This window comes from Phodopus roborovskii, unplaced genomic scaffold (assembly GCF_943737965.1).
Source record: "Phodopus roborovskii unplaced genomic scaffold, PHOROB, whole genome shotgun sequence".
Classification (NCBI taxonomy): Eukaryota; Metazoa; Chordata; class Mammalia; order Rodentia; family Cricetidae; genus Phodopus; species Phodopus roborovskii.
The window spans coordinates 1,857,061-1,912,346 of NW_026126439.1; the positions used below are offsets into that span (position 1 = coordinate 1,857,061).

The 55,286-nt window shown below is 43.3% G+C and overlaps 1 protein-coding gene across 1 annotated transcript; it reads right to left on the bottom strand.

The window, feature by feature from the left end:
• Positions 1-279: 279 nt before the first annotated feature.
• On the bottom strand, positions 280-15,142 carry Smu1 (SMU1 DNA replication regulator and spliceosomal factor). Its single transcript, XM_051187539.1, has 12 exons — positions 15,009-15,142; positions 13,192-13,402; positions 10,858-11,010; positions 9,463-9,573; positions 8,547-8,675; positions 6,656-6,775; positions 5,433-5,549; positions 4,034-4,161; positions 3,199-3,325; positions 2,358-2,525; positions 1,117-1,269; positions 280-506 (listed from the first exon to the last, which is right to left on the bottom strand). Exons 1-12 carry the CDS (start codon positions 15,032-15,034, stop codon positions 408-410), a joined length of 1,542 nt encoding a protein of 513 aa, XP_051043496.1. The 5' UTR covers positions 15,035-15,142; the 3' UTR covers positions 280-407.
• Positions 15,143-55,286: the final 40,144 nt, after the last annotated feature.

The following is a 55,286-nucleotide window of genomic DNA, read 5'->3' on the forward strand; positions in this document are numbered from 1 at the left end:
ACCAAATGCCAAAAACAAAAAAAAAAAAAAAAAAAAAAAAAAAAAAAGTTCTTTAAATGGATGCCAGGTGTGGTTGCGCACACCTCTAATCCCAGCGCTTGAGAAGCAGGCAGATCTCTGAGTTCAAGGCAACCCTGCTCTACAGAGTGAGTTCTAGGACAGCCAGGATTACAGAGAAACCCTGTCTCACAAAAAAAAAAAAAAAAAAAAAAAAAAAAAAAAAGAAAGAAAGAAAGAAAAGAAAAAAGCAGCTTTGAATGATAACTACTGTTAAACAAAATTTGGAAAAGTTATTCTTGTGACTCAGACAGTATCTTTGCTCACAAAGGCAGACATGAAAAAGCAAAAGTAACACATGAACACTCTTCTGCTTCCTCATAAGTACATGCTACACTGTAAATGATGACTTAGGGTTTCCAGAGCTTCAGGAGTCCATCTTCACTGTAGGTAGCTATCAGGTTCTGATGCGGGTGGTGTGCAATTCCAATCACATCCTTCTCATGTACCTAGAAGGTGGAAAACAGGGTGCATGGGTCTTACTTGTAAAAACACTCCCAAGAGGCCGTTAGAGTTGGCTGAGAAGACATAATTACAAAGTATTTTGTTAAACCACTAAAATTTGGAGACCATTTATTATTATAGCAACTGGCATGAATTTCTCATAAGCCAGGTGATGGCACACGACTTTAAAATCCCTGCACTCATGAGGCAGAGGCAGGTGGACCCCTGAGTTCTGGGACAGCCAGGACTAGGACTACACAGAGAAACCCATCTTGGAAAAAAAAAAGAAAAAAAAATTACTCTTCATAGTATCTTCAATTTAGTTGAAATTTTAATAGCCTAAAACTGAAAGTGTCAAAAGTAATCAAACTGGAAGGATAATACACAAATATGCAAGCAGTTAACCTTCAAAAAGAATGGGAAAACCCTGTCCCTCCAACCCCTCTGCCCCAGAAATTGTGGCCTAGCTAGCTAGCTGTCCCTTCTCTGAAGCCAAGCTGTACTACATACAGCTGATTCTAATAGATATTGTAAAGGCCTCCACTGCAGGTTTCCAGAAGCGTTCAGAGAAAGAATGTGCATTACCCCCATCCCTATGTGGTCCTGACTACTCACAGTCAGCGTTCTCTCCAGCTTGCCAGTGACTGTACTGAAGCAGTAGAGCACGAAGTCCTCCCCGACACAGTAGATCCACTCACCCCGGGGGGAGAGTGCACAGCACACGAAGTCACCACCTTCTCTTTTACCAGAGCTGAAGCTTCTCACAATCTACACATATCCAAAAAAAAAAAAAACAAAAAAAAACACCAGGTTGGCAGTAGGTCAACTGTGGGCAGCTAAACTACCAAGGCCACTAACCTAACATTTAATAGGGGCGTCTGGAGACAGGGTCTCATGTAGCCAGGATGGTTTTCAAGCTTGCTATGCAGCCAAGGTTGACTCTGAATTCCTGATGCTTCTGCCTCTACCCTCCCATGTGCTGGGATTAAAGGCATATGTCACACACCCAGAAAACAAACGAATTTTAAAAACTGACATTTTACACTGTTATTTTGTACTTTGGTGACTACTGTAGTTCCATTCATCCTAATAAGCTAACAAAAGTAGCAGAGAGAAATTTTGAATTTTGCATCCAAGTCACTAACCCTGTCCTTCAGTTACTTTATTGACCATGTTCTAATGAGGCAAATTTTACTACCTCACATATAATCCTTTTCTCTAAATCAAGATAGCTTTAGTTTTCAGTGCTACCTGAACTTAATTCGCCAGTCCACTCTTAACAGATGCAATGTGTATGTTCCATCCAGGAGGGAACACTAAATTTTACTTTATGATATACAACATCAAATTCATCTTGGGAGTGCTTGCCTGCAGTCCAGCCCTTGGGAGACTGAGGAAGGAGAATTCAGAATTAAAGGCCAGCCTAGGCTACATAGTGAGACATTGCTGTTTTCTTCTTAATAATATCCCACATTAGCTTGTGTGGTAGATGTTATAAGAGAATAATCCACACCACACTGGATCTCCCTAAATGGGAATGAATGTTGCTATCTGAAAATCTTCAGGTCAGTTCTAAAGGAGGCTAAAAGACAGACCAGAGCTGGGCATTGTGGTATACACCTACAACCCCAACACTCGGGAGTCTGAGACAGGAGGATCATTGAGTTTGAGGGTAACTCAGGCTACATAAGAAGATCCTGTCTCAAAAGAACAAAAGACAGATTAGATGAAGGATGAAGACGCATCAAACACTTCTTTCTGTATGTGTGTCGATAAATACACACAGTGTACAGTTTAGACCCAGTAAACCTTTGTTTGGTCACAGTATAGGCCAGAAGCACCTTCTGAGTACTCACCTGCCCCTGCATGTTCATGATGACCACTGTGTTTGATCGGTTGCACACAACAAAGTGCTCTGGGTTTTTAGGAAGCAGAATCACGCTATTGACAGTAATATCTGTTCCTGCAGTACTGCCCAAGGACTTAAAGGTATTTGAACATTCCGTGGTCTTCATATTCCAGATCTACCATACAAAAATGTGAAGCATAACATTTAGATTATGAGAATCTCTAAAGTGTTAAAGATTAAAAATTAACAATTAGGTTTTAAGAAAATGAAATGACCAACACTGCCACATGTACTCACTCTTCATCATTTCACTGGCATAATAAAATAAAAACCATTTATGATGCAGGATCATGCTATCTTCATAAACAACTAGAAGCCAGCACAGTGGCACATATCTCTAATCACAGCCTCAAGGAGTGGAGAGTTCAAGGTCAGCCTGGGTTACTGTATAGCAAGATCCTGTCTCAAGCCAAACAAAAAATACCAGGCATGATGGTACATACCTATCATTTCAACCATCAGGAGGCTGAGATAAAAGGACCCCTAGTTTGAGAAAGTATAATATTCTAAGACAGTCTAGGAAAGAAGGGAGGAAAATTACCCAGGGACCAAAGATGTGGCTCAGGGTCACTACATTTAGAAGAACTCTTTCTATACATGACAAAGCTTGGGTTGTATGAGTCTGAGGTTATATGAGTGTGTCATATAGACAAACAAACAGGGAACACACACAGCATACTTTTGTCTCTGGTTCCCAAGCTGTACCATCACCATCCTCACCAATGCTGCCTTCTTAAAAAGCAACTATGAAACAGACATCCCAGAATGAGTCAATGGTGATACTTTACCTTCACAGTGCCATCAGAAGATGCACTGATAATGTAATGTCCATCTTGTGTAAATGTTGCCTCATTAACAAAGGAGGAATGACCTCGAAATTCTTTCAGTGTTTTTCCAGATTTTAAACCATGAATTCTATCAAATAAAATGAAAAGAATACTCAATGTTACTTTGGAAGCAAATCATTGAATGCATTTTACATGAATTGCCAAAGTATTACAAAATTAAATGAAGAAATATACATAAAGAAACAGGATAAATACAAACTACTCAGCAAGAGACTGCAAGAAATATCAGTAACCACAGGCTTCTACCCAGACTAGTAACTAGGGGATTAACTAATGGGTCTCAGCTACATCCCAGGACTCTGTAAAAAGGTCGTCCTCTTAAAGTAATTATGACACAAGTGGCTCCAGACCACATTTTTTGTTCTTTAAGGCAAGAGTTTTACTAGGGAGTGCAAGCTGGCCTAGAATTCACAGTGTATCTGTCTCTGCCTTCCAAGGGCTGTGAGTCCAAGTTTCCACCTCCACACCCAGCTTCACAGACCACACATTGAGAAACACAAAACCCTGTTATTTCACCCTTCCAAATCTCTTCTGGATAAAGAGTGGATGCATAGAACAGTGCTGTGCCAGCTGAACCTGAGGAAATGAGGCCTCACATATTCTTGTTCTCCCTATCACCCCATCCTGAAATAGCATAAAGACTCACTAGAAACTTCTCCCTCTGGGGCCTATTTTTTATTTTTGGTTGTGAGCCTAGCCTTTAATGGCTGAGCCATCTCTCCAGCCTGGTCTTATTTATCAAATCGTCATGAGGACAGTTCGGGATTCCCATTACCTTATTGTTTGGTCAAAAGACGCACTAAGGATCTGACTGCTATCCTTAGAAAAGCTTAGACAGGTGACACCTTTACTATGTGCCCTTTCAAATCTTCTTAAACACTGTCCACTCTGAATCTTCCACACCTGTATTAAGGAAATAAAAATGTGAATAAGGTGTTAGCAGGTACAGTCCACAACACAGTACTAATATAGCAAGACAACACCAAGGTGCATGCTAACAGTTTAGTCTGGCATGTCTACTGCAGTAGTACAATGATATGGAGCCCTTTGAAACTTAAAACTCTTCTCTTAGAAGCTATTAAAATAAAGATTCAAGACTCAGTGCTGAACTGCTTAGTAGTTAAGAGCACTTGCTTTTATAGAAGACTCAGGTGCAATTCCCAAAACCCACATGGCAACTCTGAACTCCCTGTTAGTCCAGTCCCAGTGGAAGGAATCTGATGACCTCTTCTGATGTGTATATGCAGGAAAAACACTCATACATGTAAGATAAAGAAATCTTAAAATAAACCAAGATAAATAAATCTTTCAAACAAAACACAACACAGTGGTAAGAGTGTTTGTCTAGGCCCTGAGTTCAATCCCCAAGACCAAAACAAAAAACCAGTATCCAAGTCTAAGCAGTGACTATTTTCCACATTTTATCTAGTCCCAGGGGCATTATCAGCAACTAAAAAGAAACCACAGATAATGGGGCTGTATACCAGCACCTTTAAATATACATTTAAGTGTATATATAAGAATAGATAGATAGGGAGGGAGGGAGGAATAGATAACCTATAATACATTACAGTAAGCTACAACCAAAACAGACATGAACAGATTTGAATATAAGTGCTGTATCTAATTTACCAACTATGTGACCCTAAACATGTTAATAGACTATAAACATGTTAATAATCCCAGACAGAATCATTAGTAAAATTGAAAAAGAAAAAGGAATTAGCAGCAAACTAATGTTAAATATATAGGAGTATTTTGATAGTGAGTGTCAGTGTACCATACCATTAAAAAATTTGAAAATCCCCTGAACATAGGTCTCAGCTAGAAGGCCTGGGCAGTCTAAGGGACTTCATACAGTGGAACCAGGATGTATTCCTGGTGCACAAAAGGACTTTGCGGGCACATCCCCCATGGAGGAATACTCCCTTAACCTAGAGACAGGAGAGAAGTCCTAGTCCCTACTCCAAATGACTTGACAGATTTATATGACCCCTCCTGGAGGGCATCACCCTACATGTGGAGTTGGGAGGGGGATGGGAAGGGAGGGTGGTTGGAGTGCATGTGAGGGTGGAAAAGAGGAAGGGAGAGAGGTAACTGGGATCAATATGTTAAAAAAAAAAAATTAAAATTAAAAATGTCTAAATGTACACATTCTCGGCACTGATCCATACCTTAATCTTTCCATCTTGGGCACCAGTTGCTAACATTTCTGTATCTCTGCTGAAACACATGCAGAGGACAGCATCATCCATCATCATGAAGTTATCCTGGGCCTGGTACTTTAGATCCTAAAGTAAGTGATGATTAACAGTTACTAAATTAACACAAAACCAAACCACTGTCCCAGTGGCCCTACCCAGAGCCCTAGAAACTGACTAAAAGCAGGAGTTCTAGGGCCCTGAACTCCAGTTCTCCTATTTGCACAGCAAGTATTTTAACCACTGATCCATTTCTCCAGCCCCTGCAAAGCATATTTTGATTTCCTTAAAAGAGAAAGCTTCTTAAATAAAAAAAAAAAAAAAAAAAAAAAAAAAAAAGCTGGGAAGTTATTGTCTTACAAGCACGATCCCCAAAACACACAAAATATGTAAAAAAAAAAAAAAAAAAAAAAAAAAAAAAAATGCATGGTGTACTTTTGTAATCCTAGAGCGAGGAAAACAGAGGTAAGTCTGGATCTCACTGACCATCCAAGCTAGCCTATTTGAGGAGTTTCACTCCAGTAAAAGATCCTAAGTCACAGAACAAGGTGGACAACACCTGACTGACAACACCCAAGGTTCCCTCTGGTCACCATACAAACGTACATTAGTACCTGCAAATTCACATGTGCATACACATGTGGGGAGTGTGGTCATAAACTTCACAGAACTTTAGAAATACAATTAGTATTACAATTAGGTGAGACTGGCAACCATCTAAAAGGGATTCATTACATCAGTCACATGATTCATTGCATGCAATGTAATTCAGCAAAATCGAGGGGCATAATAAAGTATATGACATGTATGCTGCCATCTGTGTAACATTATTAAAAGAACACATAAGTAACTGCTAGAACACTCAAAAAATGGGTAACCCAGGCTCAACCAAGGAAGAGACTGGCTCAAGGATGAGACTAAGAATACTACACTTGAAGACCTCATGACACCTTCTAAATATTAGACAGACATGTTACTCAAAAAGTGTTTAATTTTTATAAAAATTCATGAAAAGTATAGATAATAAAGGTTTTCCCACATTTAATGAAAATTCAGTAATTTAAATGAGCTTTTAAACTATAAAAATACATCTTTCATAAAGGTCCTTCTTCAATCATCTAACTCAGAAATAAGACATAATTAACTGAAAATTAGCAATTCTTCCTTAGTAAGTTAATGCATTTGAAATACTTTACCTTCCTGATTTTTCCCGTAGTGAAGTTCCACACTTCAATAAATCCATCAACAGATCCAGTGACCAGATACTGACCATCTGGAGAGAACCGAGCACACTCCACATGGGATTTCTGACCAAACTGTATCAAGTGAAACAAAGGACACATACATTGTTACCTAATGGCCTACAAACAATTCCCATTTTAGCCTCCCCCTCCTTTTTGATTTTTTTGAGACAGGATTTGTTACTCTGTATTGTTTTGGATCCTGTCCTGGAACTAGCTCTGTAGATCAGGCTGGCCTCAAACCCACAGAGATCCACCTGCCTCCGCCTCCTGAGTGCTGGGATTAAAGGCGTGTTCCACCAACGCCCAGCCCATTTTAGCCTTTTGAGAAACCCTGCCCTGGCAGAGATGGCCAATACTGTGGAGTATTGGAAGGCATTTCTACACCTGGACCCTGGTGTATACTTTCTCTAACCAATTTTATATCAAAATGTTGTTGCCTTTTCAATGAAATTATTTGCAAAAAACAAAAAGGGGGGGTAGGGGGGAACCAAAAAATTTTTGTCCTTTCAAAGATGATTTCATCATGTGGCCTAAGTTCACCAAAAACTCAATGTAGCACACACAGTTGAGACCATCCTACTTCAATAACCCTAAGTGCTGGAACTACAAGCATACATCACCACACACTGCTGGAAAATTTTTTTTATTTGGTTTTGGTGTTTCAAGACAGGGTTTCTCTGTGTAGCTGTGGCTATCCTGGTACTCATTCTGTAGCCCAAGCTGGCCTCAAACTCAGAGATCCTGACTGTGTCTGCTCCCAATTGCTGGGATTAAAGGTGTGCACAACCATTACCCTGCTGTCTAGGTCTATTTTCAACGCAAAAAAAAAAAAAAAAATGTTCATTCAGAAAAATTGTAGCCCAATGGTATGACTCAAAAATATTATCACGTGGAAGTTAAAACAAACAGTGCAGTAAAGACATACAAAATACTGAACCAAAGTCCAAGTTAAGGAATATGCAATGTTTGTATGTGTGCATATTTGCAATATAGTATACAAATGTATAAGCATGTTCATGCAGGTGCATGCTCATATGGAGGTTAGAGGTCAAGGTATCAGATTCTACCTCTCTCTACCTTATTCTTCAAGACAGAGCCTCTCACTAGACATGAAGCTCCCCATATTCTGCTACAATGGCTTGCTAGTAAGCCCCTAATATCTGTCCCCTGCTGCCCCAGCACTGGGCTTACACATACATGCTGACATGCTCAATTTTATGTGGGCTCTGGGAACCCAAGTTCAGGTCCTCATCTTTGCACAGCAAACATTTTATCCACTGAGCCATCTCTTTATTTAAGCCTGTGAATATGCAGCATTTTAAAATCCATTAATTCAGAGCACAAAGTTACAGAGAAGCTAATATACTAAACATACCCCTAATTCTGGGAACTGAACTATTTGATTGTGCCTTTTCCTAAAACAGTCTCCAAATATAATCAAAGTCCAGAGATGTAACTCAGTGGTCTGCTGAGGTTCTAGGTCTAATCATTACAAGTCAACTTTACAATCCATGACTGGCCCTTTGCCTGACCAACAGCAGACTAAGCACAAATGTTTAACAGGACATGCATATATAAAGTTCATATAGTCTCAGATTTAACCAAAGAGCGAACATTTTTCCAAATATAAGATTATGTGCTGGTTGTCAAATATGTATCTACTTGTGTATACAACTGACCTGTGCCACTGCCAGGCTACAGCAGTACTCCAGTGGACACCAAGAGAACCCTGAGTACTGCCAGAGCTCTCCTCCCTGGTACCCAGCTTCTGCCCATGGGGCCTGGCTCTGCACATGATGAGCATTCAACTAATCACAACTGTTAAAAAGCTGTCAGCCCCTACCTTAATATGCCTGCTCAGCTGAGTAGGAAACTTTTCTTCCTCCACATCTTTGACAGCTGCTTTGCCTCGAAACAAATCTATGGTCATACCAGGAGGAAGCAATCCTTGGTGCTGCTGCCACTTCAATGCCTGTGAAAAAAGAGAGCATGGCAATCCATTGAGTAGAAGTGAAGAGCCAATAACTGCTGCTCAGGCAAAACCATGCCTGAGAGAATGAGTTCCAGAGGAAACTACACTTCCCAGTCACACAAGCTATGGTTCAGTGTCCAAGAACATGGACTTTTCATGGGAGACTTAAACAGGCAAAAACTATCTCACATCTATTTTTCTTTGTTAAAAACAAAAATTTGGAAAGCAGGAATTTCCCAGAGTTCTAAAACTCAAAACCAGCCATTAATAAAGTTTTACAATAATCTCTTCAAATCATTTTCCTCTCACATGATGTGCTTACTTGTTCTATTAGTAATTATACTATATTTCTAGTTTTCATCTAATATCACATCATACTATGACATACCATACATACACATGCTTGTATGTATTAAGAATTGCAAAGCTATCTTTTGTTTTTTTAAGTTTCTCTGTGTAGCTTTGGAGCCTGTCCTGGAACTCTGTAGATCAGGCAGGCCTTGAACTCACAGACATGACCATAGAACTGGTAAGAATATGGATTCTATGAAGCATGAACATTAAAATCCAAGTTCCCCAGCAGCACATCCCACATTCCTGGATGGCTAGCCTACATTGCTGCTCCAGGAAAAGAGGAAAGGTGGTTCTGCACAGCTGCTGAACGATTAGCCTTGTAGGAAAGCTCTATTCCCAGTCTGTGTAATTTCCTTAACTCAGAAATATGCCTTAACACAGGATCCAGTAGCAGGAACTCAGGGTGATTTCAGTCCTATAGGAGTTCACTTACCTGTCCCAGCAATGCCATGAGACGAGATGGAGGCACCACACTGACCTCCCCAGCTAATGCCTGGGCAATTGCTGCTCTCCTTTTCTCTTTGCTACTTCCATCGGGGTATGCCTAGGGAAAACAAACAAAAAAGAAAAAGAAAAAAGAGGTGTCATCATCTCCAAGGAGAAGCAAAGCATTAATGTATATATATTTAAAGCTCAGCAGCTAAGAGCATGTACTACTCTTCCAGAAAACCAGGTTGATTACCAATACTGACACTGGGCAGTTCACAACTGCCTATAATTCCAGCTTCAGGAGAATAGTCTAGCAGAGTCTGTTCTAACAAGCCAGCTGGGTTACCTGAGTAGAGGTGGTTGAGAAAAGGCAGATAAAAGAAACAGACAGAAACACAGGATAGATTCAGGACTGACCGGTCAATGCCTTTCAGCATTGACCAGACAGCCCAGAGTTTAATATAGACCCTGCTTATATACAGACTGGAGGCAAAGCAAAACAAAGAGCAGCATAGTCAATTAACCAGCTCCCTATCTCCATGTGCCTTTTGGCTGCCATCAGAAGCTTGCTAGATAATATGCTCTTTCCCATGGGCTCCAGCAGAACTTTCTCACAGCTTTCAAGGAGACTGAAACAAGCAGGCTTGAACTCTGAGTCAGAATAGACTCAGATGGAACTGAGTCACTTGTGGGCTCCCATAATATTCAATGCCTCTGGCTTGCTCAGGCTCCTGCAAACAAGCACACATGCACACTGTACACAGTACACATGTACACACAGACACACACACACACCTAAATATAATAAAATTTTTTTTCAAAAGCAAAGGATACAAACATTCAAAGAGGAAAACATGAAAATAAAATATCTAAATAACAGGTGATGAATTAAGACAATTTAGTATTTTAAAATAACTTTCCAATTCTACATACTGCACTTCTGAAGTATGGGTGAAAGCTGGTTGCTATCAGTCAATCTGAAGAGGACAGGTAAGCCACAAAGACAGAGGAAGGAGTCTAGTTCCTGACGTATTTGCAGGGCCAAAGACTCATTCTTCAGAAATCTAACTTTCTATTACCGAGTTCTTTCCTTGCTTTTTGACAGCCTCTAGTGAAAGTTCATGTGAGAAAGAAACTGTGTTTGTGTGAGTATATGTATAATCGCATCAGTGGATAAGATCACTATGTGGGGAAAAGGTATTTGACACCAAGCATCATGAAATAAATTTGAATACCATGGGAGAAGACAAGAACCAACTTCTATAAGTGGTCCTCTGACCTCCACACATGTACACCTGCCCAAACACATATACACAAACAAAAATTTTAAAATTTTACAAGGGCTCATTAATTAATCTTCACAATTAACATAGATGTCTTTTCACTAAGATATCCTTACCTCACGAGGATCAAAGTAGGACCTGGCTAAGAGGTTTTCCAGATGAATATAACGCTCTGGTTGTGTTTGCTTCAACATAATCATGGGGTCTGTCTGTCTCAGAAGTGACCTGGCAGCACCCAATTCACGAAGTTCTATCAATTCCAAAACAACCTGGACAATGGAAAGAATATACATTTTTCAGCACATCCTCTATCAGTAATTTCCTTTCTTTTTTTCCCCCCAGACAGGGTTTCTCTATATAGCCCTGGCTGTCCTGGAACTCACTATATACACCAGGTTTCCCTAGAACTCACAGAAACCCAACTGCCTCTTACTTCCTAAGTATTGGAATTAAAGCTGGGTGCTATCATGCCTACTTTCTTATAAGTATTTTTCAGAAAGAAAAGTTTGATACAGACAAGGCCTGTCAAAAGTATTTCCTATACTAGGAAACACCATTTATCTTCTTCACTAGCAATTTCAAGTGGATAACTAAATTATAAATAGGTGTCACAATAGCATAGTACACAGCCCATCTGTCTCAAAAAACTATAAGTAATAACTTCAATCCTTCAAATTCCACCTTTCTTTCCTCTTCTTTGATATTGCTTAGTTTGTTTTGAGACAGTGTCTCACTACTATGTAGCCCTGGCTAGCCTAGTACTCATGTAGACCAGGCCACCCTTGCCTCCCCCTCAAGATTAAAGGTTTGAAACATCACACCTGGCTTTTCTGATGTTTTGTTTTGGTTTTTTTTTTTTTTTTTTTTTTTTTTTGGAGACAGGGTTCTCTGTGTAGCCCTGGCTGTCCGGAAATTCACTCTTCAGACCAGGTTGGCCTTGAACTCAGAGATCTGGCTGCCTCTGCTTGAAAGTAAATGACCTGGTTTGTTTTTCAATGTGTTGTTTTATAATAAATAGTTTGCTATTTGTCCTGGGGTCTTGTTTCATAGTTTATAAAACCCTGAGAATTCCTTTAATCGCAGAATTCAGGAAGCAGAAGCAGGCAGATCTCTGTGAGTTCAAGGCCAGCCTGATCTACAGAGTGAGTTCCAGGGCAGGCTCCAAAGCAATACAGAGAAACCTTGTCTCAAAGTAAAAAAAAAAAAAAAAAAAAAAAAAACACCCTTAGAATTCTACTAGTGACAAAGACAAAGCCATCTGTTGCTCCAGAGCCCTCTGAATAACACCCAAGTTTGTGCTAAAATGATGCCTTGGGACAGAGAATGGTTACCATAAAAGCCAATATTAACAGATTAAGGTTTTTAGCCAGCCCCACCTCTGGGGCAAAGAGTCAATGGGGAGGTAGAAAATGAAGACAGGAAATTGTAATGTTCAGCAGGGTTATATAATAAAGCCACAACAGAACCCTCTGGCTGGTGAGTGGCACAACCCAATTCCACTGAGACAAAACCAAAGTTCTACATGCAGGTCTCTCAGACTTTGTTCTTTCTGTCTTTTCCTTTGGCTAGTTCTGATCTGTGTCCTTAATAATAAGACTTTAGTCACATAAATACAGAGCTTTTCTAAGTTCTATGGATCATTCTAATAAATTATTAAATTTGAGTACGTCACATGAGTCCCCGAATTTAATCAGTTGGCCAAAAAGTTAATTGACCTAAAGTCAGGTGGTGATGGGGCACACCTGTAATCCCAGTGCTCTAGAAGCAGAGGCAGGTGGATCTGAGTTTGAGGCCAATCTTGTCTACAAAACCAGTTCTAGGAGAGCCAGGGCTACACAGAAAAATCCTGTCTTGAAAAAACAAAGCAAAACAAAAAAGAAAGAGAAGAAAAGCCTAAGTGGTCTAAAAATGTCACACACACCCCTTCCCCACTCCCCCTCACCCTGCCACCAGCAACCCCAACACAGTGCAGCTAGTATCTAAAGGGAGGGAAATCTGTGTCAAAGTTAGTGGTGTGTGCTAATTCAGGTGTGTGCTAATTCCAAGTGGTCAATGCCCTAACTGAATCCCATTGTATTATTTGATATTGGAAATACTTTTCTCTCTCTGGTCTTACTAAATATCCTAGGCTGGCCTGGAACTTACTATGTTGACCACCTGGTCTCAAACCACCACACTCAACTTTAGAACTTTAGAATACTTATTTTATGGCCACCTAAAAAGTAATTCAGTTTCCCTGGGTTCCAGCCTCAAAACCATACCAAGAAATAATTTAAATTTGAAAAAATACTGACTCTTCCAAGATGGAAGAAAAAAAATACACGGTTGAGTCTTGAAGATGTGTATTTTTTCCGTTTTACAGTCATTTATATGTCCCTTGAGCATTTGAAGGAAAGCTCACTGATACTTCCCAGTTAAGGGACCAAACCATAAAACCTCAGGAACATTACCTGTTCATAGAGATCAATAAGGGTTTTGTCTGGCAATTTCAGAGACTGTATAGCCTGTAACACAGTATCCCAATGGCCACTATTAATATCAGCCACGAAACTTTCAATGCTGTCCACAGTATTGAGAGAAACAGTAGTCTCCTCCTGTAAGGTGGCCAATGCCCGATGTAAACTGTTCTCCTTCAAGTACTGCATGATAAGACGAATCACACTGAAAGAAATAAAGAAAGACATCAGTTTAGAGATCTCCAGTCACCAGAGGCCAAAGTAAACCTTTTGGGTTAACTAGGCAACTTAATCCTTCGACTGCCCACTTTCCATTTAATTATGAAAGTAAAACTTTGCAAAAGTCACAGAATCAAGATTCCAAAGGACTTCCATCCAAAGATAGGAAAACCATGGATCAGAGAGGAGAAATCATTTGCCCAATGTCTCCTACTCAGAAAGTTGGTAGTCATTACTACTCGGATCACTGGATTACTGGACATTTGTGTGAGAAACTTTAAACCTACAATAGTCAATGATATTTTTTAAAGCATCTGGCCAGATGGTGGGGGCATACAGCTTTAATCCAAATAAAAAAAATTTACAAGCCAGATAGATAAACAAACAGACATAGATAAAAATCATCTACATTGCTGTAGGAAATCTTGATCCTTTAAAAAAAAAAAATGAAAAGCCAAATAAATAAATCATTAAATAGATTGAATCATTAAATAAATTGATTGCATTATTAAATAAGATTATCTACGTTGCTCCGGTAAATCTTGGTCAATTTAAAACAATGACAAGTCAAATAAATAAGTAAATAGTCATTAAGTAAATTGAATCATTAATAAATTCAATTGTTAAATAAATAGATTGAATCATCTACATTGCTATAGAAAATCTTGGTCCATTTAAAAAATGACAAGCCAAATAAATACGTAAATAAGATCTACATTGCTGTAGAAAATCCTGACCCATTAAAAAATGACAAATAAGCCAAATAAATAAAAACATAGATAGGCAGATGGAAAGAAAGGAAGGAAGGGAGGGAGGAAGAAAAGGATCATTTAAATTGCTATATAAAATCTTGGTTCCTTTAAAAAAAAAAATGACAAGACCTTCCTACCTTCCTCTTTAGTGCTACGATTATAGATGAGCACACTTCATGCCAGGTTTCCAGTCTTAAACAATACACAGCAGGTCTCAGTTTCGGGAAATTTAATAAAAACCTCCCCGTTCTGCAGATCTAAGGACAGATCTACCTCCCTTGCACTCCGAACACAAACGTCTGCTAATTTACATTTTACTTGTTAGCAAGAAGAGGCAAAGGATGGAGTCCTGGCCAAGTTCACGAAAGACTCAGCATGCAATCAGTAACTCCACGCCTGCCTGGCTCCTCGCCGTCCCCGTGTTACTAAGCATCACTCTTCTGACCCAAACCTCAAACTCTGTCTCTCTGTCCACACAGCCGCTCTCCATCTACAAGCTGCAAACCAGAACTCGGCGCCACATTGGGACTGAGCAAATGGAAGCAGCCGAGCCTTTGCGGACTAAGACGAGAAGCTGCCTCCCGGGCAGGCTGGGGGACTTGTTACACGCCGACTGCACTGAGTGAGGGGTGGGTTAGGGCAGAGCAGTCAGGTCGGCTCCGAGTGCCTCTCCAGCCCCACAAGCGGGCCGCGGGGCTCCGGGCCGCCCGCCCCAGGGCTGCTCCCCCGCGGGCACACCGAGGAGACAAGCCAACCGAGGCCGCAGCCTCCTCGGACGTCCTCCCGAGCCCCCTCCACCCTACGCCACGCCACGCCGGGTCAAGCCACAGCAGTACTCACTCGGAAGACTCGATTTCGATCGACATAGCGGTGTCGCTCCGGGTCCAGGCCCCTCTCAGTACAGACCGGGTCGCACACCGCTTCGCGACAACTCCGGCGGCCGCCTTGCGTCACTTCCGCCCGGCGAAGGTCTAAGGGCAGCGAGTGAAGCGCAAAGGTTACGCAGTGCGTGAGGGATCGAGACTAGCGCACTTGTCAAAAGTCCGTCTGGAGGTGACAAGACGGCTCAGAAAGTAAAGGCGACTGCCGCCGATCCAGGCCAACTGAGTTCGATCTCGGGACCCACAAGGTGGAGGCGGAGAACTGACTGGCTCGCGCCGGGTGTCCTCGCTGAGCTGAGGCAGGGCTTCCTATTGCACACTAACGCAAGCACGGTGTCTGTTTATATAGGTTGGCTATCCCGGAACTCGAAACCCCGCCCTCCGGTCCCACCCTATCGGTGCTGCTTGAGCTACATAGTGGGTTCCAGAACAGCCAGGGGCTGCATAGAGAGACCCTATCTCGAAAAACAAAACAAAACAAAAAAACAAAAAACAAAACAAAACAGACCCAAAAGCTTAAAATTATTTTCACTACATTTTATCTATTGTGTGAGCATATGCACTGTGTATGTCTGTGTGTATACATGTGAAGGACAGAGGATAACTTTAGAGGAGTTGATTTTCTCCTTCTGCTATGTGTATCGAAAATCGAACATTTTTAAACTTGTGGCAAATGCCTTTACCTGCTGAGCCATCTAACCGGCTCTGTCATACTATTTTACTTCAGTTAGAATTACTTCTTTGTTTTACCTATGAAAATAAATATTTTATTTATTGTCTTCCATAATTTTTATTTTATTTTTAATGGAATCAGTTTTTATAATTGCAATTATAATTCTTTTTATAAATTCAGGCTTATTCATATAGATGTAAACAACTCCTGCATTCATTATATCTTTATAGTAATGAATGAGTTCTGTTTTGGTCTTTTTTTTTTTTTTTTTTTTTTTTTTTTTTTTCTGAAGCTAAGGAACAAACCAGGGCCTTTTACTTGCTAGGTAAACACTCTACCACTTAGCTAAATCCCCAACCCCTACTGCTTTTTAATTGTCCTGCAAAGTGGCAAGTTTCCTTAAGACATTTCCATACTTTCCTTATGACATTCTCAACCCCCACCCCCATCTCCCAGCCCCTCATCACATCTCAAACCCTTCCCACCCCCCCAGTATTCCCTTTTTACTTCCATATCGTATGTGTTTTATTACCCTCCCATCCCTATTCCTTAAAAGCCTCGAGTTTTGTTCCTTAGGGCCCCTTTCTAGCTTTCTGACATCAAGTATTTTATTTCTTTAGTTTGGGCTACTCATTTATTTATTTTTAGTTTTTATTTTAGGGTTTATTTTAGGGTTTTATTTTAGGGACAGCCTTGGCTGTCCTGGAACTCACTCTGTAAACCAGACTGGCCTGAAACTGGAAGATCCACTTGGCCTCAGGAGTGCTGGGATGAAAGTCTTGTACCACTACCTGGTTTACCAAGGGTTTTAAGATGGAAATGAGTATCACTGTATCTTGGGTGTGTGGCATAGTGTAAAAAGGCAGGTGGATCTCTATGAGTTCAAGGTCTGACTTTTCAAGCTAGACAGGGCTGTACAGTGAGACCCAATCTAAAAAAATCACTGTGTTCCATAAAAAAATATTTGTAAATGTTTCCTATACATTATATAGTGATGTATTATTTATGAATTATTAAAGCTTGCCTGAGGATTCAAAAAGCAAAGTCAGCCACAAGCCATAGAAGCCAGGCACACATCTTTAATCCTAGGACTCAGGATTAAGAGGTAGACAGATCTCTGTGAGTCCAAAGCCACCCAGATCTACACAAGATTGAATCATTCTAAAAGAGAATTATAGCTCACACCTGTAATCCCAGGACTCTTGAGACGTATGTAAGACAGGAGGAAGGAGTCAGTATCAGGCATTCATTCTCCAGCCACACTGAGCATAGGCAGCAGGATCCGCCCATTCAGTCTGAGCTTGAGGTAAGACCTAGTTGCCCCCTACTTTGCTTCCCTGATCTTCAGCTTGACCCTCAATATCTGTCTTTGGATCCTTTTATTTTTCTGATGTAACATTAGGCATTATACTAATTTTCCCACTATCTGTGTATTATCTATGAGTTTTAGAATATTGAAGGGAAGGTTATGAAATATTTGGAGCTTCTTGAACCAAGTACTGAGAACATACTGCAGAAATCCCTATGAGAAATAGTCCCAATAGTTAGTTACTGGTGGAGCAGGCCTTTAAGCCAGCTGCTCTGGAAATGAGGTCGGAAGATCACAAACTCAAGGCCTTTTCAGGCTGCAGGAATTCAAGGATAACTCAGTGAAAACCCATCTAAAGAATAAAGGGTGCAAAGAGGGCAGCGGATGTAGCTGAGAGGTAGGGCTTGCCTGCTTGTGATAGGTCCTAGGTGTTGGTAGACTGTTTCTCATGGGAAGATCGAAGAGAGACACTCCGTGATGTAATCAGGCTTTGTAGCATTAAGGAACAGACTGTGGAATGAACCCCAAGCAGCCTTGTGGAAGTGATTTTATTGATTGTTACACAAAATTCATTTTCAGCAAGTCAGTTTTGAATACCAAAAACTGATCTAGGGGCTATCGGAAGGAACTCATTACCTAAGGAATTCTCAGCCTTTAGAAGACTTCCAAATTTGCCAGGAAATGTCTTGTGAGTTAAATCATGCAAAGGCTCTGAAATTCTTACAGAAAAAAAAAAAAAAAAAACCCAACTTCATAAATCTCAGATATTGATCACTGTTTGTTTACAAAAGATGGCTTCAAAGTCTAGGTGCGCCATCACTCTGGAGTAAACGCCGGATACAACACGGATACAACGACTCTTCTGAATTTCCCACTAGACCTGGGTTCAATTCCCGGTACTATGTAAAAGAAGTAATTCTAAGTAAATAAGCATATTTTCTTAAGTTTTGATTTATTTAACCTTAGAAAGATCTTTTGGAAAATAAAATCCCCATACACACACATGCAGTTCTGCTCAGGTGAGTGCTAGACAATCACAGGCCACCCTGGCAGGCCCAGGCTGGCTGAAGACATCCACCAGCCTTATGGCACCGGGCAGATAAATTCCATTATGTGGTGGTAAATGGGTGACAAAGAGAAGGTGCGCTGAAGAAAGAAACAGAACGGAAAAAAATGAAGGTCATGAGGAACAGGCTGATGTGGTGGGCCTGCTTGCCAGCTGGGGGCCACGACGTCCAGGTCAGGGCCGCGGTTGGGGGCCATCTCTGGATCTGTGACCCTCCAGCAACCAGGATCTGTGTTTATGTCCATTGCTCTTGTTGCCACCAAGGGCTATGCTGATTCCAGGAGTCTGGGCCACCACGTGGGGCCGAGTTGGTGTCCCAGGCTCTTGTTACCATCAAAGGCCATGTGGATGTTCAAGGTCTGAGGCCATGTTGGTGTGGGAGGGCCATACTGCTGTTAGGGCAGTACCAATCTGAGGCAGGGTGGCGTCTACCCTGGCTGCTGCCGAGGACCATGTTTGGGTCAGTGGTCGTACCCAGGCTGGGGGTCTGTGTTGAAGTCCAAGATGCATGTTGCCACCAAAGGGTACACAGAAGCCCAGGGTTGAGGCCACAAGCTGTGGGCTTGGTGTCCGGGGTGCCAAGCCGCTGCAAGACTCATCCCAATCTGAGTGATTAGGGCTTCTACCTGGATACAGGATGTCGTGTGGGGTTGAGCTGCTGCTGAGGGCCATGTCTGGGTCTATGGTCCAGGTGCAGCTGGTTTCTGTGTTGATGTCTGTGGCCTGTGTCACCTGGGGAGGTTTGGGGGTATAGCAACCATGCATGATGAAATCAGATGGTCATGCTGAGCCGGCCCCGCCCCATGCTGGCACTGGGAAAGCTGGCCCTGCTTCTTCACTCTGCATGGAGTGGACTTGGAAGAAATGGCCACACCCCTCTAAGAGGCCTGTGAGAACTGACCCTGATGGCATTAGCATAGGGGAGCTAGCTCTGCCCCCTCGCCTGAAGCAGGCAGCCCCAGTAACCCAGACTTACCAGCTCAGGTACCACCTAGGCCCTCAGCCAGGATTTGGGTTGGACCACCCTAGCATCTACCCCACCTAGGACCTGCTGGCGCTCATGAATGGACTGGTCCTTGGAACGATACCTGCAAGATCTTCATTACTGGTGCTGTCCAGGATATCCCAGAGGAGTTTCAGTGAGAATCCAATGATAATAGTATACCAGAAACAAGAGGCCTTGAACCAGACCAATGACTCATTGCAATAAACATTTGCAAGTAAAGGTGATTGGACAAAAGGTATACCAAATGCCACGCCACTCCCAGTTCCACCAGGATGAATGAAGAGGTGTTGGAGAGATGAGAAAGAGAGAAGGGAAGAGTTTTTTTTTTTTTTTTTTTGAGTTGGGTTTTTTTTTTGTTTGTTATTGTTTTTCTTTGTTTGCTTTGTTTTGGTTTGGTTTTATCAAATTTTATTTTGGGGGTGCTGCAGGAGTGAGGGGGGACATGGGGGGACTGTAAAGTGAGCAGATTTAGGGTGTATGATGTGAAATTCCCAAAGAATCAATAAAGAAATTATGTTTTTAAAAAAGAAGAAAAGAAAATCTCTGTGATAACATTTCAAGAGTCTCTCTGGAATAAATGCTCTGACACCAATGAGAGTGGAAGACAAGAAATGAATGCGCTCAACAGTGGACCAAACCCAGTTTTCATTTTTATTTTATACTGTAAAGCCACAAGGTGGGGCAAGTGAGCAGGGAAGCAATCAAGCAAAGAGGAGTTAGCTTGGGGGCTTTTGGGTTTTGGTTGGTTGGTAGGTTGGTTTGAGGGTTTTGTTTTTCTGGTTTGGTTGGTTGGTTGGTTGGTTGGTTGGTTGGTTGGTTTTTGGGTTTTGGTTTTTTGAGGGTTTTGGAGTTTTTGTTTTGTTTTGTTTTTTGTTTGTTTGTTTGTTTTTCAAGACAGGTTTCTCCAGGCTATACTGGAATTCACTCTGTAGATCAAGCTGGCCTCGAACTCAGAGAGATCCACCTGCCTCTGCCTCCAGAGCACTGGGACTAACGGCATGCACCACCACCAGTGACAGCTTTTGGTTTTTCAAAGGCCTGTCACAGTTAACTGGTATAAGCTTTGCTTTCCAGTTGCTAAGGGCAATGAACTATTTTTCTAGGTCATTCTGCTCCAGGGAGAAAATGAAGTTATGCTTGGCAAAAGGTGTACAAGCCATGCTTTAAGTGGTTTCCTAATGTCTCAACAAATCAGTATCTAATAACCGGTGTTTTCTATCTTATTCTACTTCATTCCCTCCTCTTACACATCTCTCTTGAAAAAAAAAAAAAAAAAAAAAGAGTTGGTACTCCTGGAATATCATCTGTGGGTTTATTGTTTTCTGTCTAGTTTGATGAATGCTAGCAGGGTGTTCAAGATGCATGGCCCTGATAGAAGTCTTAAAGTTATCATGGGTTCCCATAAATGGAGCCAGACAGGGCCCCATGTTGTCCAACTGTGCTCTGTTGACATTCCTTTGTACGTCTAGCCTTGATCCTTCTAAATAAGTCTTTGGCATTCTCTTGTGCTGGTTTTGACTGATTAGTATGGTAGGGAGCTAGCTGTCTTGAACTTGTTGGATGCCTATTGCAGAGGCACAGGTAGACATGGACCCTGCCAAGACCACTCCTAGAAGGGCTGGTAAAAGTATAGGAGTTCTCTTATTTCTTGAATCTAAGTGATATAAGTGTTGCTGGATATCACTTCCTGGGAGAACATCTAAACAAGGGGCCAAGAATACCAGTATGCAACTGTCTCCTGGGGAGATGTAAATGCCTTTGAAGTAGGCAAAGTATGCACCATTAGGAGCCACTGCTGAGTTTGTTGGTTTCTCTGTGTAGCCCTGGCTGTCCTGGAACTCCCTCTGTAGACCAGGCTGACCTCAAATTCCAAGATCCACCAGCCTCTGCCTCTCAAGTGCTAGAATTAAAGGTGTGCACCACCAAGGCAGTTTCTTTTTCTGTGTATTGCTGCATTAAGTCTCTCTAGATGTATGAGGTCATTTCCCCTGATGTAGGCTCAGCTACCATGAGTAAAAAGTTCCATATTTGTGGTGATACACTCTTTATGATTTATTAAAACTTGCCTGAGGATTCAAAAAGCAAAGTCAGCCACAAACCTTAGAAGCCAGGCACACACCTTTAATCCCAGCAACCAGAAAAGAAGAGGAGGTGGTACACAACTTTAATCCTAGCACACATGATTGAGAGGTAGAATGATCTCTCTGAGTCCAAGGCCACCAAGATCTATACAAAATTGATCCATACCTAAAGAGAAACAGCTCATACAAAGATGATCTCAGCACTTGGGATCACACATCTTTAATCCTAGCACTAGAGGGATATAAAAGACAGAGCAGGGTCTCCAGTAGTCTATCAGGCATTCATTCTCCGGCCACATGGAGGATAGGAAGACATTCAGTCTCAGGATTCTCCAGCCACATTGAGAAGAAGCAGCAGGATCTGCCCATCCAACCTGAGGTAGTGGTGAGAGCTAGTGGCCTGCTACTTTGCTTTTCTGATATTCAGCTTGAAGTTTGAACTCCAATATCTGTCTCTGGGTCATTTATTTATTGTGTTATATATATCTGAATTAGGGAGAAGCTCAACCTTTAATTCTGGCCGTGAGGAGACAGTATTTCACAATTTTTCTGAAATCATGGAGAGGCTTTCTCTCTTCAGGCTAATATATAATCAGATAACATAGCTGCCATCTTCATGGATGAGGGAAGCCTGACATTTCCTTTAATGGACATTTTAGGATGGGCTCCTCCATGAAATGAAGCTGACCAGTGAAGTATTTATCTAATTATTCTTTACCAATAAAAAAATCAGGAGCCAGATATCAGAGTAAGAGTCTGAATGATCAGAGAAGTGATGGAGAAGCCACCAGTGACCTCCTCTCTCTTCAATTCCTCAGTCCAGAGGGTTGAGACCCTCTCTCAGCCCTGCCTTACTACTTCCTGTCTCATATCTGCCCTCAGTCCTTCAAGACCTCCATGGTTAATTTTGGTCAGCTGATGGCTAGCTCTGCCCTCTGCTCAAATCAAAGCAAACTTTATTGTCAGAATGAGATCAAAATATTACATAACAGACCAGAGTCTTACTGGCGAGGGGTTGAAGAGCATTGAGTAGGGCAGACATCTTTGGAGGGATAGGATCTTGCAAAAAATACCCGGGTGCTGTATGGCACTGGCAATGGCAGCTTGCAGGAATCCAAGAGCATCATGGGCAAGATATCATCCTCTGGAGAAGCTAATATGGTGCTTCCTTGGTGTCATGAGACTTAATAGTCTTTGCAGAACTCTTGAGGTCTCACATCAGGACTGTGCAAACCAAGTGATAAGAAGTGGGGCTGGAGGACCCTGTGCAGTGTGTAGGGTGATGGGGACAAAATCAGCTTCTTCCACAAGCAAGTACCTACCTGGCCCACTGCCTCTCGCCATTATGAGTTCTTGCTGTAGGGCCCCAAGTACACTATCACCACCACTCTGTGTTTGGTTACCTCCTGTTATAGAAGGTAAGTGCTGGTTCAGGAGAAACAACCTCAGCAGAACTGTTAATTCCAAAGATGGGAGGAGAAAATCATCATCATCAAATGAATTAACGGTGTACATGGGCTGCCTCTTCCTAAGGTGGAGTTCAAGGGGTCTGCATTGGACACGGGGAAGATAAATCTATTATAGTCCAGGAGTAGGTGTGGAAGTGTGGCAGTCTGAAAGAAAATGCCTCCCAAAGGGAGTGGCACCAATAAGAGATGTGGCCTTGTTGGAGGAAGTGTGTCACTGTGGAGGAGGGCTTTGAGGTCTCATATATGCTCAAGCCACATCCAGTGACACAGTTCACTTTCTGTCACCTACAGATCAAGATTTAGAACTCCCAGCAGTTTCTCCAGGAACATTTCTGCTGGCATTCCACCCACCATGATGATAAGAGAGAGAAGTATGTTGCAGTTAACAAAGCTGAACAGAGTTGGAGCTCTGAAGAACGTTCTGACATCAGACATAATGATACAGTGTTTAGAGTTTGCCCAGCTGGTTTTCAGTCTTGCTTTCGCCCACTATTTCCTCACTCTACTCCCTTCCCTATGTTTGGAATGGTAATATATATTCTGTGCCATTATATTTTGGAAGTATATGATCTGTTTTTGTTTTGTTTTGTTTTTACTTTTAAGGGACTGCATGACTCTCAGAAGAGACTTTGAACTTTAGACTTTTAAATAAGTTTGAGACTGTTATAGACTATGGGGACTTTTGAAGTAGAACTGGATGCAATTTTGCATTATGATTATGGCTACAAGCCTTTGGAGCCAGGGAGTGGATTGTGGCAGTGGTTTCAAAGAAAACGGCAGCCTGGCAGTAGTGGCACACACCCTTAATCCCCAGCACTCTGGAAGCAGAGGCAGGTGGATCTCTGTGAGTTCAAGAACAACCAGGGCTACACAAAGAAATCCTGTCTAGAAAACACACACACACACACACACACACACACACACACACACAGACACACAGACACACACACACGCACACACGCGCACTATTTGCCTGGTGGTGATGGTATTCGCCTTTAATCCTAGCACTTGGGAGGAAGACATAAAGGCAGGTGAATCTCTGGGTTTGAGGCCAGCCTTGTCTACAAAGCGAGTTCCAGGACAGGCAGAGCTGATTCACAGAGATACCCCATCTCACATAAATAAAAGAAGGAAGGAAGAGAGGAAGGCAGGGATGGAGGAAGGGAGGGAGGAAGGAAGAAAGGAAGGGAGATAAAATGGCCCCCAAAGGGAATAGCAGTATTAAGAGGTGTGGCCTTATTGGAGGAAATTTGTCACTGTGGGGGAAGCCTTTGAGGTTTCTTTTGCTCAAGGCAAGCTCAGTGAACATTTTACTTCCTGCTGCCTGCAGATCAAGATATAGAGCTCTCAGCTCCTTCTCCAGCACCATGTCTGCCTGTGTGCCTCCCACCATGATGATAATGCACTAAACCTCTGAAACGGTAAGCCTCTTCAAGTAAATGTTTTTATTTATGAGTTACTGTGATCATGGTGTCTCTTCGCAGCAATAGAAACCCTAACTAAGACAGAGAGATTGGCAGGAAAATGGGGTGGAGCACAGAAGTAGAACAAAAGCTTGATGAGTTGGTCATAACAACCTGAAACAAAGGCATGGTTGCCATTTCCTGGAACATGAGGTACAGAACCATTTGTAGTTAAGGCTGCAGATGGGCACAGCCCAATTCTTGATAAACAGGAATGAACCTGTGATGGCTGTTCTTGGTTGTCAACTTGACTATATCTGGGATGAAGTATAATCTAGAAATGGAGGGCACATTTGAGATCCAGACCTTGAGGCTGGAAGGCACATACCTTTAATCTGAGCCACACCTTCTGCTGGAAGCCTATATAAGGACAATGAAAGAAGGAAGGGGGTGTTTGCCTGCTTGTCCTCACCTCCTTCAGTACATCCATTCCTTCTTCAAGATCCCAGCAGACCAGCTCTCAATGGACTGAGCAGCTACTAAATCCTTGGACTTTCCACTCAGAACTAGCCATTGATGAACTGCAGCCTGTAAGCCATTCCAATAAATTTCCATATACACATTACTGAGAGAGAGATTCTTTAAGTTCTGTGACTCTAGAGAACCCTGACCAACACAGAGCCTAGTTTGTCTTTACTTTGGCTTTTAGGCCTAAGATGGAGTCAGACTGGCTCTCCAGATCCACAGGCTAGGACCCAGTCAGATAGCTTAGCCACAAGGCTATGAGACCATGAAAAGCATTTACACACTCACTCACCATCCATTCAGAAGTTATACATTCCCATTTTAAATTCCTTGTCTACATCTCTGGGGAGCATTCTACATCCAGCTATCCCATCAAGAGTCTATCTGCAATCTTCTGTGGATGGTCAAGCCTCTCCTGCCTATCTCCCCAGGGTTCTTACCTGGTCTGGGCATCCAGCCTAGTCTTTTTCTATCATAGGCTATGTATGACCATGGGTCTCACAGTCCTCTAGGTCCCTGAAAGGGGACCCTGAATCCCACCAAGAGGTTGTGGTAAAGGATCTCCCCAGGGCACTTCCAGAAATGTTGCAGACATCTCTAAAATAGGTAACCTAGGACCAATGAGCATCAAAGAGAAGAGACGTGTTCACCACTGGCCTGAAGCCTTTCCAGGACTGTTATGACACAGTTGGACAGTGGCAGCTTCATACAAAGCAGGAAGTAAAGGTAAACAATATTTTCCTTCAGATATCCTTTTGCTATCTGGGCCTTCTAATGGCAGATACACTCAGGGAGAATCTTTGCTGCCCTTCAGCAAATCCTTTCTGGAAATGCCCTCAAAGACCAGCATGTCTTTTAAGTGATTCAGATCCCCTCAAGTTAATAATTAAGATTAACTATCACAAGAGGTTTGTTTACTAGCCACTGATACCTAGCCATCTAATTTCTTATTTGCATGAATCCATAAGGAATATTTGAAATAGCATGTCGATGATGGAATTTTTAAAACTTATATTTAAATACTTACTATTCAAAAACTTTTATTTAACTTTTATTTATGTATTGGTGTTTTGCCTGCATGTGTGTTTTTGTAGCTCATGTGTGCATGGAGGCCAGAGAAGAGCTTCAGATCCCCCTGGAACTGGAGTTAGATGGTTGTAAGCCACCATGTGGGTGCTGAGAATAAAACCTGGATCCTCTGGAAGAACAACCGGTGCTCTTAACCACTGAGAAATCTCTCCAGCCCCTAGGGTGATGGGATCTTAACTAATGTGCATTCTCCTCTTTTTCTCTACATCATTAAAATGTTTTATCATAAGCATGTAGAAATCAGATTTTAAGTCAGGTGTGGAAGCCTTTACTTGTATTCATTCAATTGGGAAGATGCAGGAGGATTGAGAGTTCTTAGTTTAGGAGAAGACCCAGTGGCTAAGAGGACCTGGGTTCAGTTCCTAGAACCCATAATACCCTCCTCTGACCACCCCAGGCACCAGGCACACACATGGTGCACATACATACATTCATGCAAACACACATACACATAAAATAAATCTAAAAACTAAAATAAAAAAATAGTTTTTGGATAGCATAATATAACCTCGGGCTCCAATTATAGCTTAGTGATAGAATAATTGTCTAAATATAAAAACTAAAAGAAAAAAGAGTTTTGGGATAACATAATATACCTTGGGTTGAAATTATAGCTAAGTGGTAGAACATTTGTCTAACATGCACAAAGCACATCATTCTTTTCAGTAGTTAAGAGCAGGCACTACTCTGGGAGTGGACCTGAGTTTGGCTCCCCAGTCATGCTGGGCCACTGAAAAAGCTCTGAAAATGCTGGCTTCAGGGGATATGATGTCTTCTGAACTCTGTAGACACTTGCATCTGAGTGTGCACACTCACCCTGACACACACCCACAGGCAATTAAAAGTAGTAAAAAAAAATTTTTTTTTTTTTTTCATTCAAGAGAAGTGTTTGTTTTGTCTGGCTGTCCTAGAACTCACTTTGTAGACCAAGCTTCACCACCACCTGGCTTCAAGAGACTTTTGAGTGCTTGTTTGTTTGTTTTGTTTTGCCAGCTCACTAAAGAGATCAGATCCTCACCCAGCCCCCTGCTTTGGGCTGCATGACAGGCTGCAGAAAAGACCTAACAAGACAAAGACCCCTAACTCAGCATGTGTGCTTAGTTTCTTGACTTCTGACCTTGCAGGAGCTGATAGTCACTAGAAGATCAGATACCCTCCACGTGGCAAGGAACCAATCAGAAGTTAGCTGGCAGGTTCTGGGCTTGCTTTACAGTAAAAGTAGTGTAAAAATGATGTGTGGAGCTGAGCGTTGGTGGCACACGCCTTTGATCACAGAACTCCGGAGGCAGAGGCAGGCAGATCTCTGTGAGTTCAAGACCAGCCTGGTCTACAAGAGCTAGTTCCAGGACCAAGCCACAGAGAAACCTTGTCTCAAAAAAACAAAAAACAAAAAACAAAAAAAACAAAACAAACAAACAAACAAACAAAAAAAGTGATGTGGGAAGCATAGCAACTGCCATGGGAGGGCCTATAGGCCATTACAACCAGTTGACCAATCAACACAGGACAGGCCGTCCAAACCCAGAAGCGCACCAATCCTGAGAGTCTGTGCCCGTAGAGACTCCTTTGCTCTGCCCAATTATTTTCCCATCACACCCCCCACACCCCTCACCCCCTGCCTGGCAGCCCCTTGGGATCCTTCTCATTCCACCCGCTGTGATGAACACACAAAAGGCCCAAGTTAAGGCAGTTAACTCGTTAATAATAAAAGACTCCTTGCTTTTGCATCAGAACAGGTTTCTTGGTGATTTGGGGGTTCAGAATTTGGGCAAAACAACACTTCTTCCAACAAGGCCACACATATCCCAACAAGTGTCACTACCTATGAGCTCATAGGGCCAATTACAGTCAAGCTACCACATAATCCATACATGGATAGAGAAACTCAAACAAGCTTGGCAGTGATGGTTCATGCCTGGGAGGCAGAGGCAGGTCGGTTTTTATGAGTTCCAGGTCAGACTGATCTACAGAGCTAGTCCCAAGAACGAGAGAGAGAGAGAGAGAGAGAGAGAGAGAGAGAGAGAGAGAGAGAGAGAGAGTGCTAATGATGGACCAAAAATTAAAATTAATAAAAGTTTAAAAACTTGGGCCCTAAATCTATACAGAGAAAGGAAACTCCACTGGTAAAGGAAAATTTAACTCCTTAAATCAGGACTGCCATGGCTGGCACCTGAGCCCCCTCTCAGAGAAGGGGAGGTGACTGGCCACCATTGTGTCAACATTCCTATGTCTGCTAATTGCTGGTCATAAAGGTCCCCTGATGGCTATAAAGATTCCCTCAGCCCAGGGGATAAGTGACAGACCCTGTGACCCCGTAACTCTGCATCCCCATGCTGCCCTATCTTATCTTTCTCAAATGTATCTTGCTTAAAATATATAGTTACTATTTTACTCTGTACTTTGTATGACCTTAAGTCACCATGGAAACTCTGGAATTTGTGGCCTTCAACCTTATGGTCTTCCCCTTTAAAAGCTTCCCTTTATGGCTGGTTGGCATCTCATTCCCCCAGCCATGGAGTGGCCAGCTTGAACAATAAAGAGAAACCTTTGCATTTGCATCGGAATTGTCCGGCTCCTTGGGTTGGCCTGGGGCTCTGTGAACCTGGCACAACACTAACACATACTCAAACGAGCAGGATGGAAACTGCACACACTTGGAAGCACAGTACTGGAAAAGCTGAGGCAGGAAGCCTCCGAACTTGAGGCTGACCTGGGCTACTAATTCAGAACCCCTCCTCCACCTGATTTGCATGACACAAATGAGATGGAACTAACATTCTTCTCCAGCCAGCAGAGGGCAGGGCAGCCACACTAAAGCCACTGCTGTGAACCCCCAGATTGTCTCAACAGTAAGGGAAAAGGACACAAAGTTGGCTGCTCTCACTGTGATCTAGACCAGCTTCTCCCAACATGGGGCCAAGTCTAGAGAAAAGCCATCACACGATTCTACTGGCTCATGGCAGAACACAACTTTCTCCTCCTTTTTAATGTTCTTTTCCCAGCCCAGGGCTGTGATCCCTGACAAAGGACCCTCATCTTTTTTGAAATGTTCATGGATAAAAGCCATCTGTTTTAACTTGGAACAAAATATGCTTTCCTGTAACTCTCAAAGGACAAGCCTGCTCTCTTTAGAGGTTGTACTGTGTCTCTGATCCCAGAGTAAAAGCGGGGAGTTTCTCCTCCCAGATCAGTCTTTATCAAGGCAAAACTCATTCCAGAAGATACACACACACACACACACACACACACACACACACACACACACACACTCATTTCTGCTGATCCACAGCTCAAGGCAAACTCACATGCTCTTTGTTGAGCCAAGGCCATCACTGGCAATAGGAATGGAATGACTGTGGTTGACTAGGCTACATGGCTACGCCCCCTTGGGCAGTGGAAGACCACTAAGCATCTGTACACAGCTGCAGCTCATCTGGCAAGAAAGAGACAAAGCCTGTGGAATGTCTGCCTGGTCTATAAATTGGTAGGGAGTACTCAGAGCCCCACCTTATGGACTAGGAAGGAGAGAGGAAAAATTGGAAAGCCCTATCCAAGTCTCACAGTGAAGAACTCTGAGCTTACAAAAAACCAGTTCAGCTGTAAGATCTAGTTGGGACTTTCTGTTGTTCTTTGGTGGTGGACATGTGACATATGTGAATGTGTTGACAGGGGCACACTGGAGTTGAAGCCTTGGGCATCTCACTGCTAAGGATGCTGAATGCAGAGCCCAAGCTTGGCATGGGCTCTATCATTGATCTATAGCACCAATCCACACTCTTCCTTCTTCCAGAAATATCCAAAGCAGTGCCTGGAGATTCTGTTTTCACTGTCTTAGTAGTGAGACCCTTGGGAGGAAAACAGGATAGCAAGAAGCCTTTTTCAGAAGACAAGGAATGGGATTGGTAGGGAAGCTGAGGACACAATGGCTGGACAGGAACTATGCAAGTCTACCAGGTGGTGCCATGGCTGATTGAGTGTCTTAGAAGGTGTGGCTGTGTCTCCTCATCTCTGACAACCATGCTTTATACCTTGTGATTTCAAACTATAAGTTGGCCTTGACCTGTTGGCCAAGTGACATGGACACCAGACCCAAGAGCAGATGAACCATAAACTGGCCAGAATCTCACGTCCTGCACCGGTTCATAATTGTAAACTGAGCTCTTCTGTTTTTCAGACTCTGTAAGTTGAGCAGTCGGAGGGGGTAGGGATACCAAGGAACTTGGGAACAGGCCCTGAGGCCGAAGGCAGGGGGTAAGGCCTGTGAGTACACAGAAGGGGAGGAGATGACACATGATATTGTATGCTGACAGAGACACATGGGAGGGAGGGGAGCGCGGGTTCCTCCTTGCTGCCAAGAATGCTGGAACACACTGAACTCTAGAGAGTTTCACTTTTCAGGCCTCTAAGAGCTCCTCTGAAAGTAGGCACACCTTTAATCCCAGTGCTCAGGTGGATCTCTGTGAGTTCGAGGCCAGCCTGATCTACAGCGAGAGAGTTCCAGGACAACAGCTCCAAAGCAATATAGAGAAACCCTGTCACCAAAAAAAAAAAAAAAAAAAAAAAAAAAAAAAGGAAAAAAAAACCACACATACACACACACAGGATTTGATGCCTCTGACGTTCATACGCACATACCCACACTCACATACATCTGCACACATATGCACAGATACTCGTACACAGTCTTAGGGTTTTGTTGCTGTGAAGAGACATCATGACCATGGCAACACTTATAAAGGAAAATGTTTAATTAGGCCTGACTTTCAGTTTCAGAGGCTTAGTCCATTATCTTCACGTTGAGAAGCATGATGGCATGCTAGCATGCAGGCAGAATTGGCTGCTGGACAGGTAGCTGAGAGTTAGACATCTAGACCGGCAGGCACCAGGAAGAGACAGAGAGCCACGGGGCCTACCTGAGCTTCTGAAACCCTGAAGCCTACCCCCGGGGACACACTTCCTCCAACAAGGCCACATAGCCTAATTCTTTCAAATAATGCCACTCCCTGTGAGCCTATGGTAGCCATTTTCATTCAAACTACCACACATACCTATACATAATTTAAAAATATGATTTTTTAAAAGTCAAACCTTCCTTCCTTCCTTTCTTTCATTTTTTGCTTCTTGAGACAGGGTTTCTCTGTGTAGCCCTCCCTGGCTGCCCTAGACCTCTCCTGAAGTTCTAGGCTGGCCTTTAACTCAGAGATCTGCCTGCCTCTGCTTCCTGAGTGCTAGGATTAAAGGCAAGCACCACCACTGACGACTGGCTATATTTCTTAACATAATGAGAAAATGAGTAGTGTACATTTTAAAAAGGTCTAGAAGTGGTTGGCTCTGGAGTGAGGGAACACTCCTCTTTTAATAAGAAGCGGCTTTGTATACAGCTTGCATCCTGTTCCTGTGTAAGCAGGTGGTAGGCTGGTCATCCTGTTGGCCTTTACTTTGTCTTGGCCCCCAGAATCACTACGTGTCCCACTGGCTGATTCAGCCACTTGGAGGATGGCCAGCGCCTCCTTTATTTCCACAGACAAGGTTCTGCCCAGGCTGGGGCTGGATTGTGAGGCTAGTTAGCCCAGGGTGGCTTACTTGTTGGCACTTGCGGTTCTGAGCTTCCCTATGCACTCCTTTGATCTGCGATCTGAGCAAACAGAATCCACACAGCCAAGTCAGTCACCAGGAGCCCCAGCAGCTTCCTGTACTTTCACTACAGGGATTCCGGGGGGGGGGGGGGTTGTCTTTTAAATGGCACCTTTGACCCTCTTCCCCAAATTATCATCCTACAGCCTCAAGGTACTCAGGCACAAAATTAGTTCTAAACTCACACACTCAGAATCCCCCACTCTCCTTCGGCTCTACCCTCATTCTCACACTGCCTTGCCCACAGAACAGCATGCTGTTTCTGTCTCCCTGACTGCAATGTTAAGTTTATTGGTGGTAGCGGGGAGCTGCCGGGAAAGCTCACTGTCAGCAGCGATGGGGTGGGGGCACACAGCTGTAGCCTACTGCGCCCTATTGCTATCTCCACTCAGGTAAAAAACTGTGTTGTTTTTGTTGGTGGTGCTCTATTTTGTTGGATTGTTTTTGTTTGTTTTAGTTTGGGTTTGTTAGTTTTTGTTTTGGGTTTTATTTTTCTGTTTTTTTAGCTAGAGATTTTTTTTTTTTTTTGAGCATGAGTCAGTATGAAGCAAAATTGGATTTATTAAAAAGAAAAAACTTAAGAAATTGTATACTTAAATCTGAAGTTTAGGTACAAAAAGAAATGGGGGGGGGGGAGTTGTTGGTAGCACACGTCTTTAATCCTAGCACTCGGAAGGCAGAGGCAGGCAGATCTCTGTGATTCCGAGGCCAGCCTGGTCTACAAGAGCTAGTTCCAGGACAGGCTCCAAAGCCACAGAGAACCCTGTCTGGAAAAACAAAATCAAAAAAGAGAGATGGCGGGGGGGGGGGGGTGCTAAAGCTCAAAAATAGATATATCTGTGTTTTGTGGGTTTTTTTTCTTTATTTAAGGCAGTGCCAATAATCCTGACAAAATCATCCTTTGGACTCAAGTGGAGTCCAGTGTGATGTTCTCTGAATTCTGCGAGTACATCCATGCATACACATAAATAAATACAGTTTTAAGAAAATGTTTAATACGTTTTTTGGTTTGTTTTGTCTTGTTTCTTGGTTTGTTCAGGTGTTTGTTTTGTTTTTGTTATTTTTCCTAGACAGGGTTTCTCTGTGTAGCCCTGTCTGTTCTGGAACTCGTTCTACAGACCATCTGGCCTCGAACTCGTAGATCCGCCTACTTCTGCCTTTAGAGTGACTGGCTAATTAAGTTTTTAAGAAATGTGCTAAAAGGAGAGAGGTGAGAGGTGACTCCATTCATGAGTTTAGGTGTGACATCTGCAGCCCATGCAGATCTCTCATCTGTAAGACAAACTAGAATCTTCATGGGGGCTGTTGCCTGCTGTGCATAGAGAGCCATCATCTACTACAGATTTGGCTGGGTGAGCACCTGCTGGGTCGCCGGAGCCACTAGTAGACATTTAAAGAGACATCTGGCATATTCTTTGGATGACTGGTAGAGTGTGACTCTTGTATGACATCCAGCCTTACCATGATTCCAAAAGCTTAATGGACACATAAAAATAAAAAAGTATGAGTTTAATGGAGTGAGGTAGTTCATAATTATAATGCCAGAATTTGGGAAGCTGAAATGGAAGAATTACAGCAAGTTCAAGGCTAGCCTGTGCTACATGCTAATATCCTCTCTCTAAAAACAAAATAACAACAAAAACAAAACAAACTCAACAGAGCTGGAGGTAAGGCTCAGCCTTTAAAAGCACGAACTGTGTTTTCAGGAGTTAGATTCCCAGAATCTACATGCTCACAACCAGCTGGAACTCTATAGCTCCAGAGAATCCAAAATTCTCCTCCAGCCTCCATGGACATCCAGCACACAGCACGCACATGGTGTTCACACACACATGCAATCAAAAAACTCACACACACACACAAAAAAAGAAAGATAAAAGATCTTTTTGTTTGGGTTTTGAGACAGGGCTGGTCTCACTATGTAGCTGTGGCTGTCCTGGAATTCACTCTATAGGTCAGGCTGCCACCTGCTTCTGCCTCCCAAGTGCTGGGATTAAAGGCATGCACTATTATTTATGCCCAGCATAAATAAATCTTTTTTTAAAAAAAAATATCAAATAAAAAAGAAAAGAAGAGTTCTTTTTTTTAAACTTGGAGAATTTCCTTTTATGGATGAAATTGTAAGGGGACTTTTGCACTGTTTGGGATTTCGGGATAAGAGAGGAATGCTGTCTGTAAACTCACAGGCCCCATACACCTGGCCCTAAGCAAGCAGTTCATGTGTCGTTCTTAAACTGTTCTATATGTCAGGAAAGTGAGCTCTGTATCCTTGAAGCTTTCATAACTACCTCTTGTTCTGAAGTTTTTGACTCTCCACCAAAAAGTACAAACAAGGTCATAGGGTAAAGAACTCCTTTTCCTTGCTAGTGTCCTCCTTAAATGTCCCTACTTTTTGACCTGCATCATTGCAATTACCCTTTATTCCCGTTCCCATCCAACCACATTCAGGAGTGGTCATGGAAACCACATTTTATCAGGTATTTCTTTTCCCATGGTATTTAAATGGCCCAGGGACAGACACTGACTCAAGGTTACCTGACTGGATTTTCTGTAGTGGTTTCTAAGGAGTGATAGCAGAGGCTGGAGAGATGGCTCAGCAGTTTAGAGCACTTACTGCTCTTGCTCAAAACCAGGGTTCAATTCTCAGCATCCACATGGTGGCTCCCAAAATATCTAACTCCTGTTCCAGAGCATCCAATACCCTCTTTTGGCCTCTGAAGACAGTAGGTATATAGGTAGGTAGTACACATTCATAAACATAAAATAGAATTTTTTTTAAAGTAACAGCAGAACATTCTGTTTCTAAGTGGCCTGCCAGGATGAGAGGTGGGCTTTCACGTTCTGTAACATGACTAGGAAGCTGAAGAGTGAGACCTGCTCTAAAGAACAACAGAGATGTCAGAGCCCCCAAGATGCTATCTACATTTCCAACTGCTTTTCTTCCTCCTAAACACAAAGTCTGGAATATTCATATCCTATGTCATGGATATGGAAAGAGACAGAAATGAAGGAGTGCCTAGTGGCATCTGATGACCTAGCTTTGGGCACCCTGGCTGTATGACTAGTTTGCGGAGCTGATGATATTGCAGAGTAGAAGACAGACTGCTAGTCTAGCTTTGCACAGAGCCTGGGTTCAATCCCTGTTCTTCCTCTCCACCTCTGACTATAATAACTGCTTTGGAATGAGATTCTCTTTATTAAGAGAGGGCTGGCTGAGGTCCATTGTGTGTGTGTTTGTGTGTGTGTGTGTGTGTGTGTGTGTGTGTGTGTGTGTGTGTGCACCCGCACACGTGCGCGTGTGTTCTGGGGTAAATGCTGGGTACTGAACTCAAGGCCTCTTGAGTGTAGGGAAGAGTTCTACCATTGAGCTACAGGCACCATTCCCCATGGCCCACCTCCACCTGAATAGGGAGGACTGTTTCTGTAGAATCTACCTTGGATATAAAGAAAAACAACACTAAACAAAGGTGCAGCAGCTACAGATGGATTTGGAAGTGGGAGGGACAGGAAATAGAGGAAGTTCACACCTTTTAACCTCAAGGCTTTATCTGTGAGTTAGTACAAGGCAAGATTTTGGGGGTGAGGAAAGGCGCTATGGCTGGAAAAAGGAATTGCTGTAAATAAAGGAAGAAAAGCAGCTTGCATCAGGTCAAGGACTCCCCCAGCCATGGCTATAGGTGATCCATTTGAGGCTTACCCGCATTTGGGGTACAGTAGGAGAAGCAGGTTGGGACATTAAGGGAGCAGGAGGGACCTATTGGGCCACAAGTGGGTCGAGGTCTCAGTGAGGTGGAAGACAGGTTTTTTTGTTTTTGTTTTTTTCGAGAAAGGGGTTCCCTGTGTAGCTTTGGAGCCTGTCCTGGAACTCACTGTAGATCAGGCTGGCCTCAAACTCACTGAGATCTGCCTGCCTCTGCCTCCTGAGCCCTGGGATTAAAGGCTTGTGCCACCAACACCTGGCAGAAGACAGGTTAATTGAGCCAGAGTATGAAAGAATTAAAATGTATTTCAGCCTAAAACACGATCCTGAGACCAAGGTGGAACCATTCTTATTCATGACATGAGTTGAGATGTGCAGGAAGTGTCTAAAGTGAAGGGTATGCATTTGACTGGAAGAAATCATGGAAATGAGAGGCAATTACACACACACAGAAGTACAGAAATCCACACATGGGATATTCCCAGACAGAATTCAGAGACATGCAGATGCATCCAAGCACACAGCACAGGATGACATTCATAAATACACAGATACAGGATGAAGTACAGACTGTACCCTCCTTTCTCTGCCAGCATACAACAAAGAGGCACAAACAGGGACAGGCATTCACCCACAGATGGATGGATGGATTATGGAGAGACAAGCATAGTCATATGACACATACACTTTGAGTCACTCACCACAGTCCTGTGACTTAGTTGAGTTAGACCGCCCACCCTGCCCCCTGTGTTGTTTTTCAGGTTGACTCTGGCTACTGTGGTGCCCATGTGGCACATTCACTGTTCTTAGGGGAAAAAAAAGGCAGAAACCTGAAGCCTCTCCCAACTCAGAAATAATGGACTTGGCACAGCCCAGCCCTGGCTTACCAGGGCAAGACGTCTGCTACCACTTTTATCTTCCCAGAACTGATATTCCAGGTCAAATGATGCCCCAGGGCCTCTCAGTAACAGGAAACAGCCTTCCCTTAGCTCAAGATACTTTAACATCAGGACAGCTGTCCTGAACTGAGCAATCTTAGACAACCGGAGCCTCCACCTTCCCCAACCCAGTTATTTTTTAACCCAACAAGCCAGTCTTAGCTCACAAAGCAGCCTGCCAGGAAGGAGGCTCAAGGGCATGAAGAGTGAGGCAGGAGTAAAGGTTAATTAAACATTTAGGGGCTGGAGAGGACTCCAGGGTTAAGAACACTTACTGATCTTGCAGAAGACCAGGGATTCAGTTCCTAGCACCCACATAGTGGCTCCTAACGGTCTGTAACTCCAGTTGCAGAGGGTCAGATGTCCTCTTTTGGACTTTGTGAGCATCAGATATGCTTGTGATGCACAAATACATTAGACAAAACACTCATACACAAAAGATAAAAATAATACAATTTTTAAAAAATTAAGCTTTCAGTCAAAGGAAAATGGTGATGGGGTAGGTATTGCTAAGAGGGAGGGGGACATGTTTACATTTCCATTTTAGAACTCCCAACTTGTAGAATAGTACCTAGCACACAATAAATATGGCAGCTTGATGTGGAAGGGGCTGGACACTAGTAGCCCTGGGGATAGGAAATTCAAACAGGAACATCTGGCCAGGTAAGAGGTAGGGGCTTGTTCTATGGCCGATATCCTACAGGAGTGAAAAGAGAAAAAAGGGACTTATCTAGGGATAAGACTGCTGTGTGAGTTCATGGGTTCCTACTTATACTAACTGTGAGGCAGATTTAAGAAGTTAAAGGAAAAAAAGAAGTTAAGGAGAAACATAGCTATGATGGAGACTAAAAATGTTCAACAAGCCGGCTATGGTGGCATTCTCCAGTAAGATTTGCTGAAGGAGGCAGAGGCAGCTGCATCTCAAGTTCAAGGCCAGCCTGGTCTACATTGTGAGTTCCAGGACAGCCAGGACTACATAGAGAAACCCTGTCTCATAAAGAAAAGAAAAAAGTCAACAATGTATAGACATGCACTGGAATCTTTCCCCCTAGGAACTCTTTGCTCCCCACTCTTATTCTCAGCCCTGTTTCTTGGCTTTCTTTCATAGCCAAATGTTCAGAGTTTCTCGAAGTACGATTTTCTTCTACTTCACCCCCTAATCACTCCTCTACCCTGTCCCAATAGGACTTTCATCATGTTCCAGAGCCTTGCCATATCAAGGTCACTGATGACTTCCATGCTACCAAAACCAATAAGCAGATGAATTCTCGCCTTCAGAAAAGCCAGGTTTGGAAGATTAATTCCTTACTGTTTGGCTCAACGAAGACAACTGGACAATATGATATATCTTCTATGCCCATAGAAGTGTGTGGATGTTATGATTCCTTTCTCCCTGATGGATCTCTGCTAACCAATGCTGACAAATCTTTCTTTGGCTGAGATACTACAAGGCTGAACTTTTAGAAGGTAAATGAAAACAGGAGAGTGGTTGTTAGGTTCAAAGAAGCACCCCAAATTGGCAGTGCTACTGGTGACAGTCCTAAACAGACAGACACTAGCCGAGTAAACAGAAGTTAAACGCACAGCTGCTAAGTTTAACAGAAAAGCAGATCTCTTGGAAGGAGGTTTCTGTTCACCCAGAACGTCCCTTAATCCTCCTCCAAAGATGGACTACTGCAGGCAAGGGCATCTAGTTCCCAGCCCATCCAAACAGCCTGCATGGGCTCAAAGCCCTGGACTGTCATATAAAACTCACTTGCTTTTCTGCCATATTGCTTCTCTCTATCACTCCTGAGAAAGAGCCCTGGCAGTTGGATCCCCAGTAAACCTTTCCTTCTACCCCGAAGAGGTCCAGTTCAGTAGTCTCACCGTGCTCCCTCCCGCTCACACTCAGTGTCAAAACCCAGAATAAACATCACCTCCCTCCATCCCCCCAAAAAGCCTTGTCACTCATGGTGTGGATCATTTGCTGCTTCTGGCTCTGTCCACTCACAATATCCGTCCGTTTCTCTCCTCCAGGTACTCTACCCACTGAACTCTCCTCGCCCAAGTCGGTAAGCGTCCTCTTGGAGTGGCCTGCTCTGTCTCTGCCTCTGGTCGGCTTGCTAGGTAGCCTTGCTTTATCTGTCTCTCCCTGGAGCCTGCTACCTAAGTCACCCCAGTGGATCAGGCAGCCTCTCTACAGCCTTCCTGCCCCATCCTGCAGAGGAGGGATCTATCTACTAATGGAGTTGCAATGCCTGATTCTCAGGGCTGACAGACTTCAACCAGACTCAGAGGGAGGGGGCTCTTCATTTCCCCATGTTTCTTTATTTTTCTCTGACTTTTAATCTACCTCAAGACTCCTGTGTCAGAGACAGAGAGAGAGAGAGAGAGGGAGAGAGAGAGAGAGGGAGAGAAAGAGAGAGAGAGAGAGAGAGAGAGAGAGAAAACTTAGAAGGGTGGCAGCTTTGTCCTCTGTGAATGAAAGGTAAACAGCCCTGTCAAGGATCAGCTCCAAATCACCTCAGTCTCTGAAATGGATTTGTTTTGGCTTTGGTTTGGTTTGAGAAGCACCTTGGTATGTAGCCTAGACTCATTTCTCCTCTTCAGGATCTGCTTGCCTTGGCCTCCTAAAGTCTTGGCATCACAGCTCTAAGCCACATCACCTAGCTCAGTCCTTGAAGTCAGAGTAAACTTTCTGGTTACACTCATCATTCCAAAGGTCTGGAAAAAGACACCTTTCTGGAGAAAGACACCAGAGATCTCAAATTATTGCTACAATTTTTGCTTTTTTTTTTTTTTCCTCATGGAAATCTTGGTGTTTTGTGAATGTGATATTTCACTCCTGAAGAGATAAACAACATACACAAAACACAGCAAAAACTTTCAATAGAACTAGCCCCACTGCAGCTCCAAATGCTGGCATTATAATGAGCAGACTTTAAAGCCTATATTCACTGTGTTCAAAAGCAAGACTGAGCCTTTCAGGAAAGGTTTATGAACAATAAAATCAGTTGATCCAGAGGACCCAGGTTCAATTCCCAGAACCTACAACTATTTGTAACTCCAATTCCAGGGATCTGGCACATCAATGCACATAAAATTAAATTATTTTTAAAAAGCAATTGAAATGGAAATTCTAGAATTAAAAAATACATGTTAATAGTAAATCATTTATAGATGTACAGTTCACTTAGTAAGCCTGAGAGACTTTCTGACTTAGAAAATAACTTTTAAAATAACTAGAGGTGGGTGCAAAAAAGCAATACAAGAGAAAGGAGATGATTCCTAAAGAGTATGGATGTCAGTTCTAACACACACACACACACACACACACACACACACACACACACACACACACACACAGCTCAAGTGCCACTAAGGCAGATAAGAGAGAAGCCCAATCTGAAATCCAAATAGGATATCAAGGGACTCAACTGGGACAGACCTGATTGGGGCATCAAGGGAATGAAGAACAGACAAACACAGGTACACAGAAAGTTGGGGTAGGGTGGTCTGGACTCTTAGCTGTAGAAACCACAGCATTGCAAAAGCTCAGAATGTTTATTATATAGAATTGAACAGAAAGTATACAGCTGACCAAGCTGTGCGGGGCTATTACGCACAGCTGATTGAGGAGGCAGGGTTAGCTAGTCTGGTAGGTGCAGTCTCTGGTAGGTGCAGTTTTGATTCTGGAAACATTCAGAGAGGAGAGAGTTATGGTGGACTTTTACTTCACACACTGTCAACATTTGTACATGGACCAGAAGGAAAGGCTTTGCCCTTTCTCCCTGAGCCTTGTCCCCAGGGAAGGCTTTGCTGTGTTCTTCCATGAGTCTGATGAGAGTCTGGGGTCTTTGACATGGCTGGCTCATGTCAACACATACATTCACTCAGGCTTTCTCTGCTCCCAGCACCTGTGGTCACTGACTTTGCCAGTCTGAAGAACATGCTGGCAGCATAGTTCCTCAGGACTTGTGGGTGCTGCTCTGGATAGCACCACCCTTTACACACACACACACACACACACACACACACACACACACACACACACGATGGGAGATGTCATTCTGTAAATATGTTTCTCTTATTAGTTAATGAATAAAGCACTGTTGGCCAATAGGAAAGGAAGATAGGAGGGACTAGGAGACAAGGAGGAAAGAGGAAGTAGTAGGGAGAAGTCAGCATGTAGAGATTGGCGAGAGCAGACACTGGCCCTAATCTCCAGTAAGATGAGACCACGTGGAAATACTTAGATTAATAGAAATGGATTAATACTTAAAACAAAACTAGTCGATAAGGAACAAGTAACTGGTCAACAGCATTATATCTAATACAGAGTCTCTGTGTGTTATTTGGGGCTGGCACCACGGTGGGTCCAGGCCCAGGCCGGTAGGAAAAACCTACTCGTAACATAAGGCGCCGCAACGTGGCTAATAAGAACTTCCATTTGAAACTTAACAGAAGCTTATAAAAGGGTTTTAGAAACAAACAAACAAAAACAACAACAACAACAAAAAAAAAAACAGAAACAAACAAGGCTTCTTGGTAGCAGCATTTTTCTCAGTTGAAGTCTGTTTTGCTAGATTCAAGCAGAAATTTGTGCAGCTCCTTTAAGGGAGGTTTCCTGACTCAGCATAAGCGGCAAAAAACCGCACGGCTTTTAAGAAACTCTGCTAACAATTTATTGGTGTGTATCAGAGCTGGCAGTGACAGTGACCACATCTCAAAGCTGGCAACATGCTACTGGATGGCAGCATAAACCAAGGCACCAAACACAGCCCCCCAGTTCTGGTGGTAAAAGTACCCATCACCATCTTGGATAGACTATGGCTAACACAGCTATGACTTTCATTTTAGCAATGTTACTGTTTACCAGATAAAAGACTTGTGGCCAGAAAAAGATAAAGATTTACAACAAAGACAGATTCAGATTAAGAAAAACCTCTAAAGGTTTACAGTATGTTTTAAAATATACGTAGGCTTGGGAGAGAAAAAGAATAAAATGGTTTTAAAAAGACAGAGAGGAGCTGGGTGTGGTGGTACACAACTTTAATCCCAGCACTCCGGAGACAGAGGCAAGCAGATCTCTGTGATTGCAAAGTAAACCTGGTATGCAGAGTGAATTCCAGGACAGATAAAAGTTACAGAGAGAAACCCTGTCTCAAAAAATGAAAAAATAGAAGTAAAAGAAACAGAGTAATAAAAAAGCCACATAAAGATGCAGAGAATCTGGATACTGTATGTTATTATATTGTCTTTGTATCTTTTGACTGCTGAGGAAATAATAACTGTTAAAACAAATGCTGCTGGATCAATCCAATTTATATATTTTAAAAATGCTTTGACTTCAAAATTTAAGTTCAAGAACACATTACTGGGGAAAAGGATTTCTATTTTTGTTTCCACAGAAAATGAAAAGCTGTGGATTCCTTCCAGACTAACATGGCTTGATCAAGTAAGACCCCCTGAAGCAATGTTCATGGGACAATACAGCCTTGCAGACCACTACAGCCAGGATTTCTGCATCTTCTTAGGATCCACATGACAGCGCCCCCTACCAGCAGGAAGCAGTTTGGAAGGAATGACACCCAAATTCCCAAAGATCATTTATAAATGTTTGTTTTCATTTAAATGGGGTTGGTTATAAATGGTTAATGATTACAATCAATATCTTTAAAGGTAAAAAGGGGATTGTGGTATAGAAATAGATACTTTGTTTTGGAACAGATTTTAATTTATTGATACAATTTAAGGTCAATTTTGTGATGTGTATATTTCTCTTCTTGTTTAGGTATTGTGTTTATATAGCTCATTTAGAAATATAATGTATAATTTAGTACAGATTATAGTTACCTATAATAGTTAAAACTTAAGTTAGGTTTTACCTATAATAATCAAAACTTATAGTTACGGTAATTAGGTTTTCTAGATATATAGAGATGTATTTGAGATGGATAGGCATTCTTCAAACCTTTCAAAGACCTACAGAATAAAGCATTTAAAATGATTTAGGATTTTTCTTAACAGTGAGGCACAACTGCTCCTGGAAACACCACCTGTGTCAGAAAGGAAGATGGACATCAAAGAAACACATATGGAGTTTGCTTGCAATATAGTAAGACTAGCCATTTGGACAAGAAACTGCTCTTGTCTGGACTGGTCAACTTTATGCTGTATATACTGGACATGTAGGACCCACAGGAAAGTGACTGCTGATACAAGATGGACATTGCTACAGGGTTCCTACTTCATGGAAGAATCTGCCAGACAGTCTACAGGATACAGAGAAAAGTGACTGACAAACTGCAAATACAGGTGGACAGTTTAAAGTTTCCTGCTTTGCTGAGGAGTCTGCCAGACACACTCTGGCCTATGGGCTGAAGATGGAACATTACAGAAGAACTTAGAGTGACTGACCAAGCAGTGAGTTGTCTCTGTCATTTCTAGAGTTTATATACTATCCTTCTGTGGTCTTTGAGGGAGTTGAAGATAAATAGTTATAGTTATAGTTTTCCTGTTAGGATTAAAGATAAGTTACATACAGGACTTTAGACTCACAAAGATAGGATAGATGATGAAATATTTTCTTTAAATCTTGCTAAATGTTAAAGGACTAAATATTGTTAACTGTGGTTCTTATTTGATAATTATTTTGTTACATATTTTGCTATGTTAAGGTTAAAACCCTTTTCATTTAGACAGAAAAGAGGAGATGATGGGAGATGTCATTCTGTAAATATGTTTCTCTTATTGGTTAATGAATAAAGCACTATTGGCCAATAGGAAAGGAAGATAGGAAGGACTAGGAGACAAGGAGGAAAGAGGAAGTAGTAGGGAGGAGTCAGCATGTAGAGATTGGAGAGAACAGACGCTGGCCCTACTCTCCAGTAAGACCACGTGAGACCACATGGAAATACTTAGATTAATAGAAATGGGTTAATACTTAAGACAGAGCTAGCTGATAAGAAACAAGTATCTGGCCAACAGCATTACATCTAATACAGAGTCTCTGTGTGTTATTTGGGGCTGGCGCCGCAGTGGGTCCAGGCTGGCAGGAAAAACTACTCCTAACACACACACACACACACACACACACACACACACACACACACACACAGTGTATTTGGAGAAGAGGAAGGTAGTCTTCCTTGAGTCATAATGGAAGGATAGAGGTACCTGTAGTTGCTGTCTATAGTAGACCCATGTTGTTGCGCCAATCTGTTTGTTTGTGCCTCACATTGAGGGGCCATCTGTGGGAGCCAAGGAAAGAATGGAGATGAATGGAGATACAGAATAGAGTAAGGATGGCAATCCAGTGAATACTGAATGCACCAAGTTTATTCTTCAACATTCTAATATACCCAAACCAAAAGGAAAAATGGTGAAAGACTTCTTTAGCATGATACAAGGAACAGAGTTTCTTCCTTAATTCTCCAAACATTTAATAACAATGCCTTAGACTAAATCTCTTATTATTTGGTCTTGAGGCTTAAGAGTAACCACACCTTAGACCAAATCTCATGTTATTTAGATAAGACATCTATGCCTAAGACCAAACATCCTACAGTAGCCACACTTTAGACCTTTAGATGAAGCCATTTTTTGTGGACCTCAACAGGTATCTTCTAAAGCAGAAGTATTTCTCAAGTAAGTACAACATATGAGAGTCAGAAAAGATTCCTCACAAAGCAGCACTGAGGCAGACAGCTGGATCAGAGGGCAGCAAGTGCCAAACCCATCCTGATTCAGAAAACAAGGTAGAGGAAAGCCAACCATAGAAGAAAGGACCCAGAAACTAGGAGGCTTGGGCCAGTTATGGGAAGAATCAGTTCCAGAAGAGAGCTTATGCACCCATCAAAACAGGCAAGCCCTAGGAAGGTCCATTGTTTGCTTCTTAGGTAGCCATTGTCAAATGCCCACAAGGGACCATTCTTCTACATGGAAAAGTTGATGTGGCATTCCACCCCTTCAGAGGCAAAGGGATCATAAGTTTAAGGATTGCCTATGCTACAGAGTGAGTTCAAGGCCAACCTGAGACCCAAGAGAGATCCTGACTCATAATAAAGTAGAAAAAAGGGAGTATTGCCTAGTGGTAGAATGTATACTTGGGGTGAACAAGGCCCTGGGTTCAATCCCCAGTACTGAAAGAAAAGCATAGAAGAGGAGAAGACGGGAGGAGAGAAGCCAGATAGTTTTTGTATAGCTATCCAAAAGTCTTCAAGATAGTCAAAGATGTGTAGTTTATACACAAAAGGAAAACAAGGTTCAAAGCAGTCCATGCTATACTTTGCAGAGAAAAGCAACAGCCCTTCTGTGAAGTACTAAACTTGCAGAATGGGGCTATGTGGGACAGTTCAAAGAAATCAGTTTTCTTCCCAATAGTGTTACTTCTATTTCTTTCTTTCTTCCCCTGCTCCTCCCATTAATCTAAACCCCCAGTTTTCTTCCCAATAATGTTACCTCTATTTCTTTCTTTCTTCCCCTGCTCCTCCCATTAATCTAAACCTCACTAGAGAGAACAGGCTGGTGTAGGCAATGAACTCACACAGATCTGACTGCCTCTGCTCCAGAGTGCTGACATTAAAGGTGTGTGCCACCATGTCTGGCTTTACCAATCCCTGTAGAGAGCCACCGGTGCCACTCCCGAAGATGGCGCTGGTTTCCTGTCCATGAGCCAGCAAGGCGTAGTTGTTTTCCACCCGAAGGATAGCAATGCGCATGCGTAACACACGTCATGGGGTGTTTGTCACGAGTATCGTGGGCTACACCAATCAGACACGACTCCTCTGAGCATATATAAGCAGAGCCCTTTTTCCTCCTCGGGGTCCTTCCTCATCTCGCGGTAAGAGCCACACAATAAAGCTACACTACAGAAGAATCCTGTTGTTGAGCGTCGTTCTTGCAGGCGAGGCGACAGCGCTCGACAAATCCCTGTTGACATATGTATGATTTGGGGCTAATGTTGATATATTATTTGGGGATGGAAAGGATAGAGGGGAAAGGGAGGTTGAGTAGGAACATTTTGGTTAAAATTTGGGATCTGACTAGGGGAATGTTGAGATATTAGAAACAATGTTTGGGTCCTAATTCCAGAACATTTTATCTTTTCAAAATAATTTGTGGCAGCATAAATGAGGACCAGGTCCTACTGTTTGAAAGCTGTCATTGCCTGAAACCTACAAGCAAAGGTGTCCATGCTTGACCTTAATGGTGATTCCTATAAAAGACTAAGCAGATGTGGCTTTAATTCCAGCAATGGAGAGGCAGAGGCAGGCAGAGTGACAGGCCAACCAGGTTTTACATGAGAGCCTGACTCAATAATAAAAAGGCTAAGTCAGTTTCTGAGTTACCATGTTGTCATTTGGTGTTTTGTTTTGTTTCTCAAGACAGGATCTCACTATTAACGTAGCCCTGGCTGACCTGGAACTGGCTATATAGCTGAGAATGGCCTTGAACTCCTGATCCTACTGCCTCTACATCCCAAGAGCTGAAATTACAGGTGTGCTGGCACCATTTAGGAGATGGAAACTGAACAAAAAGTCTTTAGGGAGTGGACACAGGTAGGCCATTCTGTCATAGAGGTGTTAACTCTTGAAATTAGAGGGGGAAGACCCTTTCCTACATACAAAGTTATAAATGTCAGTTTGTTCATCTAAGCCACTGGCTGAAGTATTGTGGCAGTGGCTGATGGACATGGGTTGTGAACAGGAAAGTCTGTATTCCAAAGATGGAAACTCTTAGAACCTAGTTTTATGACCTTTGAAACTCAAAACATTAGGGCCAGGGATTAGTCAGGAGAAAATATTTGCTAGCTGGGCATCTAACAGAGAATTCACTATCTAGAACATACAACAACTCCAAACCTAAGCAAAAAATCGAACAACCCAATAAAAATGGGCTAATGAACAGATGGCCCTCAAAAGATGAAGTTCAAGTGGTCAATAAACTGAAATAATTAGGGACAGGGTTTAGCCATGAACCAAAACGTTTCACCCTAGTCAGTCCAAGGGCTGATTAAGTTCGAAAGCTCATATCTCAGACTAACTAATATTGGGGCAACAGTTCACTTGAAAACACAAAACAACCTTAAAGTAGAACCTGAAACTCTACAAGTGGGGGTAGGGGGTGGGGAGCAGGGAAAACAAGTTATAGACACTGTCATGGACTTTCTGCATAAGAATCAAGTTGCTCAACCTGACAGAGAAATGCAAATTAAAACTTGAGATTTTATCTCATCTTAGTCAGAATGGCAGTCATTAAAAAAAGAAACAAGCAGCGTTGGTGAAGATGTGGGAAATCCTACACACAGCTGGTGGGAACAAAAACTGTTGTGGGGTATCCACCTGAGAAGACTGCTCAGACATGGGTTTAAGCCAAAAGAAAGTCTTTATTAGTTGAACAGTGACAACATTGGGTGTTGGAGATCCCAATGTAGCACTGAGCCTTTCTCAGTGTGAATGTTCAAGCACAAAAACCATGTCCTGGCTTGACAAACTTCAGTTAACAAGAACAGTTAGCCAGAAGCAGAACTATGGAAGCCAAAAAGCAAGGTTAGTACATTTAGAGACTTTCCTGGAACTATGGACTTTGATGGATCAGGTCTTTGTTTTCATTTTTGGCAGGTGGTGCTGTCTATGTCATGGAGTCAGTTGTGCTAAGGTCTGGGGGCCACCTAAGGTTTGAGGCCCTATTACAAAAATGAATTCAACCTCTGGAAATCTGTATGGAAGATTCTCAAAAGACTAAAAAGAGAAAACTAGGCATGGAGGCACATACTTATAATCCCAGCACTCTGAGAGGTAGAAACAAGATCAGTAGTTTAAGATTATCCTTGGCTACATAAGAAGTTCAAGACCAACCTTGGCTATAAAAGACTCTGTCTCAAATGAATGAATGAATGAATGAATGAATGAATGAATGAATGAATGAAAAGACAAATATCAAGCAACAACAAAAAGCACAAACAAGCAAAAGACAAAAAATAGAGCTAGAGCAGTTTTCTGCTAGCCTGGTCCCAGAGCTATGTCAGCCCCAAATAGCATGCAGCAACATTGCAACATTGTATTTATTATGAAACTGTTGGCCAGTTACTAGTATTTCTTATTGGCTAGCACTGTCTTAAATATTAACTCATTTCTATCGATCTTACGTGTTTCCACATGGTCATATCTTCCAGAGAGATAGTCCGGACCTCTTCTCTCACATCCTACATCTTGACTCCTCTCTACTACATCTCCCAGAATCCTTCTTATCTCCTAGTCCCTCCTGTCTTGCTTTCCTATAGGTCAACAGTGCCTTATTCATTAACCAATAAGAGAAACATATTTACAGAATGACATCTCCCATCACTAGAGAGGTGGCTCAGTGGTTACGAGCACTTAATCTCTTGCAGAGGACCCAGGTTCAGTTCCCAGAACCTATATGTAACCCACAGCCATCTGTAATTCCAGTTTCGGGGGATCTGACACCTTCTTTTGGCCTCCGCAGTCATTGAACGTACACTTAAATCAAAGCACTCATATACATAAATTTTGAGAAAATAAAGTTAAAAATCAAAGCCTAAAAATACACATTCTGCATAACTCAGCTATACCATTTCTGTTTGTTTACCTAAAGAACTCCAACTGAACACATCAGAGATCCTTCCACATTAGAATTTACTGTGGTACTGGTTGTGGTAACTAAGTTATAGACCAACACAAGTATCCCAACAGGAAAAAATGGATAAAGAAATGTTTCTCACACACAAAGGAATATTTTTCAGCCATGATGAAGAATGAAGCCATGTCCTTTGATGGAAAGTGGCTACAACAGGGACCAGGCCCTCACCCAGCCCCCTGCTTTGGCAGCCATGACAGGCTGCAGAAAAGATCCAGCAAGATGTAGGCCTCTGACTTAGCAACATGTGCTGAGCTTCCGACCTTCCCTAATTACTAGGAATAAACTGCTAGATATCCTCCACGTGGCAAGAAATCTATCAGAAGTTAGCTGGCAGGCTCTGGAGTGCAGTGCAGACCATCTGCCCTGGGAGGGCCTCTAGGCCATAGCAACCTTGCTGCAGCTGCAGCTGACCAATCAACTCAGGACAGGTTGCCCATGCTGGGAAGTGCATCAATCCTGAGATGGTTGCAGACCCCAGATACTCCCCTTGCTCTTCTCCAATATGCCCCCTGCCCCACTGCTGCTCAAGGTCCCTCCTGGTCCCTGCCTGCTAAACTCGCTCTGTCAGATGGACTGGGGAACCAAATTAACTTGTAAAATTAAAGATTCATTGCTTTTACATCTGATTGGGTCTCTTGGTGATTTTGGAGTTCAGAGTTTGGGCACAACAATAAGCAAATTAAATTAGTTTCAGGAAGACAAATGCCATATTATTTTTCTTATTTGTTGTTCCTAGATTTAATATAGACAAATACAACCTCTTTGTTTTTGTTTTTCAACTGTGTAACAGTCCTATCTTGGAACTTGCTTGGTAGACCAGGCTGGCTTCAAATTCACTGAGACTTGCCTGCTTCTTCTTTCCAAGTGCTGGGATTAAAGGTGTGTGCCATAACCACCTGGTGAGCATGAATGTTTTGTTTGTATGTATGTATGTGTACCACATACATACTTGGTGCTGGGAAAGGTCAGAAGAGGCCATTAGATCCCCTGGGGCCGGAGTTACAGATGGTTGTGAATAACCATGTAGGTGCCAGGAATCAAACCCAGGCCCTCAGTAAGAGCATCACTTGCTCTCAACTGCTGAGCCACCTCTCCAGCCCCTTAGTTGTTAGAGGCAGGAGCTCTGTTTGGAAGAAAGCAGGAGCTAGACCTCCAGATACCCTCAGGACAGATCTGGTGTCTCATTATGTAAGCCAAACTTTGTGCATCTGCAGCTTCCGTCCTTGGGGTGATACAGACTCAAAACAGGAAAGCCAGGCTGCCAGCGAAACTTGCATAAAGGCCTGGTTCCAGGAGGTCTCTGTGCCATGCCCTTGAGGCGTTCCTCAGAACTGTCACGGTTGTCCCTTCTCCCTCACCCTCTCCTCTGACTTCCTGGATTGACAAGTAGACCTTTGTTTCTGCCTTTGAAGTCTTACAGAAGGAGGGGATTCCTGACTGGTTAGAAGGTTCAGAGGAGTAAAGCTGGAGACCTCCCTTGGTTTTCTCAGAACCACAGCTTTCAGCTACAAGATCACTTACTACCTTGCTGCCCAGATGAGGGTCACAGATGTCCTGGTCACTCAGGACTACCAGTACAGACTTCCTTTGCTCCCTTTATGGCCTACACTCTCCAAAATGAGGCATCCTGTCAGTGAGCTAGCATGTGTCATAACCTCAGCAATAGAAAGGGGTCAAAAAGCCTCAACAGTCCTTGTTCCCATGAAAACGAGCCCTAGAACTCTTGGAGGTGGTGGCAGTGTAGATGTGCTATAGAGTAGGCACAAACTAGGGACAGCAGCCAGACCCATGAAGAAGGTAGAGCTGAACCTCACCAGCCAAACTCAACAGCCAAGGCAAGTACTACGAAGGGCACAGTCTCAGCACCAGATGTAGAGCTAGGATCGGCCGAGGCTGGTGTTTGGGATGGCTGGCCCACAAAACATATTGGTCATAGGGGAGGTTCCTCTTCTCAACATGCCATAGTCTCACTGTGGCTGGGTAAGTATCTATCCAGAGTAAGGCATATGGAATCTGAATCAATGAGGTCTGGAGCTAATGTTAATGCAGTTAAGCCCATCAGCCCACTCGTGACTCATAAGAATAAACCACTGTTCCTTGACTTGCTGAAGACAAAACAAAAACTCCCCAAATTGCCTTTGCCTGGGAACACACAGGAATCTGAGGGACATAGTGGCAGTTCTTCTCCTTTTAGGGAGAGGGTGTGTGGTGGGGAGGAGAGGAGGCTTAAAGGGAAGGGAGAGCTGGGGAGGATCCAGGCTGAGGGATGGCATCTCTCCACCCTCCCCTTTGGGTCCCTGCAGCCTTGTGGGGGATGGGGCAGGGGCAGGCCAGGAGGATGGCAGAGCTGTGCTGTCTGTGAGCCAGGGACTGGTGTTGCTGCTCACAGTGTGCTTCAAGAGGCAGAAATCCCCATTTGTTTCAGGTCCATGTGGGTCCCCAGTGCGGGGGTAGGGGGCCTCCTTGTTTTTCCTGTCTCCCTGCCTCAGTGCTCTGGTGAGGGCTAATGAGGCTGGGTACAGAGCTGATGGAGAAGGAGGGGTCTGTGGCAGGCTTTAGCTCTGTGTTATGTAGCATGTGTGACCTCCTTGAGCTTCAGTTTCCAGTGATGGGGTTATTGTGAGGAGCATCATGGAGCAGGGGAGAGGTCGTAAGTGTGTAGCCACTCACCGAGTCCCCCAGGCATTTCCCTCCACATCTCTCTGGGATTGGCTTTTGTGAAGTTGGGAACTAAGAAAGTGTTGGAGCTGGCTTGTCTCCTGTGCTGCTGTCATCAAAGGAGACCAAAGCTAGCCAGGAAGCACTCTGAAGTCCCTGTGATGTTTCAGTGGCCTTGACTGGACACCTGTAGTAGCTCACTGTTAAAGGGTCTTGACGCTCCAGCTGGCTGGGCTCCATGGAACTGAAAGAGTCCGGCAAGGCCAGGCACACAGCCCTTGTTACCTTACCACACAGGATTCAAAGATAAAGGCATGCCCTAAAGTTGGTCATGTCTTGGCATATGTGTCTGAATCAAGGACTGAGTCCAAGAATACAGGCCATTTGGCCTGCTTTTACATCTGGCCCGGAAATGAATCTCCCATGGCTCTGGACTCGTCTATACCAAAATCCAGATGTCAGGGTCTGTCTGGGCAGAGTCCAGGGCTCCTGCATTCTAAGGCCAAAGCTCTACTGGCAATGGGATCTGCTCACTTCCTCCCAGGCTGCTGTTCCTCGCAGGGCCCTGGAACAGGCACCTCCAGCCAATCTTGTTCTCCAGACAGTGCTTTATGTTCCCTTCCCAGTGTGGTTGCTGCTCCTCCTCCATCTTCTTCATATTTTATTTATTTATTTAGACTGTGTTTCTTGGTGTAACAGCCCTAGCTGTCCTGGAACTCACTCTGTAGACCAGGCTGGCTTCAAACACACAGAGATTAGCTTGCCTCTGTCTGCCAAGTACTGGGATCAAAGGCCTGAGCCACCAATGCCTGGGTCTTCCCAGAGTTTCTGTCTTTAATGTTTTTACTGCACAACTGTAACAGGCATGAGGGTTCTGCTGCCCTCGGGAGACATTTCTACAAGTCTTTCCAACCTGCACTTAGCTCCTGTTCAAGCTTCTCAGGGATTCCACAAGGAGATCACATCCTACCACGTCCACGTGCACAGGACTCAGGCTTCTAACGCACGCACACAGACACACAGACACACAGACACACAGACACACACACACACACACACACACACACACACACACGGCTTTCTCTCCTCCCAGGTGTTGTGAGAGTTGTAGCTTTCCAAGGGGCAGCACCCCCGTCCCCGAGTCTGTCCATCTTCCCCCATTACTACTCCTCATTTTTTCTTGTGGTGTTTTTGACTGAGAACCTGGGGCTTTATCCACGCCACACCCTCAGCTTTCAGCTTGTTCTCTCAATGGGAGTGGTCCCTAAAACACAAACTCAAGGTACCCCTGGGGTACCAGAACTAGAGCATGGCCCTAGTCTGTGAATAGAAGGGGAACTCATCCCCAATACTCTGCTTATGTTTCTACCCCCCTTCCCCCTCCCTCATCAACAATTATGCAACAGTATCTGTACTAAACAGTGCAGAGTTTGATACAACTCCCTGCCATATGTGAAAATGTTCTGTTTTCTGCTTTCTCTTAGACCTTTCTAATAAATGAATACAGGTCCACTTTGTTCTCTATACTGCAGTAAAATGTACTTCATTTTCCTTAGCACAGCCCTGTTTTGAAGGCAGCTTCTCGTTTTCCAGGGTTAACAGCAGGGGATGCACATCTTATGAGAGGGAGTAGATTAGTTTCTTCAGGGGATAGGCCCAATTCTAAGATTTATGTCTCCACTAGCCAATCCCAAAAGAGCTGTCCCATATGGCATTGATGTAGTATTGGGGTCTTGACTGGGTTCATATCCTTTGCCAATTAAAAAATTAAAATGTAGGAAAATTCTTGAGTGCAACTTCGGAGAAATCCTAAACCGTGCAATAGTGTCAACAGTTAAAGGAGGGTGTGTCTTGCGGGTGAGGAAACACACAGAGAGCAGGCATTAGGAGAGGTACTCCAAATGCCGGAAATGGCCAGTCTCTTCTGGAGGGCTGGGGCTTTTAAAGTCTGAATGTCTCCACACTGCTTGGGTTAGTCAGTTTGAAGAAAGACAGGATGGTACATTGGCCCGCAACTTGTGTGATGCGTCCTGATCCAGCCTGGAACTTGTCAAGCCAGTCCATCAGCAGGGCCTGCTAGTGGGAGACAAGAGCCTACAAGACCTTCGATTTAAGCTGCCAGGCATTTGTCTCAGATCAGGAGGTTGAGAAATAAGCTGGATATCTTGGAATTATATGTTTATCACCTAGCCACACCCCCTCTCACTGGAGGAAGTCTGTCTGTCTGTGTAACTCCTAGGTGCTCAGCATCACTCTCACCAATACCAAGTCATGATCCCATCTCTCAGGAGCATCTCACCTGCCCTCCAAACTCTAGTGGGACCCAGCACTCAGTGTTCCAACACCAAGGAATCCTTGTCTCTGCCTCAACAAAACCTGTCCAGGTGACTCTCCCTGTTTCCACCCAGGGCATAATCCAGCCCTCAACTGTCACTTCTTCCTTTTAAAACCATTAAGCCCAAAGCCTGGTTTCTGCCAACACTAAATGAAAACAAGTGGGCTCTGCTGCTGTCTTGCTTTCTGGTCCTGTGCTCTGCCTGAGTCCTGGTTTCACTTTTTTTTGCACCCAATTCCCACCTGACTAAGGGATGGCTGTATGTACGTCATAACCTTGTACGGTCTAGCCTCCCTGGGGAGGAAGGATGTTTGTCTTACGGAAAAGTAGCAACTGAAAAGCCAGTGTTCTGGGACAACTGTCAAACTGGATTTAGAAATCAAGCTAAGCCTCTAACATTTGTTGGACCTCAGGTGGCAGGCCCTGTGTGGCCAGCCCACCTCCCTTTCTAACCTCCTGGTGGATGCTGGGGCCACTATACTCTGTCACCCCCTTAACCTGGGTTCAGTATTACCCGAGTTCTAATAGGTCTTAATAATAAAAGCCTGGAGTCAGACATAGCGGCAAAAGCTGAAAGATCAGAGAGGTGAAGGAGCAAGCCACAGCCACACCTTACCTCGATAACTTACTTCCATGCTGAAAAGAGAGTGAGTTCCTGTTGCCTCCTGTTTATAATCCTTTCTCTGCTCAGCCATCTCACTTCCTGTCTGTATGTTAGCTAGTGGCAAGCTCCACCCTCTGGTCTTCAGGAGCTCCTTATTAGTACAAACCAGATATCACCACAGTTCAGATACACACCATGCACATAATGGCCAGGCATTCCAGTGCTCTTACAAACACAGCACTGAGAAGGTGAAGACCGGTGGATCCCCAGGGCTCCCTAGCTGGCCATACTAGCTGAAAGGCCAGGGAGAAGATTCTGTCTCAAACAATTAGATGGAAAGCAATAGAGAAGGACACCTAGTGACCACCTCTGACCTCTGCTTGTATACCCGGGGGCAAGCACATCTGGTACACTCACACACACACTCAATTTGTGAAATATATTTAACATAACATACCATTTTAAAAAGATTTATTATTCATGTGGTGTGTGTGAGAGACAGACAGACAGACAGACAGACACACACACACACACACACACACACAGAGAGAGAGAGAGAGAGAGAGAGAGAGAGAGATAGAGAGAGTTGCCATATGTGTAGGTACCCTAGGAGGCTAGAAGGTCCTTTGAAGCTAGAGGTCTAGGAGGTGCTGGGAACTGAACTAAGGTCCTCTGGAATACTATCAAGTGCTCTTACCAATAAGCCATTTCTCCAGCCCACGGGACCATTTGAAGAGGTACAGTTCTGCGTGCACCAAGCACACTCATAATGTTATTCCACCATCAGCATTCATCTGCAGAACTTTCCCCGTCTGTCTAACTAAAGTCAGCATCCACACACCAACCCCCTATCCTCCTCTTTCTGGAGCTCATGCACATGTACACCGTGTGCAGGCCTAGTGCCCACGGAGGTGAGGATGGGAGTCGGAGCCTCTGTAACCGGACTCAGGCTGTTGTGAGCCACCACATGGGTGCTAGAAACTTAACCTGGGGCCTCTGCAAGAGCAGCAAGTGCTTTTAACTGCTGAGCCATCCTCTATCTCCCTTGGCTTTGTTAGTGAGACAGGGTCTGGACACATATAGCCCAGGCTAGCCTGGTACTCTCTCTGTAGCCAACAATGACCTCAAACTCTGAACATCCCTACCTGAGTCTTTTGACTGTTGGAATTACAACCCTAGATTAGCAGATCTGCCTACAGCCTAAGGAATGCACATCACCGGGTTTTGTTTCTTTAATCTGTATTGTTTCTTTAATTTGTATTTCTTAGGAGTCTTCTCTCCTAAACCTTTTCTTTGTAAGTGGATGGTCCAGCTGAAATGGACCTGATAATCTCCCAGGAGCTGAATAGAGAGAAGCCCATACTCCACCCCCTTCCCTGGGCCTGTCCCTCAGGTCGCTTTATTGTCTACTGAGCTTAGAAGGGGATAACCAAAGAGCCTGATTTGAAAATGTAAAAGGTGACTGGATGAAAGAAAAGCAGCGACAAAGGAGTATTTGGGGGTGGGAATCAGCAATCAGCATAGACCAAACGGGAGGTGTTCCTCTCAAGCCCCTCCTGACCGGTCCTCAGCAGGCAGAAAAGCACCTCACCCTGAGGTGGGTACTGGGTGGAGGGCAGGGTTAGTCCCGTTGTTTTCTCAAGTGAAAATGGAGAGTTACAGTGAATTTTTCCATATAACAGAAAAGGTTAGACCAGAGAATTGGGAGGCTCTCTGGCAGAAATACACAGGAGACCAAGGGTGGATTAGGTCATAAAAAAAAAAAAATCAAAGGCAAACACACACACACACACACACACACACACACACTAAAAATAAAAAAAAAATGAGAAGTCTGAAAAGGGAAACAGATTTGCCCAGAGCCACACAGCAAAGGGTAAAGGCAGAGAAAGCCAGTTCAGTAGTAACGACCTTGTTTGTATGCTTTCTGCCTCCCCATCTACCTCTGTAACAACCTGTGACAGCCTTCACCTGCCCTTCACCTTCAGTCACCATGGTCTGTGTCTTGGTGATGGGCACATGTGCTCAAGCACTTGAGTTTTGATCTAATGTTGTTCACCCTGCAACACCATACCCACAAAAATTACTCTGCCTCGTGACC

Bases quoted from the DNA above. Each gene is read 5' to 3' on its own strand.
- Smu1 (XM_051187539.1), bottom strand. From the start codon at position 15,034: ATGTCGATCGAAATCGAGTCTTCCGA. The intron at 8,676-9,462 runs GTAAGTGAACTC...CTTTTTTCACAG, and splicing joins TCATGGCATTGCTGGGACAG to GCATTGAAGTGGCAGCAGCA. The intron at 5,550-6,655 runs GTAAAGTATTTC...CACTTACTTTAG, and splicing joins CTACGGGAAAAATCAGGAAG to GATCTAAAGTACCAGGCCCA.